This window comes from Mus pahari, chromosome 14 (genome assembly GCF_900095145.1).
Source record: "Mus pahari chromosome 14, PAHARI_EIJ_v1.1, whole genome shotgun sequence".
In the NCBI taxonomy this organism is placed as follows: Eukaryota; Metazoa; Chordata; class Mammalia; order Rodentia; family Muridae; genus Mus; species Mus pahari.
The window spans coordinates 51,368,092-51,434,146 of record NC_034603.1 but is presented as its reverse complement, the minus strand read 5'-3'; the positions used below and the strand labels follow the sequence as shown (position 1 = coordinate 51,434,146).

The window sequence follows — 66,055 nt, the reverse complement described above, 5'->3', positions numbered from 1 at the left end:
GAGAGAGAGAGAGAGAGAGAGAGAGAGAGAGAGAGAGAGAGAGAGAGAGAGAGACCCCCTCTCATTGGATGACCGACAAGGCTGTGGTCCCCTTCACAGTACTAACCTTTATGACAGTTTTATCTTGGGTTCTGAGTGATAGGAAAAGCCATGTTTGGGATTTCAAATGTGGTAAAAGCAAAAATAAAGCCCTAAGCTTGGAAAGAGTGTTCTTTATATGTAAATTTCCCCCACATCTGGGTTTCACACATGCACGGTAGCAGAGCCATGAAGGAGACAGTATGAGATAGAGAAACCTCCAAGACCTAAATTCCATTCCCGCTGTCCCCTCGGTGAGCCTGGTCACAGGGGCCACCATTTCCCCTCTGAGGCCTCGGTGCTCATCAACACAAAGGGGGGCGTGTGTGTTTCATACCTTTCCAATTAACTCAACAGACTCTTGCCAGGACCTGTTCAGGCGGGGAAAGGCCAACCAGACAGGAAGTGACTTATATCCAGCAGGGAGGGCCACAGAGAAACAGGCAGGTGACCATCCCAGAGTGGTAAAGCGTATTCTGAAAGATGGGGGTAGCAAGGAGAGTAAGTTTTCCCTCCACTGGGAGTTTTCAAGCCAAGACTGAGCACCCAGTGGTAGCTACCTCAGCAAACGGTGCCAAGCAGAAAAGGCTCCAGGGAGAAAAGGCTGTAACCTGGGAACCGGGGACATTCCGGATGGTTTGAATATCAGGGACAGTCAGTGACGTTCTCAGGAATTCCCTTCCATTCCTACCTCAGTTCATGTGCTGAAAGATCCAAAGGCCTACTGAAGAGTTACATGCTGGGTGTGGAGCCTGTGATCCCTATACCGTGGAGGCTAAGCCAGGAGGGTTGAGAACATAGCTCCAGTCCTGTGCATACGCTGACAGCTCATCTCAAAACAAAACCCACCCCTAAAAACAAACCAAAAACAAGAAACACAAATAATGGAGCTAAAGAGAAGGCTCAGCAGTTAAGAGCATTTGCCATTTTCTCAGAGAACCTGGGCTTGGTTTCCAGCACCCACATCAGATAGGTCCCAATGCTATCCCCAGTTTCAGGGGATCCGACACCCTCTTCCGGCCTTGGGTATCTGCACACATGTGCACATACAAGCAGGCAGGTATATACTGATTTCCCAGAACAAAGACTACATCAGGGCTTCATAAATTCTCCAGAAGATTCTGCAACACACTAACCAACCCTTGTGGCATGTTCTGAAGTCTTAGACTTCGCTGGAAGTAGAGACAATAATACAACTATTATAAAACTCCCAAAGGCCACACACCTCAGACCATTCAACTCAGAATCTGTGAACTGCCATAAGTCATTGAAGTTGTCCCAGGTGACTTCAACGTTAAGCCTGCTCCGCACCCTTGTTTCTAATGAGAACTGGATTCCCACCCCCACCCCACTCCACCCTACTCACGTCCAGTCTAAACGACTTTGTGTTCTCTGTCTCCACCTGCTGGCCATTATACCAAACTGCAGGAATTCAACTGTTTTTTTTGTAGATTCGAGACCTTGCTACTTTTAAAAAAGTTTGCTAAATAGATAAAAAGAACCAATGAGATGAAAATATTAAGTAGTTAGAGTGTGTAAAAATCATATCCTTTCCTATGACGAGGTTGTCCAAGAGTTTTAAATACATTAGGATAAAGCATGTGAGAGCCTGGGGAGTATTTGCAAAATAAAACACAGCCAGTGTTACTTACTGCCGATATAGCTAAGCATAAGTTATAACCCCTCTGTTTTGTACCAGTGATTCATTGTCAATGAATTGTTTTAATTTAGTCAACGTATATTTAGTCCCATTTTCCTGATGTTGACTATGGGTACTTAGTGGTGAGCGCTGCTGGGAAATACAGGCCTTGGAGGAAGAGATGGCTTAGTGGTTAAAAGCACTTGTTGCTATTGCAGAGGACCCAGGTTTAGTCCATACAAAACAGCTCGAAACCCCTTGTAACTTCTGCTCCAGGGGGAGAAATCTGATGCTCTCTTCGGGCCTCTGCAGGTACTGCAGTACGGGTCACAGGCATAGATAGGCAGAACACATAAAAAGAAAAATGGGGAAAAAAAGGAAAAATCTAATTTGGTGGTGGAGAGATAGCTCAGTGAGTAAGAACACTTCCTATGCAATCTTGAGGACCTGAGTGCAGATCTCCAGCACCCACATAAAACAGCTGGGTATGAGCACGTGCATGTAACCCCAGTACTATTCGGAGTGGAGAAGGGTAGGTCACTGGGGCTTGCTGGCAACCAGCCTAGCTCCAGCTTCAGCAACAGACTCAGTCTCAAAGGAATAATGCAGCAAGTGAGAGAACAGTGGATGCCCTTCTCTTCACACACCTGCACACAGACAGACACACAGGCACACACCCACGGAGGCACAGCTACCACACACCTGCACACAGACAGACACACTTGCACACACACATACACACAGGCACACACTCATGGATGCACAGCTACCACACACCTGCACACAGACAGACACACATACACACACATGCACAGCTACCACACACCTGCACACGGACAGACACACATACACACACATGCACAGCTACCACACACATGCACACAGACAGACACATGTGCACACACACACATACACACAGAAACACACTCATGGATGAACAGATACCACACACACGCACACACAGAGATAGCTACCACATACCCACACATGTAATACACACACATACACAGTTACCACCACCACACAAACATATGCACACACAAAATCTAATTTTGATTCTGACAAAAATATGTTTATAGACTTTTTACACCATTCTTCAGCCTAGGAGCATGAATTTATTTTCTCTTTTTGCCTTTTTTTTATTATTTTCTTTATTTACATTTCAAATGCTATCCCGAAAGTTCCCTATACCCCCCTCCCCCGGCCCCTGCTCCCCTACCCACCCACTCCCACTACTTGGCCCTGGCCTTCCCCTGTGCTGGGTCATATAAAGTTTACAAGACCAAGGGGCCTCTCTTCCCAATGATGGCNGATTAGGCCATCTTCTGCTACATATGCAGCTAGAGANANGAGCTCAGGGGGTACTGGTTAGTTCATATTGTTGTTCCACCTATAGGGTTGCATCCCCCTTCAGCTCCTTGGGTACTTTCTCTAGCTCCTCCATTGGGGGCCCTGTGTTCCATCCAATAGCTGACTGTGAGCATCCACTTCTGTGTTTGCCAGGCACTGGCATAGCCTCACAGAGGCCGCTATATCAGGGTTCCTTCAGCAGAATCTTGGTGGCATGTGCATTAGTATCTGGGTTTGGTGGCTGATGATGGGATGGATCCCCGGATGGAGTAGTCTCTGAATAGTCCATCCTTTCATCTTAGCTCTAAATTTTGTCTCTGTATCTATATCCTTTCATGGGTATTTTGTTCCTTATTCTAAGGAGGAATGAAGTATTCACACGATGGTCATCCTTCTTGGTTTTCTTGTGTTTTGCAAAATGTATCTTGGGTATTCTAAGTTTCTGGGCTAATATCCACTTATCAGTGAGTGCATATCTAGTGACTTCTTTTGTGATTGGGTTACCTCACTAAGGATGATATCCTCCAGATACATCCATTTGCCCAAGAATTTCATAAATCATTATTTTTAATAGCTGAGTAGTACTCCATTGTGTAAATGTACCACATTTTCTGTATCCATTCCTCTATTGAGGGACATTTGGGTTCGTTCTTTCCAGCTTCTGGCTATTATAAATAAGGCTGCTATGAACATAGTGGAGCATGTGTCCTTATTACCAGTTGGAAGATCTTCTGAGTATATGCCCAGAAGAGGTATTGCTGGGTCCTCCGGTAATACTATGCCCAATTTTCTGAGGAACCGCCAGACTGATTTCCAGAGTGGTTGTACAAGCTTGCAATCCCACCAGCAATGGAGAAGTGTTCCTCTTTCTCCACAACCTCACCAGCATCTGCTGTCACCTGAATTTTTAATCTCAGCCATTCTGACTGGAGTGAGATGGAATCTCAGGGTTGTTTTGATTTGCATTTCCCTGAAGACTAAGGATGTTGAACATTTTTTCAGGTGTTTCTCAGCCATTCGGTGTTCCTCAGTTGAGAATTCTTTGTTTAGCTCTGTACCCCATTTTTTAATGGGGTTATTTGAATTTCTGGAGTCCAGCTTCCTGAGCTCTTTGTATATATATATTGGATATTAGTCCTCTATCAGATTTAGGATTGGTAAAAATCCTTTCCCAATCTGTTGGTGGCCTTTTTGTCTTGTTGACAGTGTCTTTTGCCTTACGGAAGCTTTGCAATTTTATGAGGTGCCATTTGTCAATTCTTGATTTTACAGCACAAGCCATTGCTGTTCTGTTGAGGAATTTTTTCCCTGTGCCCGTATCTTTGAGGCTTTTCCCCACTTTCTCCTCTATCAATTTCAGTGTCTCTGGTTTTATGTGGAGGTCTTTGATCCACTTAGACTTGAGCTTTGTACAAGGAGATAAGAATGGATCAATTCTCATTCTTCTACATGATAGCCGCCAGTTGTGCCAGCACCATTTGTTGAAAATGCTGTCTTTTTTCCACTGGATGGTTTTAGCTCCCTTGTCAAAAATCAAGTGACCATAGGTGTGTGGATTCATTTCTGGATCTTCAATTCTACTCCATTGATCTACATGTCTGTTGCTGTACCAGTACCATGTAGTTTTTATCACAATTGCTCTGTATTATCTTTTTGCCTTTTTTTTAATGACCTTCAATAAAAATTTTTATTTCTATCATGAAATATGTGCAGAGACTTTCATTGTCTTTATTCCTGGGTATTCTATTATTTATGCTGCCACTGTGGATGTTAGTATAGAAACCAAATTGATCATGGTTGGTTATTATATGGAAAGTCTACTGATTTTGGCATTTTTTACTTTTCAGCCAGTTGCCTTATAGGCTCTTTATATAGTTATTATTTTTTGAGTTCATTTCCTGGTTTTCTGCACAGGGCCTCCAATGCCTTTATATCACAGTGGATCTACAGATGTAGTCTGTGTGGCTCTGTGCCCTGCTGGTTGCTCCTGTACCAGGCAGCCTGAGAAAAGCCAGGCCCAGAATGCCTCAGTGAGAATCTGTCCCCTCAAGTCAGAAGTGGGGACCAGGACATCTGTAGCATCTAGAGGTGCTTCTGTATTTCCCCCTTTAGGTGGACCCTGACATTTATACCAGAGACCCAGAAACCAATGGTTACAAAGAAATGTCCGGTTTTATTCAAGGTAAGCAAAGGACAGGAGCAGATCGGCAAACGAACCATCAGATCCTGATTCGCAAATATTCTCACCAAGATACAAACTGGCAGAAGCTCAAAGAGCCAGAGTCTGTCAGAGTTTCTGGCCTAGGGAAGTGTGTGAAAGAAGCCGTAGCTGAGGATGCACAGAGGAGGGGACGTCCCACGGGAGTGGGAGCCATGCAGGGTCAGGGCAGGTTCAGCTCGACCCTTGTGCCCTCCATTTCAGAATCACTGCTGAAGGAATGCAAGCTCACACAATATTCTGTGTGGGCCCCTCACTGCAGGCCGACCCCTTTGGACCGGCTAGCCCTCTACCATTGGAACATGAAGACTTTAGTCAGTGTGAGTGCATGTTCCCCCAGTCACTGTCTACACAGCAGTTTCTGAACCACCACGATAGAAAAGGAAAAAAAAAAAAAGGAAATTAGGGGCAAAGGGGAAAAACTGAAGATCTACGCATGCCCTTGACTGTGTACTATGTACTTTAAGTGACAACTTTGGTTTCTGTTGTATTTCTTGTGTGTGGTGTGTCTGAGGTGGTTGTCAGAATTCATTGTCTCCACCTTATATTCGCTGAGGCAGGGTCTCTCAACTGAACCCAGAGCATGCTGTATTTGTTCATATAGTGCCCACCTGGCTTTTTGGTGACTTCTGGGGATTCACACTACAGTTCTCAGGCTTGCACAAGTACCTTTCCCACTGCGTCATCTCCCTAGGCCCTGCTGGGTGTTTATTTCTTTGAGATAGACTCTCCTTATGTAGCTCAGGTTTGCCTGAACTACGCAGCGGAGGAGAGACTTACAGACTCCTGGCCCTCGTGCCTTGAGCCCTCAGAGCAGGGAATTCAGGTGTGGATTGCCGTACCTAGCATTACTTCAGTTTTCTGAGACTGGGTTTTGCTATATAACCCAGGCTGGCCTCAAGCTCACTCATCTACCTCGGCCTCCAGGGTGCTGGGATAACAGAAATGTCAACCAGGCCTAGCTTAAATCTCACAATTAAACAAATATCACTAGAGCCAATCTCTGCATCTTTTAACTTATCCCACATCAAATATAAGTGTGAAGTACTTTCTTTCTTATATAACCCTACATTTTGGATGGAAATAATTTTACTAAATCGATTGTGGTCAAAGGTACAAAATCTAAATGTAAACAACTAATTGGCCAGAAATTACTTTAACAAGTGTTTGACACTAATAACCATCTAAATTATACGAATAACCTAAAACACACAAATTAAAAGGTGGTTGGTCAAACAGCATATTTAATGTATGGGACCATATCATCCTGAAGGTCATTTGTGAATTTATACAACAGTTGGTGCTGCTGTGGCCCAGGCTCCTGGACTGTGGGGAGGGGAGGAGCCCTGGGGTGCACACAGGTATGGGTGAGCAGCTGCGCACTCGTCAAGGGGGGCTCTTACAGCGGTCTGCAGCTGTGCCAGCAGACACTGCATGAGACCTGCTCCGACTGGTGCTGGGCTTTTTAAAAGTCAGTTTATTATTAAAAAATACTCTTGAAAACACAATTCTAATAAGAGTCTAATTTCTAAATTTATTTTTTTCTTTCTGAGACTAAAAGACCTCCGGTTGTTTGGGCCGGGGCTACATGGATCCTGACTCCTTGTTTCCTGGTTGTCTGGGTTAGAATGGCCAGTAGTGGAACCACTCTCCAAAGTGGTGGAGCCCTTTGAGAAGACGTTAAATAACCACTAACTCGTTCTAAATAAGTGCTGACGGATGCTCCTGCCCCAGAATGAAACTCCACGTATCAAATGCACAGGCTTGGTGTCTGATTCCCACTCGTGACCTGTGAGGGGACGGTGGGAAAGTCAGTGATCTGAGGGCCCACGGAGCACCACCTGTCCTCCCGAGGAGTCACAGTGAACGGTCAGGATGTCCTCTAAGAATCCCATGATGGCCCCTCTGGCTGTGTCTCCAGCCAGTGCCTGCACACTGTATATGTGCCTCAGGGCCACTCGGACCATCTGGACTCTTTCCTGTGGGGTGTGGACTGCTCCGGGGTCATCTCCCTCTGCTCCTGATTTTAAGAACTGTAGGATGTAGGACCGGATCATATCCCCATTCAGCTTAAGAGTTTCTTGAATGCCGGGCAGGTCTGAGGCACTGGCTAGGCTCAGAAGGTGAAGCAGCGCCTGGCAGATGTGAGTCCGCAGGCTGGCACAGTACTTGAACTCCAAGAAGTCTGTGGTATCTTCACTCTTCTGCAGGGCAGTGACCAGCGCACTCCAGATCTGGATGAACTGTTCTAGGGACCCGTACTGTCCTCTCTTGCTCGGAACGGAGAGGGCTGCAGCAGATCTGATACGCACTTTGAAGTTCTTGCATGACATCACAACTGATGTCAGGGCTTTGTAGGCCTGGGAGGTCCACGGAGCTGTCCCTAGGAAGAATTCACAGTCACTGCAACTAGTGAAGGTTTAGAGACAAACAGGGTGGGCAGGAGAGGGTGGAGGGAGTTATGACAAGAACGGCTCCACAGGCTCATGTATTTAAATGCTTAGTCATCAGGGAATGGCACTATTTGAGAAGGATTAGAAGGTGTGGCCTTGTTGGAGGGAGTGTGTCACACAGAGTGAGCTCTGCAGTGCCCGTGTCAGGCCCAGCCTCTCTGCTCGTGGATCAGGATGTAGCACTCAGCTATTGATCCCAGCCCCACATGTGCCACCATGATCCCACCATGAGGGTAATGGACTTTATAAGCGTTGCCTTGCTCATATCTCTTCACATCTACAGAACAGTGACTAAGACTCCTCACTAGACCGTGGCAGCAAAAGCCAACCCAGGGAATCCCAGGGAAGGGACTGAGTACTGACCCGTGGCTTCCCTATTTCCCTAGGCAAACCTGAAGCATGACCTCTGCTATCTGTCCAACGGGGCAAGGCCTGGCGAGAGGAGCAAGGACAGAACTGCACCCACCTGCTCCTGGCTGCGCGTGGCTGTGGACTGCGGGCAGCAACCCACCGTAGCACATCGGGCGTGCTGTTGTTAGGAGGTTAAACACACTTCTAGCTTCAAGACTAAGATGCTTGCATCTGTCTTCTTCCCATTTCTGTGGCCACCCCCAGATCAGCATGTTGTCTGCCTCCTTAGCCACTCTGGCCTGGGCCACTCCCTCCTCCTCAAGATGGGTGTTCTCTCAGCCTGTCCCTTTCTTGGTTGCCCCCAGAAGAGCAGACTCTTTCGTCCTGTGAATGCTAGTGACATTTGCAAGGGCTCCGTCTCACTATCCAGTCTGTCCCTGCTTCAGTCTTACACACTTCCTCACAGCTCTACAGCCCAGCAACTCGTCCAGTCTCCCAGGGCTGCTTTGCTGACATCATGGGAGGTGAGGATGCTGTGCCAGCTGCCCCCCACATGGTTCCTGCTCTGCTGGTCTACATGGTTGTCCCCCCTCTCTCAGGGACATACCCTTAGCTCTCCCGTGTGACGGAGGCAGAGATGTAGAACCAGTGGTGGCTGGCATGCCCAGTGGCTGGGGTGGTACACAGAAGCTACTGGCCCAAGATGATTCATCGAGCAAGGCTCGGGGTGTTCAGAGCAGCATGATGGAGGCAGATACCCTGAGCATCCATTTCTGAACCCAGAACTTGTGAGATTTGAATCTGCTCCAGAGGAAACTCTGTGGACTTGGCCAATTTCCATTCTATCTTCTCTCCTAAGTTTTTAATGAGGTGATACAGTAGAAAGCTACACTCCTATTTCAGTTTGCTTACACAAGTATTTTCTCAGCTTTGTAAACAAACTTTAAATGGCAATAAAACACCCCCATCAGATACTGACATATCACTGTCCCGCCAAACCTGATTCCTGCTGTTTTTCTACTCCTGTGACCAATACCTTTAGCAACAGCACAGACTGGCCTATTTTGTCCCCAGAGGCTCCAACAGGCAAGGGGAGGGAAACCATCTTACCAAGTGGAAGAGCAGGGTTTTTAAAAACATTTCCCATCGCGTAACAGGCATTCCATCGCACTTTCATGGCAGCCTCATTTACAACAGTGGAGATCAGAGCCTGGATGGACTCCTCGATGATTTCAGCGAACCTGGGTCTTTCTACGTGAGAGGGCTGCAGAAAATGAAGCAAATTCCCCAGGGCCCGGACCGCGTTGCTTTTGACCTGGAACGGAAACATAAACGGCCTCAGAGTTATTTTACCAGAGATGTTTCAGAAAGTATAAATTCCACCTTTAAAAAGACTCGCCCACCCCCGCCCCAGGTCATGAACCCGAAGAGGGCACTGAGTCTGAGAGCTGTGCATGCCCACCCGACCTAATGCCAGAGTCCATGCTTTTAAATGTCTCGTGTGACAGGCACACACAGGCTCTTTATCTTCTTGGTCGATTCCACTTAAAGATGCATGCTTTCTTTTCTTTCTTACTTTTTAAATAGCAGATCACGCAGTAATATCAACAACAAAGGAATGCTGGTACTTCCCACGGGACACAAGGCAGCAGAATCAACTGTCTGAGTGTACAGTGGGCAGCACCCGCCCAGAGCTCCCGTGAACACAGGGCGGCTGACAGTCAGGCAGCCCTGCTGGAGCGGCTGGGCTTAAGTGTGCACCCTCGCCGTCTTGCGCATACCTTGTCTTTGTCTGTGGAGGCTTGTATTGCACACTGCAACATTTTCAAGAGCAGGAGTCCAGAGAACTCATCCTGGAAACTTGGGTCTGGTGTGTCCCTGTCCCACCCCAGGCACAAGGCGGGATAAAAAGAAAACACCACTTACATGTGTGCATACAGAGACAGGTCACACCAAGAACTCACGCATCTTTCTTGGTTTTGTTTGTTTATTTTTGAGCCAGGGCTTCATTACAGAGCTCAGACTGGCCTGGGACTTGGTATGGAGCCTATGTTGACTTCAACTTTGTGATCCTCCTGACTCAGCCTCCTGAGTGCTGGGATTACAGGCACATGCCACCACACCTAGGTGTCACTCCTGCAGTTCCACACTTAAGAATGCAACCACAGGGATATGTCAAAAATGGACATTTCATGCCTGGAAGTGTTCACTGCCTGCAGATACCCACAAGCCCAAGGCCTAAAACGAGCACTCGGGAAGGGGATGGAGAAGGATGGAGGATGGAGAAGGATGGAGAAGGATACGTCTCCTGGTGCGGTCAGTGTAGCAGGTGTCTATTAAACACCCAGTGCAGAGAATTAAGGGACAGAAAGTACGCTGGCAGCCAGCTCTAGTGATAGGAATGAAGGAGGCAGATTCTATACTGCATATCCCTTAGTACTGTTCAAAATCTTTTGACCTGTGAATAAATTCCATATATATATATATATATATATATATATATATATATATAAATATATTTATTTTCCTTCTTCCAGTGGAGTGTCCTGGGTATATCAACTACACTTCAGGGTAGGCTCTTGTTCTTTTGAGGGAGGGAGGGAGGGAGGAAGGGAGGGAGGAAGGGAGGGATAGGGGAAGGAAGAGGGGGAGAGAGAAGGAGAGGTCGAATATGAAGTTGGATGGGTAGGAGGATCTGAGAGGAGTTGGTTGGGGAAAAATGTGATTAAAATATATTATATGTAAAAATATTTAATAAAACCCCCTCCCCCAAAACCCTCTGCATCCCAAGAACAGGGCAACTGTTACAAAGGTTTTGGATTTCTACAGTGATATTTTCTACAATGTGGGTATACACTTAGGACAGCGCATGATATTTTTGAAGATATATATACTGTAATAGAGTGATATGTATTCTTTTTTTTTTTTATGTCTAGACAGGGTTTCTCTGTGTAGCCCTGGCTGTCCTGGAACTCATTCTGTAGACCAGGCTGGCCTCAAACTCAGAAATCCGCCTGCCTCTGCCTCTCAAGTGCTAGGATTAAAGGCATGCGCCACCACTGCCCAGCATATGTATTCTTAATACATTAAACTACTGGGTTTATTGCTTAGAGGAAGATTAAAACAAAGTAGCAACACTGCCTGCATAACATGAGGGAATTCTCGCCAATTCTTTCACAGTGGGGATGAAAGGCACCTTTTAGGGACTCTGACACAGATGCCGCTCAGGGAAAGCAGCTGGGTCACTTACATGTTGACAATCAGAGTATCAGTCAGGTTGCCCAGGGACCAGGCTGCTTTGGCGCGCACATTTAGTGACTTGTCTTGAAGTGACATCAATATAGCGTTTGCTGTGTCTGCAACAAATATGACGTCCTGTACAACAAACCAGGCTATATTACTAAGGGGTTCACACTGCTGCCTCTGAACTTTACAGCTTATTTTCCCAGAAAGCTTTAGGCCTTTATGGTAACTTTGCTATGGAGCCAGTGTGAGCCTGGGACTGTCACCTGTGAGTTCTGTGCTCAGGCTGACCTCCTCCTCCTCCCACAACATCCTGACAGTGAAAACAGTTCCCAAGTGCACTGTTTCCCAGTCATTACTTCCATGTGGTAACAGCCTCTTTTTCATCCTTAGTCAATCATTCACTAATTAAACATTTGCTGCACACTACAGTCCCAGGCAGTGTGTTAAATAGTTAGCAAACAAAGTGCAGGTGCTGTGCAGTGTAATAGCACCTGAGGAAATCCGACCACAATATCCTTCACTGTCAGTGCAGAAGCCCCATGCCCACAAATGCACTCGTGGTCTAGGTGCCGAGGAACTGGGGGAGGGCACGCCAGGCTTCCTCTCACCTGTCTGAGGCAAGGGAAAAGCACGTAGACTCCAAGGGCCCTGGAGGTGGCGGCTTTCACTAGATGGTTCTTGCTGTCATTCAGGCCGAGCAACACTGTAATGCACAGAATCTGCTTGTCATTCTGCAACGAGAAGGTTCCAAACAGGAAAAGTGAGAAGGAAGAACTGTGAGCCAGTCTCCCAGGAGCAGCTGTGGGGGGACCACCTGTGCCGGGTTCAATCCCCACTGCGACCTGCAGCCGACTCCGGTAAAGGGCAGGTGCCTGACACGGGGGGGGGGGGGGGGGAAGGTGTGTGAGCAGATTGTGGGTAAGGTGCACACAGACCATCCTGTCACACTGCACCTTTCAGTGATGTGAACAATTTCACTTAATCCTTCTGCTTCACTACTTAATTTACATAACTAAGAACAGGAGCAGCCAAAATCAGATAAAAGATCCTCACCCAGGGCGCTGGGTCAGGAGGTATGGGCTGGGTGAAGACCCCAGGTCGAGGCCTCATAACAAGGATTTTCACCAGTTACCTCTCACGTGACTCCTCTGATAAACGGATGCTACAAAGCTTTAAAGAAATTCAAGGTGCCAAAGAGCTGGAGGAATGGCTGTGATATGGACCCTTGAGACACCACATGATTCTGAAATCTGCCCTCAGAGCTGTGCTGCCCACACCCACACCCTCTAGGGCCCAGGAAGCAAGGCTTTCCTGGAGGAGCAACACTTCACTGCTCTCACCACAAACTCAACAGAAACAGCTTCTTGTTTAAAGAGAGGAGGCTGAAAAGATTTCAGAACAGAGAATCACATTGGCGTCCCGATGCCCAGGGCACGGTCCAGGAGTGAGGGCCTGTGGCAGGTTACCTACCGGCAGACTGCTGAAGGCCTCTGGCAAGATGGAGGATAGGGCATCGCAGGCGCTCGCCTGGAGAGTCGGGTGCTCTGAGGACTGCAGGGCTCGGGGCAAAGGACCACTCAGCATCGCAGTCCAGAACACCACCACCTGGAACAGAGGAACAGTCAGAACCAGAGGTGATTTTCTGTAAACCTGCTTCCCATCTTAATTTGTAAAATAAAGGAGAGCTGATGATTGGAACGATAAAAGGGAAGGTGGAATAGAAGGAAAGAGAGAGAGGAGAAAATGGAAGTGGGACAGGACACAGGAGGAGGAAGAAGCAAAAAGCGGAACAGAAGAACATGGCCTGGAGAAACCGCAAGTTCTAAGGGGTCTCCTAAATGTGGAAGATGGTAGTGTAGCGGTAGGTCTGCCCAGACTAGGCGTACAGCATGTATTCATGTTGAGTCATGTTCTCATTGCAGGGGCATATTTGGGTGGAGATTTACTGCAAAAAGCGGCTAATGCGGGACCTGGTGAAGCCATGCCCACTAGATGCAGCCTTGCAGATGAGAAGCGTGTGGCTGAGGTGGTAGCGTTTTATAGGTGCTTTCACTGTTCAACTTCCAAAGTAATGGAAACAACTTCTGAAATAACCGGCCACATCCAGTAGGACACTACAGTGCAACTGAGTTGACAGAAATAGTGACAATGATGGTGGTGGTGGTGTAGATAGCTACAGGGTTAATCAGCAGTGGCAGCTTATAGTCAACACGGGTAAGAAGTCCTGGGGCAGGTGAGATGGTTCAGTGTGTAAAGGCACTTGTGCAAGCTGGTGACCTGAGTTCAATCTCTGGAACCCAAATAAAAGTGGCCACAGAGAACCAACTCCAGAAACTATCTTCTACCCTCCGCATGTGGACATTAGCACACATGCCTTATCCCAGTAATAATAAATTCTGGTGTGCTTATTCCACAACCGGAACACCATAGATTTATTCTGAATTTTATCTGTTATTAGTGTGCACATGTATGAGACATATGTGGCCACATCTGTCATGGTGCGCATGGGGACGTCAGAGGAAAACTTGGTGGAACTGGTTCCTTATGTGGGCTCCAGAGATCACACTCAGACTATAGGTGTGCAGCCTTGGGTGGCAAGCATCCTTTGCTGCAGCACCATTTCACTGGCGCACCATAGTTTTCAACACTGGAAGAAATGACATCATCTACCCTGCTTCATTACTGAGCACAGTGGAACAGAGGAGAGGACACTGTGGCTGTGGCTGTGGCTGTGGCTGGGCTTACCAGGTGGACTGGCACTCTCTGTTCAGGTACTGTGCTGGAATCTGGCTTGTACTGCTGTATCAAGCCTGTACCCAGTTCTTCCAGGAGCTGCCAAGATACAAGAAATGACTGTCAGAGCAGAGACTCGGTTCTACGGAAACTGCAAATACCCTGCTTCAGTCTGTATCATCTCAAATCAACAGCAAAAGTAGTTTCTCTTCCTTCCTTTTCCTTTTTGTTTGTTTTTTTTCCAGACAGGGTCTCATTATGTAGCCCTGGCTGGCCTCGAACTTATGAGATCCAATGACTTCTGCCTCCCCCATGCTGGAGTTAAAGGTGTGTACACAACTTAGGAAAAGTAATTTCTAACTTTTTTCTCTTCTCAGCAACTATGACAGAGCTCTTCTTTCAAGGAGGAAAACTGACACTTTATGCTCAGCTAATCCTCTGCAGACAAATCAGGAGGGGTGTGCCCCTCCTCACCTGAAACCTGGGATACCACAGACACAAAGATGTCACTTATAATGAATTACCTTTACGCCGTGGAGCTGAATGGATGGGTTTGCTTCACACATGCACTTACAGATCACCTCGCCCAGCTCCATCAAGTACAACTGAGCCATTGAAAAATAGCCCCTTGCCAGGTGAGCCAAAACCTACACAGAGAACAGGCGACTGATTAGCTCATCTAAAGGTGGGCAAGGCTGCACAATCCAGGAGGGGCCCCACATTTCGGCAAGCACTCCCAGCAACACGGACTGTAAGTCTGACGCCGAGCAGCCGTTACCTAGCTACGGCTGGCATCAGCTCCGTGACACTTTATTGGTCTGCGATGTCTCACTCAAGACTCAGAAGCCTTTGATGTAGATGTTTTTGAGTTTATAGCTGGAAGAACCGAGCTGGAAGGGTAAAGGGTGTGTTTGGTGTCCTCAGACGATCAACAGCCTGCCAGAACTGAGCCGGGATGGCTACTCTTGGCATCGACTTGACTACATCTAGAATTAACTAAAACCCAAGCAGCTGGGTACACCTAGAACAGATTTTTCCTCTTAGTTAAATCCTTTGAATCGGGAAGACCCACTTTTAATCTGGATCTTTTGAGGTGGTAAGGTTTACCTTTAATCTGGGCCACCCCTTCTGCTGGCAGCCTATATAAAGGACATGGAAGAGGGAAGCTCAATCTCTTTGCCTGCTTGCTCTTTTTGTTTTTGTTTTTGTTGTTGTTTTTTCTTTCTTTCTTTCTTTTTTTTTTTTTTTTTTTTTTTACAGGGTTTCTCTGTGTAGTCCTGGCTGTCCTGGAACTCACTCTGTAGACCAGGCTGGCCTCGAACTCAGAAATCCGCCTGCCTCTGCCTCCCGAGTGCCGGGATTAAAGGCGTGAGCCACCACGCCCGGCTGTCTGCTTGCTCTTACTCTTGCTGGCAAGTTCATTCCTTTACAGGCATTAGAGCCTACTTCTTCAGGATTCTCCATATACTGAAGACCAGCTAAGATATCCAGCCTCATGCACTGAGCAACTATTAGATTCTTGGACCTTCCATTGGTAGAAAGTCATTGTTGGGCTAGCTGGACCACAACGTGTAAGCCATTCTATTATTTATATATATATATATATATATATATATATATATATATATATGATTCTGATCCCCTAGAGAACCCTGACTACACACAACCTATGTCTTAATCTACATCTGAGTACAGGCATGTTTTTTTTTTTTTCCCAAAAATCTTTCTTTCTGTCAGTCTGTCTCTCTCTCTTCCTTTCTTTGTTGAGATGAGTTTTTACTATGTAGCCCTGGGTGACCTGGAACACACTATGTAAAACAAGCTCGTCTTAGATTCACAAAGATCTGCCTGCCTCTGCCTCCAAGTGTTCCCTGAGAGGTGTATTTTCTTCCTTCGAAGGAACAACCATTTTGTTTCAATAAATAGATATAAGATGACAATGAAGACTCTATAGAGAATGAACTTTAAGTTGCAGAAGTCAATCTTAGTCATTATGTCTGTCATACAATACTTGACCTGACTACACCAGTCTGGAACAAAAGAGCAAAAGGGAATACACGCAACACTTTACAAGGACTGCCCCAAACACAACAGAGCCAAGGCCACACCAAATGGCAAGGCCATTCATGCACCTGCCCCTCAGTCACCCTCCTGAGAAGGAATGGTCCCTTCCTTTCAGACGGGGGACATGGCCTCCTACCTGCAGCGCCTCCAGCCGCATGGGAGATGGCTCAAAAGTGCTCCCCAGGGCGGAGCCAGCATCGCTCCCTGAGCAGGAGTCCTCCTTGGGCAGCACCACAGTGGAAATGCAGAGTCGGATGAGCCAGCAGGGCTCCGGTGACCCCTTGGGTGAGCTGAGCGATGCTTCTTCCAGAGAAGGTCCTGCAGGGAATGTCTTCCAGCCATCAGGAGTGTTGAGGTGAGGGGTTGCTGAGCTGCTGCTGCTGCTGAGCCCAGAGGAACAGGGCTGTTGAAGAAGCAGCTGGACTTCTGGCAAAGGCGCGTGAGTGGACACAATAGCTCCTAGGAGTGTGAGACTTGACACTCGGACATTAACATCTGTCCAAAGAAAGGCAGGGCCTATCACCATGGAACCACTGTCACAAGGGCTGCAGTTATCCCTGCCAGCAATTAAGAACTGCTAGATTCTTTTTTAATTACATATGATCAAGCTTCTGATTTCAGTTCATAGATAGGATGGCACAATATCATGAAGAAACAATCTGAAAAATCAAGGACACTAGACATTGTACAAGACAACTGAGTAGGAGCATCCAAATGTGAGGACTAGAAAAAGCCCTAACAGCTGGTGGGGCTCCTACATTTAAAAAAGCGTAGAACCAGGCATGGAGCTGGATTCGTGGAATCCTAGCACTTGCTCCTGCAGAGCACTAGAGTTTGGTTCCCGGGGACTGCGTGTCCTCTCCTGGCCTCATACACACCATATACCTACCCACAGTCCCAAAAGTAAAGCCAAACCACTGTTACAGCCCGAGAGGTAGGAGGACATTTGAAGCCAATCTGGGCTACTCAGGGAGACCTTATATCAAAACCAAAACACTAGAGTGCTTCACACAGTAGCAAAATGTTATTAATCCATCAACCTGAATGATCCTGGGAGTTAAAAGAAAAAGCTATAGACAAACCAACAGAACAAAGTTACAAAACCAAACTAGGGCCAGAGGGATATCTCAACGACTGAAGCAATTGCCCATAAACACAGGCCTGGAGTTTTAATGCCCAGAACCCATGACACTGCTGAGCGCATATGGCCGTCCACTCCTAATTCCAGTTTCAGAAGACAAGAGACGGGAGCCTGGGAGGAAAATGTCCAGCCAGAGCTCTGGATACAACTGAGAGACACCATCTCAATGAATAAAGTGGAGAGACTTCAGAACACGCCTGATGCCAAACTTGGGCCGTCACATGTACACGTTCACTCTCATGCAAAGGCCCACAGACACATATACTCACACCACACATAGACATACTCACACCACACAGACACACACTCACACTCATACCACACAGACAAATGCACCCACACCACACATACATAATAAACAAGAAAAAGGAAAAGCTGAAAGGCCCACGTTTGGGCTCGGTTTATTTTGCATGTGGCTGTCTAGCTGGCCTAGCACCATTTGGTGAAGAGCTGTCTTAGCTCCTTTGCTGTGACCAGCTGCTAAGGATGAATGTAGGTATACTTCTGGACTCTCTATGTTCTACTGATTTATGCTCTGTAGTTTGCTGGCCTCGAACTCTGAGATCCACCTGCCTCTGTCTCCAGAGTGCTGGATTAAAGCTGTGTGCTACCATTGTCCAGCTAAGAGTTGGGTTCTTCATTGTGCTTCTGCCATCACTGATGAGAGGCCTCAATACAGGACTTATCTTTTTGTTTCCTCACTTATAGACTAGTGTAAGGAGTAGGTTGAACTCAGTCTATCATTTGAGCTTTAAGAGAATCTTAGAGAACAGGTACGAGTCTTTCTGCTAGGAAAGCCATGGCTGTGAGAATGAAGAGTGGGGGCTGCTGTAGATCCTTAGACTGAGTCCAGAGCCAGTGTCCCTTCTACAGCATTCCAGAAAACACCCACACTGCCTTCTTACTCTGCAACTCTGACTGAAAACTACACTAAGAGTGAGTCTGATTTGAAATCTTGCAAACATACAAAAAGGAAAATTCTAAAGGCAGGTGCTCACAGCTCATAATACCTTATGTGTGGGGAAAACTCCAAGATTCACAGCAATAAGTCAACAGTTAGAGATGTGAAATAACTTCAGAGGGCTTTAAATGAACTTCACAGATCATGGTACAGAAATCAGGCTCTTGTACTACAGTTTTTCTTCCCAATACATGACACCATCCATCCACCCATCCATCCATCCACCCATCCATCCATCCACCCACCCACCCATCCATCCATCCACCCACCCACTCACCCACCCACCCATCCATCCATCCATTTACCTACCCTCCCTCCCTCCCTCCCTTCCTCCCTCCCTCCCTCCCTCCCTCCTTCCCTTCCTTCCTTCCATCCATCCATCTGAGGTTCGGTTTCTTTACTGTGGAGAGTCAGGCTCCCAACTCACAGTCCGTTCTCCTGCTCATTCCCTTCCTACATGGCCTTCTAGCAATGGCTAACAGCCTTGAAAGGCTGAGACTTTCAGAGACCTCAGAGCTGGAGAGAGGCACTGAATACGTACTTCTCTTTCTTTTAAACATTGCTACTCAGGCTGGGCAGTGGTGGCGAAAGCCTTTAATCCAGCACTTGGGAGGCAGAGACAGGCGAATCTCTGAGTTCAAGGCCAGCCTGGACTACAGAATGAGTTCCAGGACAGCCAGGGCTACACAGAGAAACCCTGTCTCAAAAAACTAAAACAAACAAACAAACATCCCCCCAAACCCATTGCTCCTCTACATTTGAAGGATAGAAAGCAGCATTCTGAATTACCAACCTTTGTGGCGGATGTAAGGCTTTATGTGGTTCCAGACTTTGGTTAGCAAGCTGAGTTTCAGACGGTTGTAGGGGGCATTTGATACTAGATTTGCAAGGCACTGCAGAAGAGCAGAAAGACATTTACAATATTTACTTTAAAAGGTCGTTAAAATAATTTTTTTTTTTTACATTTACTTTTTGAGCGTGCAAGTGTATGTGGAGGTAGGTCAGAGGGAAGTTGTGGGAATGTGTCTTCTCCTACCACATAGATTCTGGGGATCAAACCTGGCAAGCACCTTTACCCACTGAGCCATCCCACCAGCCCTCCCTCCCCTCATTTTTAAATGTCTTTATGCTAAGTGAAAACCAGTCTTTTTCATGTCTATAGTTACATAAAGAGGTATACACTTCCAAACAGGTGTCTTTAATATAACTATTTCTTATACTCTTAGGTCAAATTACTTTTAGATGAGGTGTAACACTATACACTACATAAACTGAATTCCGCAGTAACCAGGGACTTACCTTAATTATCTGAGTAAGGGTCTGGGATGAAGACTCTGCCACCAAAGCTAACAAAAGACATCTGTGCAACTCTCTAATGCTGGATGCAATCGTGACTGAGAAGGGTGTGAAAGCCCGTTTGTGGTCACTGGTGTCTTCAGCAACAGAAAGGAACTGCTTTGAGCCTTCCAAGATGGCAGACAGAACTTGAAGAGCACAGGCACGCGTCTGGAATTTCAAGATGATTCACACTGATCAGTCAGAAGTCGGGATTCAGGCTCCCTTCCTAATACACACTCATTGCTCCATGTGTTCTGAGCCAGCTTATTAGAAGAACGAAGGCAATGGAGGGTGTATTGGGTACTGAGGGTAGCTACACGGTACCACACTCAATGAAATCCTCTATCGAATGGCCATGGGACAAGTGTGAGGCAGAACTCCAAGGTCTACCACAGCACACAGATCTGCATCCTAAGCGTGGGAATGATGAGAGATTAGAGTCCTACATATCTAAGCATACAGCCGATAGAAAGATAGCCCAACAGTTCCTGGGATGGAAAGACAAATCTAGAGTTCAAGTCAAAGTTCTCAGGAGTATCTGCTTACATTCTACTCTGAAGCATCTGAGTGTGTGTGCGTGTGTGTGTGTGAGTGTGTGCGTGCATATGTGTGTGTGCGTGTGTGTGTGCATGTGTGCGTGTGTGTGTGCGTGTGTGTGTGTGTGCATATACTAACAATGGTAAGTCAATGTTTAGAAACACGTGGGTGTAGGAGCTAACACCTTAGACAGGTGGCATATGTGATAAAGAATGTAAGTGGTATGTGTATATGTTCATGTGTGTTTTCACATGCATGCACATGTATGTGGAGGCCAGAGAGTTATGCCAGGTGTTTGCCTTGGTTGCTCTTCACTTCATTTTTGGCGAGAAGGCATCTCATTGAACCTGGAGCTCATGGACTTGGCTAGGCTGGTTGGCCAGCGAGCCCTAGGGATTTATCTGTCCCCAAGTCCCCAGATTCTTTATGGCTGTGCTATGGATCTAAGGTCATTTCCTCATGCTTCCACAGTAAGCACTTAAACACCGAGTCATCTCACAGACCCTAAACATCATGTATGGATGGAACGAGAAAAACAAAACAAAAACCACATCCTTACCACAGACTGCTATTTATTAAGGAAAAGTCAGTTATAGAAGGTTGTGAACTGTCATGTGGATGCTGGGAATTAAACCTGGGTCCTTTGGAAGAGCAGCCAGTGCTCTACCAGGAAGCCATCACTCCAATGACATAGATTATAATTAGCTATTCAATTGACTTTGGAGAATCCCAATCTACTGTGGATTACACTATCCTTTTAGAAAGAAACCTTAAAAATAGGTAAAATATTCAATAGGGTTTATTAAAATGCTCACTTTCAGTGGGTAGCTGGGCTTCCTAAGGAAAGCCAGGAGCTACTCAGTGTGAGTTTTAATAGTCACAGCTGTAAGGCCGAGAACAGACCCCTCCTCTTCCTTGGTTGAGAGCTAGATTACAGAGGAGTGGACATATCTGAACAGAGGCAGACACTCCATCTGCCGTGGGGCAGCTGCTAATGCTATCAAGGCTGCCAAACCATTGTTTTTCTTTCTTGAAATTGCCTTTTCTCATTAAAATATGTCAATCATTCATGATTCTTTAAAATATGGGAAAATTTGTTAGCGTCTTATTTTATATACAGCAGTACCTCTTGCCTTCACAGAACATTAGACACCTGTCTAGCTTTAGCCAGCCTTTACAAATATTACGCCCTACAGTCCACTGAGCTAAGTCACTTCCTCATTGTGCCTATTATAAACACCACAGCATCAGTGGGGCTCATAGGAGACACGGAAGTTACAGCTCGGTGGGCTCTGATTTCAAGCAGCCCTGGGCCTAAGATGTAATCCTACCATGTGGTCTGCAGAAGCCTGACCCCTGGTCATTTCCTGCCTATTAAGGTTCTCAAGTCAAGACCTAGGATGCTATCAGTGAGAGCAGGGTTCAGAGAAGATTAGATAGCGCAAAGGAGAAAAAGGACACAACATGTGACTTCTCATAAAGCTTTGGTTCAGCATCCTTACCTTTGGAGATGGGTCCTTTAATGTGAGCGTCATTAAGGATACCGACTGTGGGCTTCCGAGCTCTGGCGTGTCAGGAACAAAGGCAGACCAGTAGCCATATAGAACTTTTTTTTCTATTGATTTGATAGTAGAAAGAAAACAAGCTAGTGCCCCTTGGCGAACCTTGGCCTGGTATGACCTTTCAGAGTGAGAAAAAAAGTTTTAGAACTAAGTTTTAGAAATGTGAATAGAAAATCTGTTTACTCTAACCACTTCAAATGCTTTGAGAAGTTAAGCATCCTGAATATCCTTAAGGATGTTATCATCCCTTTCAGAGTATGATCCCTTTCAGAGTATGCTAGGTATTTTTGCTCCAAGCTATTAAGGGTGATAAAAATGCAAGCAGGTAGAGAGTAAGAGAGTAACATCTTGACTAGGAAACCAGAGTTAGACCAGGACAGCGCCGGGTATCCTTGCATCTGCTCAGTGGAGATCCCGAGTGACCTTATATGGGTCACAGTGCTCGAGGTAGCTATGCACAAAGCCCCTGCCCTTGACGCACTTTTTAGTGGAAGTGATGGATCGTTCAAGAAAGAACTGTCAGGCTGGAAAGATGGCTCAGAGGTTAAGAGCACTGACTGCTCTTCCAGAGGTCCTGAGTTCAATTCCCACGACCACATGGTGGCTCACAATCATCTGTAATGAGATCTGGTGCCCTCTTATGTCATGCAGGCATACATGCATGCAGAACACTGTATGCATAATAAACAAATAAAATCTTTACAAAAAAGAAAAGAAAGAACGAAGTGTCACACACTTTCCATGGCACTAGGGTAAAGATTAATGACAGGGTCACATAACTGAGAGCCTAGGCCAGAACGGAGGTGTCAGAAAAGTTTTCCAGAAAAAAAGGCTTGTGCGTGCACTCTGGAGAGGCCTAGAGACTAACAAGATGAACAGGCCAGGAAAGCAGCGTTCGCAAGGCAGGTCCAGCAAGTGGCCAGGAACCCAAGTGGTACAAAGCCACACACAAAAGAGACGTCAAGGCCAGTGCCACATGGCAGTCGGGCATGTTCTAAATGTCACATGCAGTTACAAATATCAGGTAGAACATCACAACAAAATACTACTACCTCATTTTACCCTGCATGCCTCCTTCTGCATCCGAATAGTCTGACTCACTGCTGCTGACTCTTTTCCAGCTGGAGGAGGCGAAGGGCAAGGAGGCCCGCTCTCTTCCAGCAGCTCTGCCTCCATCCACAGGCAACCCCTGGGAGCCCCAAGGGGAAGAACACCAGGCGCTCTCGCCACACACATTCGCCTGGTCCATGCTGAATCCTGGGGCTGCTTCCACTTCACCACAGGGCTCCTCCTCTTCCTCCTCTGCTTTCTCTCCTTGTTGGGTCTTCTTTGTTTTTACTTTGTGTTTTTTCTTTTTATTCTGATTTTAGGAGCAAACAAAGACATAATACATATACATACACACACACACACACACACACACACACACACACACACACGCGCGCGCGCGCGCATGTATGTATAAATGGATATTTGCACATATACATTATGATAGTCATCCCCAAACTACTCTTCACTGAAATCAGTGGTGCTTTTCCACTTGAAACTGACTGGGGATATTCACACATGCTGTACGAGGAAAAGTGAAGAGGACAAAAATCAGAGAGCGGTGTGATATGCCTGGCGTGATGCATGACGCACACTACTAGACATATACCTGTATGCTTCAGAGTGTCCAAGGGAACTGAGAGAGGAGACAGCCGTCTAGAGAGGCAGGGAAATATGACGGTAGCATGGTGGGGACAGTGACCTGACAGGCTGGTGGACTTCAATGGCTCTAGAGAAGAACTGTCACATTATGACCCAAAGGTTAAACGCAGCTGCTTCCATTTCTAAGGTTTACTGGAACACAGCCACACCCAGCTGCTTCTGAGGTGAGTCCCTGCCTGGTTTTGCACGGGTGCCTGTGACAGCTGGCCCTTTACACACAGGAGTGTATTGATTCTTCTTGGTTTGGAGAGGCCCAGGAATGAGCCCAGTGCTGGATGTAAAGAAAATGCTTGTAGCAGTCATACTGCTCCGACCACTGAAGCACAGTACTCTCGGAAATCTGACTGATTTGAAATATTAACCACGCTAACTTGCAAATAAGCTCTTAGTGGCCTCTTAAGGCAGTTGGGAAGCAAATCACAGAAAACACACACAGCTACAGGCAAGTACTCGAATGCGCCACAGTTGAAATCTCACTGGACAGACACATACCGCAGATGGTCGAGCGGCAGTGGATTCCGGCTGCTGGGGTTTAACAGGCGATCGCCCATCGTACTGAGGCAGTGGAGTGGGGTAGAGCACTGCAGGCATCTCTATGTTTAATCCGGGGAGGCCGTGAAACATGGCTTTCTAACAGTGAAAAGTGAGGGAAAACAAAAACCACATAAATCTCATGTTCTCATCAGAACACAAGCAGACCAATGTTTCAAAACTATTACAGAATAAAAATGAGACAGCAGACACTGGAAGGTGGGTGCTCTAAGGAGTGTTTAACCTCATACTCCCCTACCCCCATGTTCATGACTTCATCCAATTTCAGAAGCTAAGCAGGGTTGGGTGTGGCAAGAGCTTAGTTTTATCTAGATGCAGCTGGGTCTGCACTGGCCACACCAGATTAGACTAGAGCATCTATAATTCTTGTTTATCAAATCACTTTTATCCAGTTATTTTTATTAATCATAAATTGTTTAAGCCAATGATTGCTTTTCTAAACCCCAATCCTTTATTACGTTTTAGGTTTATGTGCATGAGTGTTCTTCCTGCATGTATGTAGACCATGTGGGTACCCAGAGACTGTGGCGGTCAGAGAGGTTGGATACCCTGGAACTGGAGTTGTGAACGGAGTGAGTCACCAGGTATGTGTTGGGTCCTTTGTGAAAGAAACAAGTACGTTTAACCACTGAGCCATTTCTCCAGCCACTAATATATCACTTTTATGTACTTTTATCTATTTTGTATGTATTTTTATGTATTTCCATATCTGTCTTAGTTGGGGTTGTATTGCTGTGAAGAGACACCATGACCAAGACAACTCTTACAAAAGCAAACATTTAATTGGGGCTGGCTTTCAGAAGTTCAACTCATTATCGTCATGGCATCGGGCAGGCAGAGGTGGTACTGGAGGAGCCATGAGTTCTACTTCTTCATCTGAAGGTATCCAGGAGACTGTCTCCCAGGCAGCTAGGAGGGGGAGGTCTTAAAGCTCACCCCACAGTGACACACTTCCTACAAGGTCAAACCTCCTAATAGTGCCACTCCCTGTTCAAACACACAAGTCTATGGGAGCCATACCCAGCTATATAGTATAATGCAAAATACATTTGGTCCAACTTCAAAACTCCCCACAGTCTATCACAATCTCAAAAATGTTAAAAGTCCAAAGTTCAAAGGCTCCTTTGAGATTTATGCAATCTCTTAACTGTAATCTCCTATAAAACCAGAATCAAGAGGCAGATCACATACTTCAACATCACAGGATATACACTACCATTCCAAAATGTCATAGTGAGAAAATACTGGACCAGAGCAAGACAGGATACTAGCTGGGCACATTCCAAACTTTGCATCTCTCTATCTGATATTAATGAGCTCTTCAGATCTACAGCTCCCTTCATCTTTGTTGATTGCAACAGCTTCTTTCTTCCAGGCTGGTTCCACTCCCTGTTAGCAGCTTTCCTTGGCAGGTATCCCATGGCTCTGGCATCTTTAATATCTTGGTGCCTCTAAGGTAACTTGAACTTCACAGTTTCTTGTTTCAATGTCTAGGATCCACACATGATCTTCTGGGTTCCTCCAAAGGGATTGGGTCACTTTTCCAGCTGTGCCCTCTGCAGCACTCCAGGGTCTAGTTGACTCCACTCCATTGCTGGTGCTGTTCTTGGTAGTCATCCCATGGTACTGGCCTCTCTAATATGCTGGGGTCGTCCCTGAAACTAGGCTTCACCAATAGCCTCTCATAGGCTCTCTTCATGCTGCCAAGCCTCAGCTTCTTTGCATGACCCCTTTAGTCCTGAGCTGTCCACTGCAACTGAGGCTGCACCTTCACCAATGGCCTTTCCTGGACTCTCACAGTGCCGAGCCTCAGCTTCTCTCCATGATCCCCCCCATGACTTCAAAACAGTACCATCTGGGTGACTCTTACATGTTACCAAGTCCAGCCGCAGCATGAGGTGCAACATTGGTTATCTCTAGAACATAGCTTCTTTGTGTTCTCAGAAAGCACTTCCCAGAAGATTTCATCTCAGTGATACTGGCCTCTCCTTAATTATCACTAATTTCTTAGCTCTAGCTAACCAGCATCAATCGTCCCAGTAGTCCCTTCTATTCTTAACTCTAAAGCCTGAGCCACATGGTGAGAGCTGCTGAGTTCTGCTGCTTTCTGGGGCTGGAACATGGCCCTCTTGTTCTATTACATCATCACCAGCTTTGTGTATTCCTAAGCTTGGCTGTCTTAGAACTTGCTCTGTAGATAGAACTTGAACACAAAGATCTGCATGCCTCCCTCTGTCTCCTAAGTGCCGAGATTAAAGGCATGGTCTACCATGCTTGGAACTCAACTGTTCATGGTCATTATGCCTCAAGATTCGGATCAAAAGTCTCAAGATCTGAGTCACAGGTGTACCTTCCATTTCTGGATTGAAGTCATTTCAGATTAAAAATCCAAATGAAAACAATAATCAGGTAATAATAGTACCTAACATAAGTATCCCCTATTTAACTGTAAACACATAAACAATAATCTTAGCTGGAAGGGATCTTGTCCTGAGGTCACCACTCCTAAATTCCACTTAATATCCTTGAACACAGGACTTAGCACTTCCTGGTGCCCATTTAATTCTTGAACCATAAATTTTGTATTTTTCCTTTCTAAACTTGCTACCCTTGATCAAAATGCTCCTTATAAAAGTGAACTACAGGACAGAGTCTAAACTTGATTGATTTGAGATGTCCTTTGTCAATGCAATCAATCTGAATCTTTTCACCTTAGCCTTAGGCACACTTTTCAGACAAAGGCAAAAAAAGCAACCACGTTCTTTACCAAAATATCACAAGAGTCTCTAGGCCACATACTAAAATCCTCCTCCGAAACATCTAGAGCCAGGCCCCTCAATTCAAACCATCCTCAGCATCGTCTTCCATATTCCTGCTGAAACAGCCCACTCCCCACTTTAAGCAGTCCACTGCTTTCCAAATCCAAAGTCCCCAAATCCACATTCCTCCGAACAAAAACATGGTCAAGCCTATCACAGTAATACCCCAGTCCTTGGTACCAACTTCTACCTTAATTATGGTTTCTATTGCTGTGAAGAGGCACCATGACCAAGGCAACTCTTATAAAGGACAACATTTAGCTGGGGCTGGCTTACAGTTTCAGAGGTTCAGTCCATTATCATCCTGGTGGGGAATCACGGCATCCTGTGGGAAGACTTGATGATGGAGGAACCATGAGTTCTACATCTTGATCCAAAGGCAGCCAGAAGAAGACTATGTCCCAGGCAGCTAGGAGGTGGGTCTCAAAGCCCACCCCCACAGTGATACACTTCGTACAAGGCTACAGCTATTCCAACAAGGCCATATCTCATGATTGTGCCATTCCCTGGGCTAAGCATATTCAAACCATCGCAATATCTGTCTGTCTTTATTCAGGGATTAATTAAGAGAAAATAACTAAGATATTGGTCACAAAGCTAGACTCTAACACATGTCTTTGACCTGAGGTGAACACTGAGGCTCTGATTTCCTGGCTGAATTGAAGGATGCTGGGCCTTCGAGTACACTGATGTACTCAGCCACCCAACAACGAATGCTTTTGAGTTTAGTGTGCTTGCCTAAGACGCATAAAGTGCACTGGAAATTTTTCAGCTGCAGCCTGAGCATTGCTGTGGTGCGTTCGTGTAGCAGTTTAAAGGCATACATCTGAAGGACGCTGCTTCAGATGCTAATGATCCTGTAAACTGGATGCCTTCAACCTGAGTTTGAATCCCTGGATATTGACTGTTCCTAATAAGAACTTAACTAGCTGTCAAGCCACAGAGCACACAAGGACTCCCCTTGTAAGCATCTGACGCTGTAATCGTTTTAACAAGGAGATCTGTCTCAGAAATGTCATAGCTCGTAAAAGCAAAAGTTATACGTTAGGGTTATTTCATGTTTTCCTGATTTTTATATATACATTCTTGCCATTTAACCTCTTTTTAACAGTCTAAGCAGAGTATAACAATGAAGCTGGGGCTCTAAACTTAAAATATGTATATATGTAAATATGTGCATGTATAAACTTCTATCATTTGCCAAACTTGGGCACCAAAACTTTGAGATAAAGAATAAAAAATAGCAACTCAAAAAAAAAAAAAAAAAAAAAAAAAGAAGGGTGCTGGGCCTCTCAGGGTGGCTTGACTTCCCTACTGAGTGTAGGCTCAGAAGCTAATCATGACAGCTGCTTCAGAACACACCGATGAAGGTGGGTTCAGGATCATCTGTAATAAAATTATCTACAGATCGTATCTCACCATAGATTTCTAAGATTCAAAAGTAATTCTTAAAACTTTGCTATATTTGCTTGATAGCGGTTGTCTTCTGCTCTTAATTTTATCTGAAAATGCTCAGACATGAACATTTTATTCTGCCCCTAAAATCCATATGAGAAAATCTTTTTCTTTTTCTTTTTTTTGTTTTTCGAGACAGGGTTTCTCTGTGTAGCCCTGGCCGTCCTGGAACTCACTCTGTAGACCAGGCTGGCCACAAACTCAGAAATCCCCCTGCTTCTGCCTCCCAAGTGCTGGAATTAAAGGCGTGCACCACAACTGCCTGACCCACAGTTAGCTGAAGAGAGGAGAGAGGATATAGGGCAGCCCCCACACTTGAGGTATGAAACAGGAAGTGAGGACCCTCGGACCCCCCACTTCACCTTCAGCACAGCGAGAAGCGCTCCCAGGTGCTCGGTTTGCGTCAGCCTCATCTTCCCGCCATTGAGAAGCGACTGTATGCCTTTCAGTGCATTCTGTAACAGCTGAGGGTGGGGAGGCAGAGATGCAAGTTAGAAGGAAGAATAAAATCTGGCTCCTCTGGGACCACTTAGAATGGAAGAGGAAAAAGTCCCCTGGATGGTGGAAACTTTTTTGAGCAGAGACGAGGACCCTGAGAACAGACCCATGATCACTCTGGGCCACTTTCCAGAAGAGTTCGCTACTGAGTAGTCTTACTGTATGCACACATAAACCAGGTCTAAATGATGAGCCAGAAAGGGAGCAGCTGAGACCATGGGAAAGGCACAGAGGGCCTGTGGGACAGTCACCTGCTTCCAAGCCTGGAGACCTAATTTCAGTTCCCAGGACCCACATGATCGAAAGACAGAATCAAACAACTTTTCCTACATCCTCTGACCTCAAAACAAGTGGTATGGCATGCCTACATGATCACATACACATATTAAAGTGCCATTTAAAAACTTTTAAAGGACCAGAGAGGTGAAGGGAAGATCTCTGTAAGAAAGCACCCTGAGTGGCTCGGGAAGGCGAGGCATGGGAGGGTGGAAGGGCAGCTCCCATCACCATAGATTTCTCAGCTCTGTAACCTTATCTCCAGGGCTCTGTCCTTCAGAAATAATCTGTACAGAGCAGGGTGTGAACTGGAGACTTGTTAAAATAGTGGGGAAAGTTAATTTTCATGATTATGGCTACAATGATGATACAAGAAGCTAATGCTTGCTAACTGTGAAAGTTAACAACAAGGACATGACTCAGTCACACACTGTAAATGCTGTATCCTGTGCACCGCATAAGAGCCCCACAATATGGTTTTATCAGTTCAATTTTAGGGTAGAATATGGAGGTTCCAGGGCATAATCTGACCAAATTATTCCATTTGTTGCCATTAGAAACCATGATGTGTATATAAATATGCACTGGAAAGTTGTCCAAGAGCCATTAAATCTTTAAAAAAACAGATGGATATAAAACAGCTCATCAAATGATAGACATGCTGCTCATTCAGCCCAAAGAATGAATCGCTTCCTGGGCTTGGATATGGGCTGGGCACCAAAAATAACTTTTATTATCTTGGATCTACAGTGTTTGAAATGTATGCTTTTTAATTTAAAATATGCCCACACATCATCGTATTTGTCATTAAAAAGGATATTGTTGAGCAGATTTCCTCCTCTTTACTCTAAAATCAGTCCTAGTCATTGTATTGTTTTTAGACATGGGAGGAGAAAGAATATGGGCTTTTAAGTTGTCAAAACAAAACTGAGAGCAAACCAAAACAAGCAAAATTGATCCTTAGCATTTGAGTCCAAAGGTGTGACTTCAGTGCTGCTGACAATAGACACCATTCACACATACACAGATCTGGCTTCAGTGCCACTGAATATAGACACCATTTACACACACACACACACACACACACACACACACACACACACACACACACACACGCCCGCATGCCCTGAAGCCTCTGTCCTATGCCTGCAACACTCTGATGTCAAGTGGCAGCCCCACCTACCATGCAAAATGTTATATCATCCATATCAGACGATTTTGGAGACTGTAAAATGGTCAAGAAAGCTTGGAAGCAGACATGCTGGTAGGGCTCCTCCAAGTATGGCTGTCCTGGCACACTGAAACACAGGTAGAGGAGACAATTCAGTCGCCTTTGAAATGGTGCTTCCAGAAGAGCAAGCATTAGCAACGGCAATGCAGACCGCTAAGTCTGGAACATGCCCTGAATTCTGCTGCGTTCCAGAAACTGCACTCTGGCTGACTAGTTACTGCTGTACTGCACAGGCTTCAACATGCATGAAGGAGAAAGAGAAATTTCTATAGGAAAGCATCACAGAAGTGTAGTTCAGGAAATATGGGGAAGAAATGATCTGTTTTGGTTTTGCCCTTCAGTCATAGGAGGGAAGTAATGCTGACAGACCTTTTGGGGAGCAGGACTGAGTCTGCCGTCCTAGGCACTGCACGGTGCAGTGCTCCCCAGAGACGAGGTCAAGTTTGTGCTGCCTGTTCACCACTCCATACTACAGACCTGCTCCATCTTCTTAAAGAAAAAACTGAACTTAACAGAAACTCTCACAAGAGCCTAAATTCACATGAATACTCTTTCTAAAAGAATATGGTTAAAATTTACACGGGCAGAAAATAAAACTGACATATTACATGCTTATCACTTCTAGAATGCATTTCTCCCTTCACTTCTTGATAGTCTTTAATTAAAAACAAACAATAAGATAACCTTGTTGAGTGGCATGGGGAATGTAAACTAGGCCCAAGCTGGTCTGGAACTTGCTATACGGAACAGCATTCTCTTGTCCCGGCTCTTGAGTGCTAGGTTTACAGGAATGTGCCTCCAGGCATAGCTTAGGCTATGTCACTTTTCTAAGTTGGCTTCTGGCAGACAGAACAACCTACAGAGGGCCCAGGAAAGGTCCTACCTTCTACTACTGGGAAACCTGGATCCACATACCTGAGACATAAGTTTGCCATACAGTGCACTGCAGCTCTCCTGACTTCAGGGTCAGAGTGAGACAAGTCACTCAACTTCATCAAGAGGCCACTCTTGCCTAGCAAGTCTGGGAGATGCTGAAAAAAAAAAAAAATCAACAGTGTGGGTCTGAGAACAGCTTCTAGGAAGAATGTACTTGTTTAGACAATAGTTTCATAACTAAAAGGCAGTAAACTATCAAAAAATGAACTACTAGGTAAATCTTTCAATGGCTACCCAAACATATGCCAAAAATCAGTGGTAAGAATCATTGCTAGGTCATCACACTGGGGGTCTTTAGTCTTGGCTACATGGACAAAGGGTGATGATAATAATGGATGACAGTTAATAGAGTGCTATCTCACTTCATCCTTGGAGCATCTATTTTATACATGAATAAACAAGGCTCCAGGGCATTCAGTAAGAAATTCCCTAGGCTACACATGCAATTAGTGACAAGATGGAAACTGGAAAGTAGGCATCTTGGCTCTCAAGTCTGTGCTGCTAGCCTTTCAAAGGAAAGACATAATCGTTTGAACTACCTGTCATAGTTAGCTTCAATAGTTAACCTGACACAAAGCTATAGTCACCTGGGAAGAAGAAACCTCAACTGAGGAATTTTCTCCATCAGACTGGCCTGCGGGAATGTCTGTGGGGCATGTTCTTAATGGCTAACTAATGTAGAAGATACCAGCCCATTGTGGGTGGTAGCACCTCTAGGCCTAGGCAGTTGGGCCTGCGTTGTATAGAAGCGCAGCTGAGCAAGCTAAAGAGAGCAAGCTAGTAAGCAGCATTTCTCCATGCTTTCTGCTTTAGTTCCTGCCCTGGCTTCTCTTAATGATGGACTCTAAGCTGTAAAATGAAATAAACCCTCCCCCCCCCCAGTTGCTTTTATTTGTTATGTATATCGCAGAACAGAACCTAAGGCACTACCTTTTGACATTTTGAGCCATTGCAGTAAACCAGAGCTGCCAGGGCTTGAAGAATTTCCATGTGTGTCCAAGAGCTACACTGTTGAATAGCTGAGATTGTATAGGTCAACAGGAAATCTAAGTTCTGCTCATCCACAACCACCTGCCAAGAAAGGAGAAAACAGAGATGCTCTAACTTAAGAGAATGCATGTGCAAGTTTGATCAGGATAGGGGAGACCTCCTTGCCCCACTGTCTCCTTCATTTCTGCCCCTGTGATCTCTCCAAAGTAGAATCTAGTAGTCCTTGTAACTTTTCCTGGAAGCAATCAGAAACTGACAGGCATAAGTACAGATGTAAGATTCAATACACTGAAATGTCTTAAATTAAATTGGCTTAATACACAGTAGTTACTCAACTAATACACAGCAAATAAACATGTCTGCTAAATAACTACTCTTTATCTGTCATGATGTGAGGAATATACCAAGAAGATATGACACATTCCTACCCTCCCCCCAGAGTTTATAATCCTCTTGAGAAAGAGAGTGGGCTAGCCAAAAACCAAATTATGGACAATTAAGTTCATATATAGTATCACTGAATGCTAGAAGTTGGCTATGGGCTGCAGGTGCCACAGGTGATGGGAAGTTTTCTAACTGCCAGTGTCACAAAGATGAAGGACACTGGACAACAGTAAGAACTCAGAAGCCACCCCACAGCTGCCTGTGACATTCTGGAAACTCCTCAGCTCCTGTGACACACACAGCTGGTTACACCTCAGCATACATCTTACTCCCTGACCACAGGGTTCTGGTTTTATTGGATGCCCTTCTCTCTTGCAGCCCAAAGGCTGACACAATGCTGATATCCATATATTCATCTACTCGGGGATTCACTCAGAAGTTTTAGATGGAGAACTGCAGAAGAGACCTTCACAGAAATAACTATGGACTTTTTATCCTGCGGCTCTCTCTTCCCAAGATACTTTGGGGGTTTTTATGTAGTTTGCAAAAATAATAATTTCAGGAAAAAAATATTGGTAGGAAAGAAATGAGGAATCATGTAATTTTGTTCTGGGATATAGCTTGGTCAATTCTATTTTTCATGAAAAAACAAAACAAACAAACAAAACCCGAAAAAACTAAGATGGCATGAGTGATGTTGGCTTACTGAACCAAACATAAAAGACTATTTTTCATAAGCAAACGTCTACAGTTTCTCAGATCAGAATATATATGTTTGGCCAGTTGCATTTGGATTTAATGATGCACTCTTACTAAGCACTGCTTTTGTTTTGTTTTGGTTTTGGTGGTACTGATGCTGGGATTGAACCCATGGCCTCATATGTGCCAGGGGGCTAAGGCTCTAAGTGATTGTAGTTCACTGACTTACATTCCCAGTCCAAGACATTTTGCTTTTCCAGGCTTTTCAAAAGATTAGCCAACTGACTTGGGTGTAGCAACAAACATCTGTAATCCCAACACTTTAAAAGATGAACACAAAGATCAGAAGGTTCTCTGGCCAACCAGAGCTAAGATCCCATCTCAGAACAAAACCAAAAGGCGAGCCTATCAGATCTACAATGGTGTGGTATTTCATGATCTGAGCCTTCAGGTTACATACATGATTACCTGTAATCTGTTAAGCAAACGATGGATCAGTTGAGACACTTTGCTCACAAGGTGATTCTGGTTAAGAGGCACCAGTTGACAAGCTCGAACAAGAAGAGCACTGACGTCCTATTTAAAAAAAAAAAGGAAAACAAAGATAAATGCACCTGTTAGCCAAACTCCCCCAAACCCCACAGTCAAACGGCAAAGCTCACTGACTGAAAAAATATCTCAGTCAAAGATGAGGCAGAAAGTGGGGGCTGGAGGAATGAAGTAACAAAAGCTAGTCAGTACCAAAAGGAAGGAAAAGCACTTTTACCATACAGTGCTATTAAATAAATTCCAACATGCTACAGCTAAAAATACCAAGTGAGCCAGACATGCAATGCTATTGGGCAAATCAGAAACAACACTTACATAAAATGACAGAGAGAGAGAGAGAGAGAGAGAGAGAGAGAGAGACAGAGACAGAGACAGAGACAGAGACACTATCCACAAATTACACCATCTACAGATGCTTAATGAATAGAAAGGCTCTGGGCATCTAGTATGTGTCAGGCAGTAGGATAGGCTTTTTGGTTTTTTTTGGGATTTTTGGTGGTGTTTTTTTACTCCAAAGATGAAACAAACACTTCCCTGAACCACAGAGAATTCGTCTCCTCGAGAGGGAGACAGAAAGATAACCAAGAAGATGTGAAGAATGAATAGAACTTTGCCAGACAGACAAGTAATCAAAGAACAAGGGGACGGGGTGGAGTGGGGGAAGCCTCAGAGATGCGCAAAGTCCTCAGGTGCCTAAACCCGAGGCAGCAAGTGCCAAGTGACCGAACCCAAGAGGAGAACAAGGAGAGAAGACTGGAAAGGCACACATTTTGTTGTTGTTGTGCAAAATATCAAAGTATATAAATAATAAGCTCCCTTAATTTCATGTACTCTGCTCCCTTGTCCGTAGTGAGCTGCTCAGGATTCTTTCCCCCTTTATATCCTTGAGCCCCATATTTGCCTCTTACTGTATGGATTGTCTTATTAAGCAGCTTGTTTTTGTCTCTTAGTGTATGGATTGTCTTATACATAGAAAATCTCAGATTATGTTTACACGCTGTTTTGTTGTTGTTGTTGTTTAACCAATAGTAGATTCTGGCAAAGAATAGTCTGGAATAGGGCTAGAATAGAGGAAGATCAGTGAGAGACTAGGGAGAGAAGAATGTGAACTGAGAAACATGTTAGAGACAGACTCTGAAGAATTTTAATACAACAGGTAAAGAAAAGAAGCAGTGTGCACGCCTTGCGCGTATTTGGGGTGGGGTAGGGTAGAATGAATTGGGGATTAGGAGTATGGGAGACAATGTATTCATCTACACGAGCTATCAAGTTTGAGATGTTCGCGGGTAGGGGGTCTGGGAATCAGTGATATACAAGATCTGATGTGTATGAATGAGATGTCCCTGACAGGAGAAATGGAGGCAAATGAGAACTAGCGCCGAAACAAAACAGAAAATACAGGCCTTACGACAAATTTAGGTTCCAATCTAGCTCTGCCATTTGTCAAAACCGTGACGCTGGATCTCTGTGAGCTTCAATGCGAACGTACATCAGCGAAATCAACTAAGACTATCCTCGTTCCGACATTCCTGGAGTCGCTCACCAGGGATGGCAGCCGAGGGCGTCAGAGCAGAAGCCTTTGAAAAGATGCTGGCTTGCAAGCTTTCAGATGGAGGGCAGAGAAATACGGCACGGAGCGAGGGAGAGAGGCAGCCTGGAACTAAGTCATCCGGGACGCGGGTGAGAGCCGGAGGGGCCGGAGGGAGGAACCAGCCGTGGTCCGGGCAGGATGAGGCGCGCCGCCTACCTCGGGGGCCACGCCGCCACCCTCGCTGTAGTTCTCGGAGAGGAGCTGGTCGAAGAGCAGGTGAATCTCCATGCGGGACACGGTGCTGTCATCCGGCTGCAGCGCGCGGAGCCTGGCAGACAAACGGCGGAACCCATCGTCCTGCTCCGGCGACAGTTCCCGCGGGGCCTCTCGCGGCTGCTCACAAGGAAGAGAGGCGGCGACCTGCACCGCCGCCATGTTTTTCCTCCGTGAGAAAGCCTGGGAAATACTTCCGGGACACGTCTTGGGGCAGGGCTTGGGTGTGTGCTCCAGTTCCGGAAGACCATCCTTTGCACTGTAGGATGCAAGCCATGATGTGGTTAGGATAGGTAAAAGGTTGCAGAAATAAGGCTTGGAAACTTGCCACCCTCCATCCCTTACCCTCTCAGATCGTGTGCTCCCGGGCAGGGCTGACGTTTGCTAGAGTTTCAGATCCTGGTGGGAGTTGGAGAGCATTCTTGTTGATGGCAGTGACGGAAAAGTTAGCTATACGGCTTCATTCTACTCTTGATGTTCTGATAGGACATCTTATCTGAGTCCTTGATTTCCCCCTACCCCCAAGCACAACATACCTCCACCTAGAGAGATAATCGGGTTGCTATAGCAATGGTTCTCATTGCTTAAAACCCAGAGTATTAGAAGCAATACTTAAGGTATGTTCACTGAGCTAGAAGGATATAGTGTCTGTTTTTTTTTCTTTTTTTAAAGATTTATTTATTTATTTTATGTATATAAGTACATTGTATTGTATTCAGACACACCAGAAGAGGGCATCTGATCACTTTAGTTGTGAGCCACCATGTGGTTGCTGGGAATTGAACTCAGGACCTCTGGAAGACCAGTCAGTGTTCCTAACCACTGAGCCATCTCTCCAGCCCATAGGCTCTTTCCACCGTAAAGGTATAAAGAGACTGTGTGAACTGTCTGGGTTTGATGACATATATGACCCACATAAAGTATTATTCAAGACTGACTGACCTTGGTATTATAGAGTATACTGATGCTAAGCTGTGAGTTTCCAGCCTCAGGGTGGTAGGTGGGTGTGTAGGGGCACCTGCCATGTAACTCAAGTCCATTCAAGAAGTCTTCTTCAGTTGGTGATGACCACAGAATAGGTATGTTCATTTTCTTGGTGGACCCATATTGCCACCCACAAGAATATGTGCTATCAGAACTTAACATATTGGCATCATTAGCTTTTTCATGATTGGGATTAGATAACTGAGAGGAACAGTTTAAAGGAAGGAGGATTTATTATTAATTTTTTTAGTGCACTATTTTAGGGGGTTTAAGGCTATGTTTGACTGGATCTCCCGCTTTGCTCTATAGTAAAGCAGAATGATCGTGACAGCAGGGGTATTTGGTGGAGGCTTCTAACCTAAAGCAACCAGGAAACAGCAGGGGACATGTCAGGCCCAGGACAAAATACCCTGTTGACCTACCTCCTCCAACGAGGCCCCTTCTTCCTAAACAGTACAGTCAACTATGGACCAGGGAGACGCGTCATATTCAAACCAGACCAACCAAGTAACTCAAGTAGTGTGGAGACTTTTACATTAATGATTTATTAAAAGAAACAACTCCTTGTCCCTCCCCATATGCTGCTTGTAATCTCCATACATGGCCTCCATTTTCAACTGTTTTCTTGGTCACAGAGCTCCAAACAGGCACATTTTTTTTTTCCAGGTAAAAGCTATAGGAAGAAATGAACAGTAATTAGAGAAGATGGCCTTTGAGAAAAATCTTTGTTGGAGAAATAGATATAAAAATTATACATGAGACCTGCTGTTTTGGGTATCTGACTACTGCCCAGAATGCAATGAGAAACATTAGATCTCAATGCTGGAAATCCATAGCACCATCAAAAAGCCAGAAAGCACTACAGGTGGGCTGGATAGAAAAACATATTAATAGCAGAAATATTTCCTAAAATGATTTTCTCCTGGGCCATGCAAATCCTATGGGAGCAAATCTGTCATGGGTTATTATAATCTGAGGCAGACCATTCCAGGAAGATCACCTGCTAGCTATTAGCTTGTCCTGTGATGGCTCCTGACACTTTGGGTTTTGTTTTTAATTTAAAATGTGGTTTCAGGTGTGTATGTTTCCATATGTGTGTGTATGTGCAGTCATGTGTCTGCCGTGGCACACATGTAGAGGACAGAGGACAACTTTTGAGAGCCAGTTCTCTCTACCACGTAGGTCCTAGGGATCAAACTCAGATCACCAGTCTTGGCAGCAGTAACTTTTACCCACTGATCAATCTCGTTGGCTCAGACAGCTTGGTGTTTAGAGTACAAGCTAAATCTGCTAATACAATTTTAATCATATTAATACAACTTGATCATTTTATTCTTTTATTCTTTTTAAAAAATTAGTGGGTACTGAAAATTAAATAGGGAAACATGTAATAATATGAATCCCATCAAATATTTTTACAGAAAAAGTATCTGCTTAGGTTAATATGGCAATGTACATCAAAGGGCCAACATGAGAGTATTCTTTGGTCATCGATTATACATGCCGGGTTATATCCTAAAGGAATTAGTAAGGGTGTGCACATTTCAGTATTCGAAATACAGTCATGTTAATTATAAAATTAATATTTTAAGCTTACACTTATAGTGATTGCTGGTAGAAGAGCATACATTGTATATGCTACAGAGAAAGCAAAGATGGTAGTGGAGTTAAAATAAGTACTGGGATCAAAATTGTCCACTAACTGTTTTCAAATGAAATAGCTAAGAAATCAGATAGGCACAAGATTTTCATTTTAATATGTATTAAATATTTGTGCATAGTTAAATATATAGCACAGTCATAGACATCATTTGGGATGATTTTTATCTTCTTGCTCAAATATAGTTTGATTTTTCTTCTGGGTAGACTGGTTTGAAAAATTATTCTGAAGGTTTGGAAAGCACCGTCCTCTGGTAGGTGCTTCTTCATGAAGAAAGAAAGAAGATGTAGGTAGACAGCATAGGTTTCACTTTACCAACTTCTAGAAAGCCCCATGGAAGTCAAATGTACAACCTGCCTGGTCTGGGGAAGATTTTGAGGAACAGTAAGGGCCAGATGTTTTTGTTGTTGTTGTTGTTGTTGTTGTTGTTTTGGTTTTGTTTGTTTTACCTGTTTTTAGTTTGTAGAGCAGATGTGACTGCATCCAATACTGACACATTGTTCCCCTGGCCCACAGTCCCAGTCACCACTGCAGAGCTCAGCACAGGTGCCTATGTCAGAAAAGATCCGTTGAAAGCAGGCATGGTGGAATAAACCTTTAATCCCGGACTCCTAGGCTAAGGCAGGCAGATCATCAGCTAAAGGCCAAGCTGGGTTACTCGATGAGTAAAGACCTCTGTGCTTTAGATTCAAGTGCTGGGGATGACAGTCCTCGATTAAGGAGTACATTTCAGCAGTTCCTTTTAACTGACGTCATAATATCACTTGTAAAGTGTTACTATCTATTTCTGTTAAAACAAGGCACACACATAGTCTCATTAAAGCTAGCCTACTTTAGAGACATGGATAGAGGGACTGCATCTGTGGATAAAAAGGAGGAAGGTTGCTTACATGAAATCACTTCCCCCACATGACAGCACATGGAGCAGAGAAGGGCATATCCAGACTCGCTGGTTACCTTATAACCTTACAGTACTCTGTGAGGTTAGTCTCCCTAGCTCTGTTTCATAGCCCTAAGTGTTTCTGCTGCTGTTGTTGCTTTGAGGTGAGAAAGCTGAAGACCCCTTGTCTCTATTTACAGTAGCTTGAGCAATCATTAAATATTTAAGATCTTTTGATATATATGTATATATAATTTAGGAAGGATATGGATGTAAAAAGGGCTTCTTAGAGCCTTCCAATGCAAGTAAGACTTATATCTAAGGTGCTGGAGACAGAGCAGTGTTTCACAAGTGTTCTGAAAGGTGGCTCCAGAGGACTCAAAGGGCTAAGAGGAGAGAAAACATTATTTCTTGTTCATCAGAAAAAGTAAGCCTTGTAGTACAGGGATATTCTCAGGGAAAAGTAGTGGAGGGGGAAGCAGGCAGAGTGCTGTGTGGAAAGATGCAAAAAGTCACAAGGGGAAATGTAGTAGGGTGGAACTTCAGGGAGGTTTGTGTGTGACCTGGGACACAGGACCTACAGAGGCACTCCCAGGACCGGAGACTGACTCTTCAAGTCCTGCCCCTTAGACACACTATCTGCCACTCTCATTTCCCTGGAATAGGAGGAGTCAGGAGGATTGGCAAGCAGAGGTCTGGGCGAGCTTGGGAACAGAAGTAAATGTTGCAGAAGGCAAGCAGGCCATCAGGTCCTGTGGATTTGGGACTTCACTTAATAAACTGAGAGAAGGTCATTTGGGAGGATTATCTTCTGCAAAGGCATAGACAGAACCAGGATTCAACTAGTAAGCACATCGAAGAAGGAAAAGGGGGACTGAGAGGGCTTCTGGGAAGCTTTTGCAATGGCAGGGCTGTGGAGTAATCAGGGATGGACACAGTGAGGCAACAGAGGGCAAAGGACGGAAGAGACGCAAACTGTTTCAAAAACAGGTAGTTGATGGAGTGAAAACAAGAGGCTAAACTCTGTCTAAAGACATTTCGGAGCAAGCATTGAGTCCAAGATAATCCAGGGCTGGCTGGCTGTCGGATAGGGGTTGTGGGGTAGGGGTGGACAGACAGCATCAGTCTGCAAAGGTGAGACTTTACTACAGAGACGAGTCGTGAGTCTTATCCAGAGGACCTGAGGATAGTGTGTCAGGAGTTTAATGAGGCTGTGGTCACAAAAGGGTTAAGGGAAGAATGGCAAAGAGTAGTCCTTTGAGGCCACATAAGGTGAGGTGGGTTGTGCTTGTAATCCCAGCGTAGCAAGATGAAGCAGGAAGATTGCCTCGAGGTTGAGGTCAGCCTAGGCTACACAGTAAGTTCCTGGCTAGCTTGGGATTCAGTATGAGACTGCCTCAGACACACACACAAATAACAATAAAAACCCATGGCAACAAAACCCTTTCTGAGAATGATGTTGGTAAAGAAGATTGAGATTGGCCTGTGTTTTGCAATGGCAGGGCTGTGGAGTAATTACAATAATATTTTCTGTAGACAGGTCAAGGTAGACGCCAGTATTGAAGGAGGTGCCTGGGAGCTGGAGCATGGCTGAGGAGCAAGCAGGAGGGGAGAGTCCAGTTAGGTGAGCCAGGGAATGGAGAAAGGGGAAGCAGAAGAGGGATTCTGTTCTGGGGAACTCAGGCGACCAACAAGGAGGATCCCAAAGAGAACTCCTTCTTTCCTCCAGTTTCTCCCTCCTTCCTGCACACACTGGTTCTGGATGTCTTACTTCCCACCCCTCACTTGAGGAAGAATAGTGCAACCGTGTTTGCCTGGACATACCTAAAAGCTGCAGAGGTCTCACTGCAGCCTGCAGCTCCTGTACCTCTAGACTGAGGGTGACGAGGGACACCAACAGAAGGAAGGCTCCCAGCTTCATGCTGCTGCTGAAGGATGTTAGCCAACATGCAGCAGGGCCAAGAGCTGCGAGAATTTAAACCTTTCCACCCACTGAGCTAGGCAGCAAGGCTAGGGGCGGGCCTGCACACCACAGAAGCCAAAGCCCCGCCCAGAAACCAGCATTGCCAGGGACACACACTATGTATGTCCTAGGTAGTGCCATCTTACTCAAGCCAAGGTCCATGCCACAGAACACCCTCCTCTGTCCCTCAGATAGTCCTAAAGCTGGGAAGCTGGGGTGGGTAAGGGGCTCTTGTTCACTTTCAATCAAGTATTAGAGATCTACTCTGGGCCAGGAATGAGCTGTGATGAGGAATGATCCTCAGGGAGTTACAATCCAGGAGCTGGGGTCAGCTAGGACACCATCTGCTTTTGTACTTCTCCCTCCCAGCTCTAGGACAGTTGTTCCTGTAACTGAGGACAGGGAGAGACTGTGGGCGAGCCAGTGGGGTGCAGCCACCTGTTGAGATAGTAAGCCAGCGTTGTCCCCTCTGCCTTGATGCCATTATCTCTGCTGTTTGGTGCCTTCATTTTGGGGAACCCCAGCTGTCAATATCTATATCAAACCCTCCCAGGATGCCGCTCAGGCTGCACCACTGCTGTGCGACATGGGGAGTGGGGTGAGAGTGACAACCAGCCCAGCTTTCACTTCCTCCGTCTTGTAGACATGCCTGCTAATCCAGATGAGTGATTTGTAACTCAGACCACCCTTGGTTTGGGGGCCACGGGAGATACCCTCTTCTCTCCCTGGTGGTGGGGGAGGAGCATTTGATACAAGCTAGAGTCGCCAGAGAGAAAGGAGCCTCAGTGAAGAAGAGGCCTCCATGAGATCCAGCTCTAAGGCATTTTCTCAATTAGCGATCAATGGGAGAGGGCCCAGCCCATTGTGGGTGGTGCCATCCCTGGGCTGGTGGTCCTGGCATCTCTAAGAAAGCAGACTGAGCAAGCCAGTAATCAGTTTCCTTCCATGGCTCCTGCCTCCAGGTTCCAGCCCTGCTTGAGTTCCTGTCCCGACTTCCTCCAATGATCTGGCAGTGTAAGCCAAGTAACCCCTTTCCTCCCCAACTGGCTTTTTGGTCATGGTGTTTCATTGCAGTAATAGAAACCCTAAGACAAATACTGCATCTCATAAAATACCTTAACATGAAATGAGCTGGGAGCAGGGGGTAAGTGGGAGAGTGAGAAGTCGCAGGGTCAGTTTGTTGTCCCTTTGTGGGTGTCTGGGAAAATGGTTTATATCAATAGTAGAGGGCATGAGGCCCTAAGTTTAATTCCTAGAAACACACACACACACAAACACACACGCACACACGCGCACACACACACACACGCACACACGCGTGCGCGCGCGCGCGCACACACACACACACACACACACACACACGGTGAGGGGAGAGAGGGAGGAAGAGAGGACTATCATTTCACAAGGACTGTGACTCCTAGTTCTGGAGCTACAGGAAGAGTCTCTTCCTTTCATCTGTCACAGATCTTACATGCCACAAGTTGGAGGTCCTCTGACAAACAACTGATGCCATACACTGCTAGCTCTCTCGGGGTTAAAAGACTGTTATGGGCTGTGCAGAAAATATTTTTGCAAGCTTCTTTATCTCCACTCTGCCTAGCCCAAAGGGAGAACCACTGGTGTACAATTTCTGCAATAGTCAAAAATCTGGTATATAACTGACTTCTCGTCACTGTGATAAAATACCTGGCTAATGCAACTGGAGGGAGGAAAGATTTAGTCTGGCTCCGCCCGGTTCACTGTGTGAGGGTGTTGTTACCGTGGTGGGGAAGACATAGCAATCTGTGCAGCTAGGATGTCTCACAGCTTTACAGACAAGAAGAGGGAAGGAGAGACAGAGATGGTGAGACGTGGAGAGACACGAAGAAAACCAGAGACCAGAGAGACAGACAGATGGAGAGAGACACACAGAGAGAAACAGACAGAGAGGCACACGCAGAGAACAACAGGTCCAAAGTCTTCCATCCCATCCCTGGTACCCCACTTCCCCCAAGCAAGCTCTAGCTCCTCAAGTTTCTGAAGCCTCCCCAAACGGCACCCACTACCAGGAACCAATTATTCAAGCATCCAAGCCCATAATGGGGACATTCCATGCTTGAACCATAATACCTAGTAAAGACTTTTAGAGATCTTAAACACTGAAGGGGTTAGTTACACAGTGTGTTTTCATGTAATTCCATATTTTCACAATACCGAGACTTGAAAGGTGAAAACATTTCTGAAGTTACACAATGGCCAACGGTGTATGGAGATCATTCTCATTTCTCTTCAGATAGCCTTCATTCTGAGTTTACTTTTGGTGCCCTAGGCATGCGCTTATTGGGTCCTGAGAGATATTTAGAGCTGAGTGGGGACTTGTGAGTTTGAGGGAAACATTTCACCCTGCCCCCTCATATCTTCTCTTGGGCCCCACTTGTCTCCACCACCCAGGCACCTCTGTCCGCTCTGCTTCATTCAAGGGGTTGGGTACAGTAACCTTTAAGCCGCCTGGCTCAGGCTCTGCCTGGAACACAGAATTTCCTTTCCGTTCTTCTGTGAATGTGGGCATTCCTGTCTGTTAGAAGTCAAGTTCTCTATCAGTCATCCTAGCTTAAACTTCATCTCTGGAACTTTCCCAGGCCCAAACCCTGAGAGAGTAATTTGGTCCTCAGACTCTCATAGTCCATAATGAGCTCTGTTAGAATGTAATACTTAATTACTGCTGTCTTACATTTCTTTCCTGGGAGGATTTGATAGCGAGGAGGGGTTTGTTTGCAATGCCCCGTGATGGGTGTTTATTGTCCTCAGTGACTCTAGGGAGTGATGGGATAGATTTTTCTAGCCACATGATGATGGGGGAGAGAGAAGATTGAAAACCAGGGAGGACAAGAGACAGGGGTGGACCTACCTAGATCTCGTACTGAGTTCTTGAAGCTGCTAGACTGGGTATTCAATAAAGGTACACACCCTAAGATGACAGTATTGGAGCTCAATAAACCTGCACTGGAGTCCCACCGTGTTACCACTGAACGTGTGACTGTAGGTAGAGAAGAACTCATTTTAGCCAATCAAGAACCATGCTCATTTTGAACCCAGTTTATGTATCTGTGGTGTGTGCCAGAGCTGGTGTTCAGTAAAGGGGTTATGGAGGCAACAGGTATGGGGCTTATTCTTAAAGAGCTTCCACTTTAAAGGAGGAAGCTAGAGACAAACAAAGCCCACAGAAATCCTGCTGGCTGAGAACAAAGTCTTAACTTGCCACAGGCTTGAGTCATTTTGGAAGAGGGGACTTGAGTTGAGAAACAGTAGTTGAGAAAATGTCCCTACCAGATTGGCCTGTGGACAAGTCAGTAGGACATTTTAAACATTAGTGACTGATGTGGGAAGGCCCAACCTATGGTGGGTGATCCCACACCTGGGCTGGCGGTCCTCCATGCTGTAGGAAAGCAGACTGAGCAAGCCATGAGGTACAAGCCAGTAAGCAGCCCCTCTCCATGGCTTCTCCATGAGCTTCTGCCTCCAGGCCCCTGCACAATATCCTTCAGCAATCGAGTATGACCTGAGAGTTGTAAGCTGAAATAACCCTTTTCCCCCAAGTTATTTATGGTCATGGTGTTTCATCACAGCAACAGAAACCCCGACTAAGACAGGTAGTGCTTTGTTTACAGAAATCAAAAGTAGAAACCAAAAGTCACCTTGCTTGCCCAGGACTCCCAAGGGTGACTCCATTTGCATTTTGCACAGGTGACCGTGTTCTCCACCAGCTCTTAGCTCTCGGCGCACACACACCCTGGCCAGATTTAACTTGTGTTAGATTATTTTATGCTGCCAATTAAATAGAGTGTGTAGTGCTTCAAGAAATTTCCTTTCCTTTTGTGTAGACCGAGAGGCCAGTAGGACTGGTGCTTGAGTAAAAGCACACTGCAGGCGTGAGCCAAGGGAGCAAGTGTTCACCTTCCTTCCCTGAGCGCTGGCCTTACTGCAGGCTGAGCTTTCTGGCAACTTGTTGCAGACATTTCTGTGTTTAATGCTCCAGCAGGCAGGCAGGTGGTTTACAGTTACAATGTTGATTGCCCCAAAGGAGTATTTGTGTGAGGATGTGGCAGAGCCATCTCTGCTTCACTGCCACTTCAGCCCTGCCTTTCACTCTCCACTGACCCCCATCCTCTGTCTTAAACCATGTGAGGGAGAGAGTGATCACCAGGATACCAAAGGGGAGAATTTGACCCATGTGGTGTCAGCCAGACGTAATAGTACAGGCGAAGCCTGTGAGCTACACAGAGAAACACTATGTTCAAAAACGAGGGGGGGAGGACTTTGCACTCATGTCTGTGTCCTGTACTGTCCTCTCTCTGTCCATCTCCCTGTCTAAATATGCTCTCTTCTGACTCACCCCGAAGTTCTTTTCTGTGGTTTAGTCAAAGAGCTGGCTTTACCCGAGTAAACACCCCTAGATGGAAGAATTCCTCAGGTTGCCGGTGGCAGTTCTGGGCTGCTAGCCCTGCTGTGCTGACAGGGTTCTTCCTGTATTGGGTATATGAGATGAAAAAAAACAATATAGTATATATGTATTCATACTCTTGGTACAGCACCCTTTAAACTGTCAGTGTTCAGTACTGTGAATGTTTTCAGAAGGCATTACTATTAGCTCAGTGATCATCCATGGGTTCATGGTTCCCATACAGAGGTCAAAAGCATAGCACCTGAGCAGTTTCTGATAAAAAGTCATTAGTTTGGGCATGATCAAAGAAAAACGTTACAGGCAATACAGAGCACAACACTGTCGGGGTGTGTGGGGGAACTGTAACCATTCAAAGGGCTCCCGTTCTTGATAATGTTTGCAAGGCAGAGGGATTGTTGACAACATTGATTAGTGAGAACCAAAGTGTTACAAATATCAGCTGTCCTGCCCCTTAGTCTCTGAAACTAGGACGTGAGACCTGGCAGGGTGGGGGCTGTTGGGTTAAGGTCCACCCCCAGGCGGACGAGAGGCATGTGTCCACCCACCTGTAGCTTTCCTTCATGTGAACCAGATCTAGATAGTGCAACTGCTAAGATTCTGCTGAACACTGAAGCTGGATCGTCTGCCCTTGACCCCAGCCTAGCAGACACCTGTGCAACTGAGGACATGTTCTTAAAGCTACAGCATCATGTTGCTGAGGAAGTCTTCCTAGTTATAGCATGGATGGATCAAGACAGAGAAAAGATGATGAATGCCCTCAGACTGAATCAGGCTGGCATGTGCAACCTGGGTCAAGACAGGCAAATAGAGCCTATCCCTGATAGGTATCTGAGGTTTCCGAATGAGAGATCTTTTCTTAGCACTGAGTAATGACATACTTTCATACCAGCATACCAAGTGAAGGAAAGTCGCCCTTCTCCCTCATAATTGAGACTACTAAAGAATGTAGGCCACTTTGAGTGACAGATAGAAATGGGGTGGGGAGAAAGGAAATTGGTATACATTGGATGTGCTGAATTACACACACATGGACAGCACATTTGTACACACACATGCACACACACACATGCATGCACACACACACACCATACATGTGTATCTCCCAACTCTATTCCTGTTATTACACAAATTCTCAAGATCTAGCTCCATCTCAAACATGGCCATACCTAGCCCAACTATACACAGCTGCTGCCTCCTGCTTTTCTGCCTCCTCCTCCTCCTCCTCCTCCTCTTCCTCCTTCTCCTCCTTATTTTCATGTTTGTGAGCTATGTGTGTGTTGGTGTATACCTATGTGTATATGCCAGTGCACACACCTATGTATTCATGTAAACATGTCAAAAGAAGACATCGGGTGTCCCACTCTATGACTCTCTTGAGACAGAGTCTCTCTCTGAAGTGGAGCTATGCTGGCAGCCAGCCAACCCCCATGATATATGTCTCCACCCCATATATAGTGCTCTAAATGTATAGGCAGAAGGATGGCCTGCATTTTAGTGTGGATGAGAGACTTGAACTCATACCCTTATATCTGTACAGCAAGAGCTTTTACCCACTGAGTCATTTCCTTAGCCAAGATTCAGCACCTGTCTCCAAACTCCTCCACACCTTCCCTCTGTGAACGTCTCTGTCCACACCTCACCTGTGTATCTGCATAGCTCCTGCTTGTACTCACCTGGTATCAAAATCTCAGAGCACAGTCTAGGAATAGGGACTGGCTTCCTCCATGCTTCACTGTTCAATCTACTTAGCATTCCTTCCTTGGTTAAACTACTTGAGGTGCTTACAGTGCCCCATACTGCACTCTTTCGGGGAACAGGTGGCTTGGAGATTTTATTCCTGGGTAACAATGGTAGGGCAGCCACTGAGGAATGCCAACCACATTCTTATTACATTTAAGTAGCACCAACCCATTCTGTAATTCTGTCAAAATTTTGCGCCACCTGTTAGAGAATTTCCTATGAAGTTATCACATCTCTAAGGTAAACAACTTACAAAGAGGCAAGGTTGGTTCTGGCTCGGGATTTCACAAGTTTCTGTCCATAGTTAGTCAGCTCCATTCCTTCTCAGGCCTGAAGCAGAACTGTGCATCATGATTGGACTGTGGGGCAGAGAAAAGTTTGCCTACTTCAGGGCAGGCAGCAAGAGGGAGGAGCATTGAGTGGTCCCCGTATCTGCTTCAAGCTCATGCCTCCAAAAATCTCCAACTACACTGCACTCTAAGATATTCCACCATCTCTGAATGGTGCCAGAGAAGAGACTGAAGATCATGCCTTTATCACATGGGTCTTTGTGTGGACATTTGTTAAAAACCCTCACACTTAGCCTAGTGAGGTAGCAGGTTTTGGGGTGGTGTGTAAGATGGGGGGTGATTTGGAGTTTTATATCTATATATTTATATATCTTGTCACACAAGAGAGAGAATATTTCAGCACAAGAATGTGACAGTGATGTTCTGCGAGAAGGGTAAGGCTGACAAATGCTTTGCACTTAGCCTGAAATAAGTGCAGACTTACAGGCCACCAGCGTCTGTCCATTGCACAGATCCCTTGGAAGAAATGAAGACTCTTGGATTCCACACCAGACTTACTGAAGCAGTAATCTAGAGTTTAATGAGCCCCCCCCCCAACACACACACACCAGTAGCATGCTCTTGCTGCACAGCAACCCATTTAAAACCATCTTACTCTCTCAAGTTAGCAGCACGGAAGATGTGTACTGGATTCTACACTCACATGTTGAATAGATCTAGTTGGCACTGTGGGATACCTCCATCATCAGGGTTCTCCAGTGTTCTCTCCCCATTGCCTGCGTATCTAAGTTTGGTCCATAAGCCTGAGAGAATGAATATGTGTTTTCAAGCTGTTCTTGAATTACATTCAGTCTCAGCTCCTCTGGTCTCAGGTCATTTTGACACTTCCTAGATTTATAGCAGAAACAATCAATTCTAGGCTTTTAGTAAAGAAGCAGAGTACAGAGGTGCAGTGACAGTCATATCCACCAGGTGGCAGCATGAACACCGCGCTATGTTTCACATAGGGTTTGGGGAGCAAGGTTTGGGCTAACTTCCTTACAACACTGTAAATTCTAGCTCTTGTTGAGAATAAGTTGATATTTGAGAATAAGTTGGTATCCTAATGTTATCTAAACTTGTTTTTACTAAGAGTATTTCCAGCCTTTTCAACTTTGTAGTGCCTTATAAGCAAGGTATTATCCATCTGTGTCTCCATGGTCTTCTGACCATGGAGGAATGATGTATTTCCTGATTCTCAGACACCAAGGCTGCCTTCTTTCTCTTTGCATCCAGTGTCAGGATAGGAATTACTGCTGTGGAGTTGGTTTTGACATCAATCAGGTTGGGCTATGTCTAGCCATGGATACACAAAATAGGGTGTGGTGTGGTGTGTGTGTATGTCTGTGTATGTATGTGTGTATGTATGTATGTATGTATGTGTATGAATGTTTATGTAAGTATGTGTATTTCCATGTGTGTGTATATATGTTTATGTGTGTCTGTGTATGTATGCATGTGTATGTCTGTGTGTGTATGTCTGTGTGTGTATGTATGTGTATGTCTATGTGTGTGTATGTGTATGTATGTTTATGAAGTATGTGTATGTCTATGTGTGTGTCTGTGTATGTATGCATGTGTATGTCTGTGTATGTATGTCTGTATATGTCTGTTTATGTCTGTCTGTATGTCTGTGTATGTATGTGTGTGTGTATATATGTATGTATGTATATGTCTATGTGTGTAGAAGCTTTCACTTAGAATGTCAATGTGGCTTTCTATGTGAGAAGACAGGTTAATACCCTCTCTGAATTTTCCCACTTTACATACATCTGACTTGTATAATAAGGTAAGAGCAGAGTGTTCTGTGCTCAAGAAAGGCTGGGAAAGTGTCTGTGATCTACTCTTCACAGACTTGAGAGCACAGAGCCTGAGCACTAACATGGAAGTAAGGAAAGCCAGGGCAGAGCTAGGCATGTGCTCACTGGGCTGTGTGGGGTGGGGACCTGGGCAGGACTTGGTGCTTCCACCTGGTTCCCAGGCTGGGGAGCAGACATGACCATGTCCTTCTTGACATATGATTCCACAGACCCAGGTCCCTTGGCTGCAGAAATGACACCATGAACACAGACAGATTTCCGAGATATGCCCCTGGAAGGATGATTGGCAATGAGGAAATGGATCTGCTCCCAGACAGTATTATTATAGATTGTAATGGGATATGAAATATACTGTAATATAAAAGAACACGGGGTCTTTTGCCTCAGCAATCAAGCTCTCCCAATAAACGTGTGCAGAAGAAAAAAAAAGAACACAATTACTGACATACCATAGAAGAAATGGAAATGATGCCTACCAAACTACTAATGGTGATTATCTCAAAAACATAAACTCACAGACAGAGCTGATCTTTTGACCTATAGGTCTGTATAAAATTTAAAATTATAGATTAGCATGTATCATGTGTACATACTTGTGTGTACTGTGTGATAGTTCTGTTCATATATACATGTAGTGATCAGATCAGGATAATCACCTTATATGTCAAACACTGATCACTCTGTTTTGGGAGCCTTCAATCTTTACTAGTCTTATAATTATGTTGGGCCCCCAAGGGCCCAAATGTTGAGAGCACAACCCCCAGAAACACAGCTTGACAGATCACTGCAATGACAGAGGTTTTTATTCCAACGCGTGTGGGGTTGCTCAACCTCGCAGGGAGAGTCAACCCCGATTGTCAAAAGTACAGCTTTTTTATACTCTTTTGAAGAAGGGGGGCTTCACAGTGATATCATTATTGGCTAGCAAAGCAATAGTATATTTTTAATTTTAGTGATCACTGTTGATGTGCCAGAAAACTTCATCAGCAAGGTTAGGGCAGTATGTGGTTTATCTCGGAATTCAAACTGGGTTTCAAAGGACTGTTATCTGTGTTACAGCTAATTTTTGAGAACAGCTAATCCTGCATTGGTCAACTGTGGTCATCATGACCTCTTAGTCGTTCCTCAGATGGGGAAGGGGCGGGTGGTATTGAACTATTGAACTTGCTTATATTGGTAGGGAAAGGGAAAATTCTTCAAGCAGCAGGGGGAAGGGAAAAGCTTTTGCAAACAGCTTTGGTGCACATTAGCCAAGCTAAAAAGTATATTTCTCCAGTTACAGATAAGAAATTGGTGTGGACCTCAGAGTGAGGTAGTGTGCTGTGGGACCAAGGACTCAGTCTTCTACTGTGTTTTGGTGCTAATTGTCCAAACCCTTTCTCCCCTATAGTATTCCTAGATAGCTCCTGACAACCTCTGGTATGCTCTCTACTTCCATGTTATCAACATTTTGTTCCTATAATGAATGAGAACACACAGCATTTGTCTGCATAAGCCTGGCTTACTTTGCTTAACACAGTGTCTAATGGCTTCAGCCATGTTGTTGCAAATAATAGTACATCAATCTTTTCATGACTACACACAGCCCTACCACCAATATGTACTTATCTATTCATCCACCAGTGGACAACTTGGTTGATTCCATATCCCGGCCATTGTGAATAATGCTGTAACAGGGACTGCAGATATGTTTTTGATATGATGATTTCATCTCATTTCAATGCCCAGCGGTGGGATTGCTGAATCAGATAGCAGTCTTGTTTCATGGTTTTGAGGAACTCTTGTGCTGTTTTCTGTAATAGCTGTACTAATTTACATTCCTACCGAGAGTGCCCCAATGGGAGTTCCCCTTTCTCCACAGCCTCACTAGTTTTGCTATTTTGGGGCTTTCTATAAAAGTTGCTCTGACTGGGGTGAGGTGGTGTCTCCTGTGGTTTTGATTTGCATTTCCATGATTTCATCACCTTTTTCTTGTACCTATGGATTCATTACCAAGGGCTGACTAAAGGCAAAAACTGCTTTGTGTCACTACAGCTCTAAACCCCAGTCAAGGGCAGACATCTAAGATGCTGGGTCAAGGCCTCTGTCCCTGTGTTGTTGCAATAGTAGAAATGCCCGAGTCTCTTCTTGGCAGTGGGTGCTAGGGGATTCACTTGAGAAACAGAGACAAGGGGCAGGAGGCAAGGAGTGATCCTTGTGACACACATGAGCCCTCTTGAAGAAATGGCTTCCCTCGCTTTAATATTTGTCTGCTTCTGTTACTTATACTTAGAGAATCAGCTATCAAGTTTGAGCCTTTCATTATCCAATCAGATAGTTAGTGGAGGCCCTACCAAAAAACAAAAACAAAAACAAAAACAAAAAAAAACAGAAAAGAAAAAGATAAAGACTTTGCATCAATTTGATGGCATGAATGATATGAAGAAACTACGTGGGGCAGGAGAGAAAACCTGAAACATTTCCTGTGGACAACAGAGAGTGACAATCGGGGACTGTAGCTTATAGAACAGCTATGGTTGTGGTGCAGCTGTTCAGAGAAGGGAGGGGCAAAGGCACTGAAGTAATTTTATAGGGGTGTGGTTTCTGAAACACTCTTTCCCCAGTTAGCTCCCAAGTAAACAACACAAAGACATCAGAAGTTTTTTAACAACCTAAACTGGGCAGGTTCTGAGACTATCATAACCCTAATAGGCTATTAATAACCAGATAAATGCTGGATTACTTGCCAACTGAGCCTTGATCTGTTCCATGTTTGTCCTCAGTGTGAGTTTCTTTTGGCCAGTTGCTAATGGTCCATCCTCACGGTCCATCCTGCCTCACGGCAACCTCCTCCTTGACCTACCTTTTTCCTTCTCTCGTGGTCCCTACCTGTGACCCCCTACTCAATCTCAAGTCCCGCTTTTCTCTCTCTCCTGCCCAGTCACAGGCTTTTATTATCAAATCAGTGATTATTCAGGAGCATTCTTTACAGCACATTGGTGAATAGAATGACCATATCCAGAGTGAACCCCATCGTGGAGCACAGACAGTGCACAAGACCAACCTCAACAAAAAAGTTGCTAGGGAGAATGGGAGCAGGAGGGAGAGCCAAATTAAAGAGGAGCTGCCAACCAGTCTTTTGGGGGTGCAGAGTAGGACAGTGTTTTTATGTTCCAGCATCAGAGAGCAAGCACAGGAAGTATTACAGTGATAGCCTGCAGGAGAAGCCAGCACTGTCTCTATCAGTAGAGACACTGGCATCCTCATGGGTTGGGAAACCAGAGGGCACACGCGTGGGCTCGCCACATCCACCTGCCGCCATGGCCTAGCTGTGAGGCTCCTGTGTCTAGGGGGATGAGGCCCAGGCTTTCTGAGTTAATGCTTATGGCTAAATGATGGCTTCACCCTACACATTTTTTTTTTTAGACTGACAAGATGCTTGAGGAGTGGACTTGTCATCTACAGTTCCACTTTCCTGACCATGCAGAAGGAGAACGTGTGAGGCAGAAGAGAGGATCTCTTTGTCATGGCTCCACAGTGCTTGAGTGCTGCCTTCCTAAGGTATCTGTGATGTTCCAGTTTCCTTGTTTGAATTATGTAGTCCTTTACACAGTTAAAGAGACGACGGAGTAGAAGCCAGAACATACCAAACACGCAATGCACCGAGCTAAAAGTCTGATCTGCTTTTCATTTTCTGATTCATTGCTTCCATCCAGGTGACAGCACTATGACTAAAGAGAAGAGAGAGAAGCCACAGTTTTCCTTGCATCCTAGCTCCCATGGGGACAGTTGCTATTTTAGAGGGGCAGAGGACACTCAATGTGGGGTCATGATGGATAGAGTTGAATGATAAAGGCTCCTATTAGGTTCCAAGCACTTAGTGTCTTTCCCAACACCTCAACGATTTCTAAACTCTTTCTGTGGGGAGGGGAGATCTATTCTCCTGTCTCAATCCTTGGCCATCTCCTCATTTCTCTTTTGTAAATCCCTTTATTTCAATGGTTTGTGTGGTTAGGGCAAAGTGAGCCCAGTTTGGTAACACATTCACTGCACACATGACACAGTGGGGAGAATATTCTAGGGTTTAAGTCCAGTGGGTTTTTTGTTCTTATCTTTCCAGACTTATAGCTGTTCTGTGGCTTCCCTATTCAGTGGCAGCTGCTTAGGGTGGTGGTGTGCCATAGCCTGGAAATAAAGGGGCCAGGGCTCAGCAGGGCATTTCAGATTAGACTTGGTTAAATTGGACATCAGCAGGACTTATGAAGAAAGAAAGGTTTTTTTGTTTTGTTTTTATTTTTGTTTTTGCTTTTTAAATCTGGGAAGCATAAGATTTAGCTGAGTAAAGGCACAGGAAGAATGCAGGATGTCAGGAAAGATGCAGAATGTCATCAGGAAGGATGCAGGGTATCAGGAAGGATGCAGGATGTCAGGAAGGATGCAGGATGTCAGGAAGGATGCAGGATGTCAGGAAGGATGCAGAATATCATCAGGAAGGATGCAGGATGTCAGGAAGGATGCAGGATGTCAGGAAGGATGCAGAATGTCATCAGGAAGGATGCAGGATGTCAGGAAGGATGCAGGATGTCAGGAAGGATGCAGGATGTCAGGAAGGATGCAGGATGTCAGGAAGGATGCAGGATGTCAGGAAAGATGCGGGATGTCAGGAAGGATGCAGGATGTCAGGAAGGATGCAGGATGTCAGGAAGGATGCAGGGTGTCAGGAAAGATGCAGGATGTCAGGAACGATGCGGGATGTCAGGAAGGATGCAGGATGTCAGGAAGGATGCAGGATGTCAGGAAGGATGCAGGGTGTCAGGAAAGATGCGGGATGTCAGGAAAGATGCAGGATGTGAGCCAACTTTCATCTCAGAAAAAGGGGAAAAACTTCCAGGTAATGAGGAAGCAGGGGAGTTACTGGAACAACACCATCAGAGTGCTTCATTTATAAATCCTCTGACTTCTCCCTGAAATGGCATGGCTGAGTGGTTGCCAAAGAAACCTATGGTTTACACAACTTAACATCTTAACTGTCTGACATTTCATGAAAACATGCACTGATTCCAGATACCAATAATAAGGAAATATTTGAAAAACTTAAACATTTTATGGTGGAAAGTAAATCTCTCTCTCTCTCTCTCTCTCTCTCTCTCTCTCTCTCTCTCTCTCTCTCTCTCTCTCACACACACACACACACACACACACACTCTCTCTTTTATTCTGTGTGTTTGTGTGTGTGTGTGTGTGTGTGTGTGTGTGTGTGTGTTCATGCCTACATTTACAAATACATTGTTTGGAATGAGTATGGATAAATATGTATTCACTAAGAGATTCTAATGTTAACCACATCCAAAGGTTCTCATACTTGAACATGATGGTGCTGAGACAGATCTTTCCTTTGAGAAGGGCAGGGGAAGTCACAAGGATGCAGCTAGACTTCTGCTGCATTTTTAGTAACCACACGATTGGGGAACCATTAGTCTTGGGCAATCACCAGGTGCTAGTTCTGTAATGTTGGTTGTATTTGCAGACTTAGAATTAAGTATTTTGAGTTAAAAGTTCTGTAAAATGTTCATGTCCGTCTCATATGAGCTCAGCATTTAACAAGCTGATTGAGAAATAGATGAGTGGATTAGAATATGTCAGATATTGGATCTCATGTTTATGATGCTACTCTGATAGGCGAAGTAATTTCTAAAAGTTTTAAGAAAAATCAAAATGTCAGCTGTTTTAACTGTGGCAGGCAAGGTCATTTGAAAAGGGAGTGTAGACAAGGTATTCCTAGAAACAATGTTTTTTGGGTTTTTTTTTTGTTTGTTTTTGCTTTTGTTTTTTTCTAGAGATAATACAAAAAGAACCCTTCTGGAGTATGCAGAAGGTGTAGCAAAGGCTGGCATTGGACTAATGAATGCAGATCAACAAGGGACAGACAAGGAAACCTTTTGCCATCAGGAGACACCCTAAGAGGCCTCCCAAAGACCCTGATATCAAACTCTGTTTAATTGTTTCCTGTCAGCAATTAAAAGATTTAATGCCTGTTGTTTAAAAAAACAAAACAAAACAAAAAACACTGCTCTGGATGAAATAAGAACAGAACAGCTTCAGGAGATAAAACAGCTTCAGGGGAGACCAGAAAATAAGTATTTTAGCAAACATATATAAATTATCAGAGACCAAAGCTAAAAATATAAATAAATGTCATTGAAATGGAAGGTTTAGTGGACACAGGAGCAGTTGTAATGATAATTTCACTCAAATCTTGGCATGCAGATTGGCCTGTTCTGGAGATAAATATTCAGCTTTTAGGGATTGGAACTTTATCTCAGGTAAAACAGAGTGCAAGATGATTTGAGTGTTTAGGACCAGATATAAAAGTCACTTTATTTGCCAGGTGTAATTGTCATCTTAGAGGCTTACTGCTGAATAAGCTCAGCCTTTCTAGATTTTTTTCTCAACTCTGGCTGGCTTGTTCAACTCAGCTGTTCTGGCTCAAACTCCTCTCCAAGATGACTGATTTGATCTGGCTTCTCTCAGCTTCTCATTGAATTGCTTTGCCTGGCCTCAAATTAACTCTGGCAATTTGTTCTAATCTTTTGACTCCTTCTCCTTCTCTAGCTTATTCTGTCTTCAGCTGCAGCCTGTCAACTGGTCTCTGTAAACTGTCCCAGTAAAAGTGTCTCCTCCCCTCAGCCCCACTGCTCCTTAAGTAGCCCCTATTTCCTGTGCTGTTCTCATGATTCATTCTGTCATACCTTTCTCTGATTTGTCATTTGCTTGCTTTTCAATTAGATGTCACTTTCAAACATGGGTGCTTCCTTGTAAAAACTAACTTTACCTTCATTGTTTGGGATTAAAGGGGTGTATAGGCATATCTTTTTCACGACGTACTTTAATAAGGGTTCAACTTCTCTCCTCACCCACTATCTATCAGATATAGGTAGATAGGTAGGAACAGAGTGGTTATTAGGATATGGTGGAAGTGGACCTGTTTAGAAATAGTTATTTAGGGCAATTGCAATCTTTGTTGTTCTCAGTCCAGCCCAGTCACAAACACCAAACATGAATCGGCACCTACAGTCCAGTCCACTTGGCAGACATCACACTTGAACCAGCAAGGTCAGTTCAACCCAGGAGAAACTGTGAGGCTCGCCAATTGGCCCAAGTTGGAAGAAGCAACAAGAAATTGCAGGAATCTCACAAGAAGTTCTTTGTCAAGTTTCTCTCTATGAAATCACCACAAGCTAAGCTCAATGATACAGTCTAAGGTGAACCAGGGTTGTCAGTGAAGTCTAGTGAGGCAGAGCAAAGCAAACCAAACCAATGCTCTAGCTCCCCCTGTCTGTGGATTCATATTTATATTCATTCTAAACATCATGTGTCCTATCATGTGTTTGCTATAGCAAAACATCATTTTCTCCTGTATCATCTTTAGCAAAACATTCTTTCACGTGTCTGCCACATCAAAACATCATTAGAACCTAATTGAATTGCCAAAGAAAACACAAATTTCCACTTTAGGTGTGTAATAAGGGCATGTCTGTATTCCAGCCAGTAGGATTAAAGGTGTACCATCATAGCTGGATTACACACACCTAGAAGGCCTTTGGATGTGATCCCTTGCCAGAACAGCCATTTTATTAGATTAAAATTTCTCTATAGAAATGAACCCTACATTACAATGTCTTTCATCTAGATAAAACTTAGATGTAATGTTATAACTATACATTATATTATATAGCTGCTGTATTATGATTGAATTATTCTTGTGGAAAAAAAGAAAGGGTATAAGAAGGAGTCAGGTGTCTGTGGGGTAATCAGAATCCTCCTTAAGCCCCAAATTTAGATACATTGTTTTAATTAGATGATATAGGCCAGCATCATATGAATGGATGGTGAGGTGGAAGAAGATCAAGAGTTCAAAGTCATCCTCAGCTACATAGTAAAGTAATAAATACATTTGAGACCAGCCTGGGATGCATGAAGCTCTGCCTCACTCTCCCCATACCCCGAAAGAAAAAGATGACGCCCTTAATAAATTATTTTGTGGGTATCATGAAAAAAGTGTATGGTTCTGAAACCACAACCTTTAGCTAATGGTCTAGTTCTCTGTTGAAAGGCTTAATATAACATCTTCCTGTCCCAGAGAAATGTCTACCTATGAGGGTTACAGTAATTCTGGAACATGCCTCAAAGGAGCACCACTGCTCCTCACAGGCATCTGCCCCGTCTCTCAGGAGACATATATTCTCATACCCAAAGGACTGTGGGAAAGCTCTACTCTATGTATCAGAGTACTATCAACATCAATAGAAACACGTTTTTTCCCGAGATCAAAGACCTTAAAGACTAAAGAAGTAAATCTCCCAAAGCATTTAGTATAGAGCCTGGAACATAAGTGTTTCCTTGGTAAAAGTACACTCAATAAAGTTCTTACTTTTAAATACAATGACTGGAAACCATCTGTGATGCGACGTTTGCTTCTTGGTTTGATAATATTTATAATTATTTATAATTACAATTTCATTTCTAAGAATTCACAGGATTCATCTCCCCAGAATGTATTAGTGTTATATTGTTGGGGTTCAGGTATCACCACATAAACCAGGAGGACATTGATCGCAGTTAAGCAAGAATTGTTTATTGAACACTCTCCCCAAGACTGATTGATCAGGGCCATGAAAAGGACTTGGAGCCCAAATGTGGCACCAGTCTGTGTGGTGGATTTGGCTTAACGTTTGTATTATGTTAATTGGGTTCCCAAAATTGCATGAGATTCTGCATGTAAGACACTGAGGGTCCTTGTCCCCAGTTGGCTTTGATTGATACTGGCCAATGGCTGGGCAGGGAGACAGAGGCAGGACTTTAGGATTTGCAGGCAAGGGGACTGAGAGAAAAAAAGAGAATGGCCATACCGGGAAAGGAATAAGATCCAGGCTTGAGAGTTGCAGAAGAGAGAGCATACCAATCATATAAGAGCCAGGGAAGAATGATCCAGGGGGTCTCCTGATTGGGTCTAGGGTAGCAAAGATGGAATATATGTTTTAGTAAGTAATAAATCAGGAGTATGGGGGAGGGGAGACGTTAGCAATGTGGAAGTTTGGGAGTGGCCCAGCCATTGAGCTGATTAAGGCATATTAAATATAAGGCTGCATGTGTGTCTTTCATTCAGGAATCCAGAACATTGAGGTGGGGCAGGTATCAAGGAACTCATGCTGTCAACACTGGGGAGATTAGAGCGAATTAATCAACTAATGCAACAGGTCTATCCCCAGGGCAGGCTTTTAATAGGGAAAACCAAGGTCAAAAGTTCAAAGGCAAGCAGTGAAGTCATACAACATTTTTGGCTAACTAGACAATCAGCTAACTCTTGAGCTGATTGGTCCTAGATAAGGCAAGAGAGGAGGTGCAATGAACCTGGAGTCCCAGTACATTGAGATAACGGAATATAAATGATTCAACAATAACTTTTTGGTTTATTAATAGCATTCTTCAGCATCAGCTATAGATAATTATGTCTGGAAAGTGGAGCCTGAGAACCCAAACTTAATTTCACCTTAGGAACAAAATGGAGACTGAATACAAAATGGCTACAGTTGTGTTAAAAGGAGCAGGCCTCAACAACATGATGTTCACTTCAGCAGTCAGCACAATAACATGGTCAAGTGAATTACAGTAAATCCATTCACTGAACTCATAAAATCTCCCCCCAAAATAAGGCTTATGCATAGTCTTGGCACTCAGGAGGCAGAGGCAGGTGGATCTTTGTGAGTTCGAGGCCAGTCTGGTCTACAGGGTGAGTTCCAGGCCAGATAGAGCTACACAGGAAGACCCTGTCTCAAAAACCAAAAACCATTAAAAACAGGCATTTATTTAGTGTTGACACAAAATATGCTTATCAGCAATGTTAAAGAGCAGCAATATAAAATGTTACACCTAATAGAATATATCAGATTATAGAGTATACTAACTTATGGGTGGAGACAACAATGGAAGGCTGGTGTTAACGTTTTATACTTCCTGGACTTTGTCTTCCCTACTCATTCTCACCTCACCTCAGTCCCTTCACCTGTAAAATAATGACACTGGCAACGTCGCAGGGAAGGGCTGAGGTTTAAAAGCAATAATCAGAAGATGACTAGCGGAAGTACAGTCTTAGAACTTGATGATGAGCCGAAGCGTGGTGGCTCATGCCGGTGATGGCAGCTTGTGGGAGGTGGGGGAAGGAGGATTGTTGTGACTCTGAGACAAGCCTGGGCTGCTTAGTGAGTTCTGGGACAGCCTGAGCTACAAAATGTCTCCACAAATAACAGTCTTACTAAGTCTTCTTACAATGGCCATGAGTCTTTTAGGGAAAGTAGTATATTGCACGAGGTTGTGTTTCCATTAAAACCACCACGGAGTACAGAACAACTTCACACTACTGTTCCTCAAACCTGTTATAGCCAGTAAAAAATATTTCCCCTTTTACAGTATCACTGGATCATTGGCATAGTGTATTGTGTGGGTTTTCTGACAGTTTCTTACCTTGTAAAAGGTCCTAGGAGACAGGTTTATTAGGTATTAAAATTTGTAAATGTGTCAGAGTCACCGTGCCATGGCTTTGCATGGAAGATTGTCAGTGAGCCTTGTATTAGTATGTTTTCTGTTGCTATAGCAACATACCTGAAGCTGGGCAATTCTCTTTTTAAAAAGTTTGATTTGGCTTATGATTTTAGAAGCAGAAGGTTAAGGATGACTTGTCAGCTACTGGGGAGGGCTTTCTTGTTACATCAAAACAGAGCAGATAGCATCCTGGTTCGGAGCACATGTAGAGAGGGGAGATCACATGGTGTTTCAGGAAGAGAGAAGTCAGGAAAACTTGGGCACATACATTTATAACAACCCATTTTAGACAGGTGATTTTTAACTGGCCCCTGAAAGACTCAGTCCACTGATGAGACAGACATTATGAGGGTGGGACTCCAATGACCTAGCTAATATCCATTATTTCCCTTTCCCATGCCAATGACATCACACTGGGGACCAAGATGGAAGCACCTGAACCTTTGGGAGACAGATGCCATCCAGACCTGTAGCAAGAAGCCCAAGGTAGAAGAGGAGAGGGCTGCAGGCTGGATGGGATTTCATTTGAGATTCACAGCACTTGAAACACAGTGGGTTCTCTTCATGTATGAGTAATACACCCTCTTGATGAAGGATGTTTGCAGGGACAGGTCACTCTCACTTTTGTCTTCCTGTGAGTTTTCCCTACCATTATCCAAGACATTATTGTATTGTGTCATTTCTAGATAAATGGTTCACATTAAGACTCATCTATTTGTCATGAGATCACTATGAAATGACTATCCTTGAAATTTTTTATTTTTTTTTCAAAAGTTAAAATTGAGCATGTGTCAATGTGTAGGTATGTGCATGTGAGTGTGGGTACTCACAGTGGCCAGCAGGAAGCATCAGATCCCCTGGAGCTGGAATTACAGGTGGTTGCTGGGAACTGAACTCAGGTTCTCTTAAAGTTCAATTCCTGTCCTGAAGAGAGGGCTCCTCTCTCCTGCACCAAAATAGGTATTCTTGACTCAAATGTATGGAAACTTAAGCTCTGGGAGGATTAGCAACTTACAGGAAAGCAAAGAGCTATGAAAGGATGGGCAGAGCTTGTGAGTGAAGACTTCTAAGATTTAAAAAGAAACCTCCTCACATCTACCAAGCCCGTGGAGCTAGTGGCCATGCTTGCCCACAAGCCAGAGGAACGATGACAGCCTGGGAATACCTCCCCCGACTCCGGGCTTCAGAAGTAGCTTTCGGTGACTGATTGGGGAAAGAAGGGGGTTGCAGAGAAACCCCAAGCATCCAGAGGGATGATAGATACACCAGGAAGAGTTTCTCTCCCTGGCTCCAGCCTTTGCACAGCAGAAGAAATGATACAGAGCACATTGCTGCTGTGAGTCACTGGGGAAACCACTGCCACTCACATCTGTGGTCGCTGCTCAGGAATACTGGGGGCTTTTCCTCTTCCAGCTTTCTGTGCAGCTTAGTGGAAAGTGCAGAAAGAGATGAACATTGACTTCTTGTGAGGTGGCATGGTTTGCAGGAAAGAGTTTTGGCTTTGGAAGCAAAGATGCCAGCTAGGCTATTCATAAACTTTTTGATTAAGGACACATGTGCCATATTTCTGAGACCCGACTTCTATGCATTTAAACTAAGGGTAGTGTTTGTTTAGAAATGCTGTGTTGTGAAGATTATGGGAAGAAAGGTGAACTTTGCAGGTATTCTCTCATTCTGCACTACATAGTGTCAGCCAGCAGATGGCGAAACGGGCTCCAATGTGCATAAGTAGTTTCATACAATGCAAATTTTTCTCAATAATCTTGTTGACATTTTGACACTCGGTCATCAAACCGATCCACGAGATCACAAGCTACGACAGTAATGGGAATTGAGTAGGAAGGAGATGAGGGCTGGAGGAAGACCAGGATATGTTTAGACTCTGCAGAAGCTGGACAGAGACACTGAGACTCTGAGGTCTTCCAAGCACAGTGTCAGTTCAAAGCTGAAGTCTTTGGAATACATTTTCTGGACCATCTTGGGCTTAGCAAGGCGTCGAGTTACAGAGTTCATCTAGTTGTTCTGTGTTAGTCAGTTAGGAAACCTAGAACTTCAGCTGTCAACATAGTGATGCTGTAGTCTGACCTACATAGAACCCAGACAGAGTGATCCATGCTGAGGCAGTGGAAAGAGCCTCTGAGGAGGCAGGGATGGACGGCTCCCAGCAGGGGTAAGTAGAGACAAAAGACTATTACTTCAAACTTCAGCTCTTCTGGAACAGAGATGGAAAACGGGGAAGGAGGAGACTGGCCTTAGCTCGTGTTAATAGTATTACTCCTATTAAAATCTGAAGTGTGAGTACAGGCCCATGGCCGGGCACTTTCTAGCATGGGTAAGGCCTTGTGTTCAATCCCCACACTGTAGACAGAGGAGATGGCTCAGTGGCTAAGAGCACAGAGTGCTCTTCCAAAGGACCGGGGTTCCATTCCCAGTACCCACATGGCTGTAACTCCAATTCCAGAGGATCCAACACCGTCACACAGACATCCATGCAGGCAAAACACCAACACACATGAAATCAAAATAAATAAAAATGAAACAGAAAAAAATAACAGAGAACAAAATTACACAAGTGCCTAGGCACAGTAGCATACACCTACATCCCAGCACTCAAGAGGCTGAGGCAAGAGAATCACAAGTTCAAGGACAGCCTGGGCTACATACAGAATAAACACAGAAGGACAGCCTGGGCTACATACAGAATAAACACAGAAGGACAGCCTGGGCTACATACAGAATAAACACAGAAGTGTGGGAAAATGTGCACTGGGAAATGAGCGGTGAAGTCTCTCTGGGTGACGAGGCTGGTGAGATAGCAGGAGCTAGTCCTTCACTCAGTGTTCGACATCTTTGGTCATGGACTTGCTTTTCAACCATAAGTATGCATTTCGGGAAGATGAAAACAGCAAAGTCAAGAATGATCAAATGCAGTAGAGTTAGGGATGAGGGAAGAGAAAAGATCTTAATGATAAGACCTTATGCTATTCAAGTTTTATGATTTGAAGTGCTGTTTATAACAGAGCAAGGGGAGGTGGTGTGAGCCTGGACTCTCAGTACTTGAGAGCCCTAGGCTAGAGGATCTCCACAAGTTCAAGGCCAGCCTGAACCTCTGTGAGTTCCGCAGAGTGAGACACTGACCAAAAAAAAAAAAAGTTCACCACTGAGCTGGGTGTGGTGGCTTAGCACCTTTAGGAGACAGAAGCAGGAGGATTGAGAGTTTAGCGCTAGCCTGATCTACATAGCAAGAAAATTAAAAGGAAAAAAAAAGTACCTTTTCGGAAATCCAAAAGAGACCCTAGGTACCCCCACCCCTGTAAGCACACCCTCCCCACAATCACACCCTGCCCACAAGCACACCCTCCCCACAAGCACACCCTCCCCACAAGCACACCCTCCTCACAAGCACACCCTCCTCACAGGCACCCTGTTGAGCAGAACACTCCCAGGAAGCTGAGCCTGCAGCTTTGAGAGAGCTATTGTTTTATGATATAAAACAGAGTTTTAAGTCAACAGAACTGAAAAGTTGGAAACATCTGCCTGTTGACCTGCATTCCATACACAGTATTATGTAACTGGGTTTTGGCTTCATGAGCTCAACCCTGCCTTGAAAATTCTGACAGAAGCCTGCTCTGGATGCCTGGCCAATCAAGGCCCTTTACTGAATGTCCCGTGTCTCTCACAGTACATCAATCATAATTGAGTACAAACTTGGAGTGATTGAGCAAGACCAAGTACAGGTTTTTATGGGGAGGAGAAAGCCTTCCAAAGGCTTCAGTTTAAACTCTCAACTTCAGCAGATACAGTTTATGCACATGATCTGGCATAAGGACGCGGTCTACCTTTCCATCAGTCACGTTATTGTTTAAAAATGATCTGCATATGTAACAAGGATGCCATGATCAATCAAAGTGGGGGGATGTATTTTCAATAAATGGTTCTGGAAAATCCCCAGGACTTCCACACATGAAAGAGTAAACGTGAATCCCTACGCTCATCTTGTGAAAACTGCACTCAGTGCATCAGTGGGGTGGCCCATGAGTAAGGTGTTGGCTATGCAACTCTGACAAACTGAGCTCAACCCAGAACCCAAGGTTCCTCTGACCTCCATGTGCGTGTGGCCTGTGTGCACATGCACAGGCAAACTACATAACCAATAAAAAATAAATAAAAGTAACAAAACAAAACAAATATCTCTCTCAAAATAAAGACTCTCAGAAGGACACAGAGATATGGATCTTTGACCTTGGATTAAATACTCATTTTTAAAACTTGATATAAGAAGCAGATAGAATAAAAAAATAAACTGGATTCCATCAAAATTAAGACTTTCATGCATCAAAGGACCAAGAAAATGAGAGGTGGTTCATAGAATGGGAAAAAATCTTTACAAATCATAAATTTAAAAATGGACTGGGCTGGGTGTGGTGGTGCACACCTTTAATTCCAGCACTGGAGAGGCAGAAGCAGGTGGGTCTTTGTGAGTTTTGGGATAGCCTCATCTATAGTGAATTTCAGGACAGCCAAGGCTATGTAGACAGACCGAGTCTCTAAAAAACAAGAAAGACTGGAAATCAGAATAGGTAAAGATTCCCCGTGACTCAACAAGAAAAAGAAGATGCAAGTTTAAAATGGCAAAGGAGTGTGAAAGATGCTTCTCCAAAGAAGGTATTTATTTAAATGGTTAATAATCACATAATCACATGGGATTTTTGACTTTGCCAGGTATGTGTTGCATGCCTATGATCCTAGGCACTCTGGGAGCTTGAGACAGAAGGAGGCCAAGTTCCAAGGAAGGAAAACATTTATGTCTTCCTAAATACTTATGGAGGGTTTTTGTTGTTGTTGTTGTTGTTGTTGTTGTTGTTGAATTGTTTTTTATCAGACAATGCTGGCAGCTGCTGCAAATTGTAAATTCACACTAACATTTGTAACTGTGTGAATTTATCTCGTTGAGCATATCACAGAGCTGGAGACTTCCAGAGAGTCCGGTTTAATGAATGTGACTCAAGAGAATGGGCACTGGGGTTCTTTAAGAACTTCCAGGTGAGTCTAAGGAATAGGCAGACATCCCTGCTTGCTGGGAATGGAGTCTGACGGGGTGAGCGTCCCTGGCTGGCGGTACTCCATGGGCATCACCACACCCTGCCAGTGGGAAAACCAAAATCCGCCCTCGTGACTCTGAAGGGCAAGGGCAACTGGGCTCTCGGTGTCTTGAGCCTTCTGGCCCTTTGCCTAGCCACTTCTCTTTGCCAATTTTTATGGATCGCTGGTTGCAGCTAAAAGTAAAAGCCATAAAAGCATGGATACAATGGCTTTTCTGAGTTCTGAAAGTTCTTCTAGGAAATGTGAGCATGATTGTAGGAGATCTCCCAGGTTTCCCAAACAGGATGATTGGAGAACAGAGAACTCCTAAGACACTCATCGGCATGTGACGTAACAGTCTGCCCAGAGGATGTTCTCATCCACAGTCTGTGAGATGACATAACACAAATGTCCGGAACTTAGGAACACAAACTCTGAAGACTCACTTTCGAATGGATAGTAGATATACAACAAATCATTCTTTACCACAAAGAAGGGTCTCTCTCTCTCTCTCTCTCTCTCTCTCTCTCTCTCTGTGGGGGGGGTTGTTTTATCTTGAATTTGGAGATGCTGCATTTGACTGAGTCAACCAAATTATTTTAAAAGATTGATTTTTGTTTCTGTGTATATGTATGTGTATGTGCACTTGTGTGTTGGTGCTTTTTAAGACCAGAACAGGGTGGTAGGCACACTAGAGCTGTAGTTATAGGTGGTTGTGTGCTGTGTGTTTATGGATGTGGGTATCTCACAGTGTGTATGTGGAGGTCAAGGACAGCTTGCAAAGTTAGTTTCCACGTTCCATTGTGTGTATTTCAGGGATTGAACTCAGCTTATCACCACTGGCAGCAAGCATTGTTACCTGTTGACACATCTCACTGGACAATTACTGTACAAGCACATACACTTTTCAGTTACCAAACATAATGTCTGCATTTAACCACAGAAAAATACCCTTTTCAGTATTAGATATTGTTATTTTGGTTGTTTTAATTAAATAATTTTAT

At 44.8% G+C, this 66,055-nt stretch overlaps 2 protein-coding genes across 2 annotated transcripts; both read right to left on the bottom strand.

Annotated features, from left to right (window-relative positions):
• Positions 1-6,830: 6,830 nt before the first annotated feature.
• On the bottom strand, positions 6,831-35,762 carry Heatr6 (HEAT repeat containing 6). The gene is made up of 20 exons (XM_021212029.2): positions 35,518-35,762; positions 33,690-33,797; positions 32,079-32,219; positions 31,128-31,243; positions 30,165-30,279; positions 28,570-28,671; positions 23,874-24,011; positions 22,724-23,031; positions 21,612-21,789; positions 19,534-19,740; positions 19,028-19,127; positions 16,269-16,627; positions 14,593-14,715; positions 14,081-14,167; positions 12,806-12,940; positions 11,944-12,066; positions 11,340-11,464; positions 9,871-9,967; positions 9,200-9,404; positions 6,831-7,668 (listed from the first exon to the last, which is right to left on the bottom strand). Exons 1-20 carry the CDS (start codon positions 35,734-35,736, stop codon positions 7,097-7,099), a joined length of 3,558 nt encoding a protein of 1,185 aa, XP_021067688.1. The 5' UTR covers positions 35,737-35,762; the 3' UTR covers positions 6,831-7,096.
• Positions 35,763-37,078: 1,316 nt separating this feature from the next.
• Positions 37,079-41,106, bottom strand: LOC110332738 (protein Wfdc21). Its single transcript, XM_021214077.1, has 3 exons — positions 40,923-41,106; positions 38,668-38,768; positions 37,079-37,231 (listed from the first exon to the last, which is right to left on the bottom strand). The coding sequence occupies exons 1-2, from the start codon at positions 41,017-41,019 to the stop codon at positions 38,674-38,676; spliced, it is 192 nt and encodes a 63-aa protein (XP_021069736.1). The 5' UTR covers positions 41,020-41,106; the 3' UTR covers positions 37,079-37,231; positions 38,668-38,673.
• Positions 41,107-66,055: the final 24,949 nt, after the last annotated feature.

Coding starts and splice junctions, on each gene's coding strand:
- Heatr6 (XM_021212029.2), bottom strand. CDS start 35,736: ATGGCGGCGGTGCAGGTCGCCGCCTCTCTTCCTTGTGAGCAGCCGCGA. Junction 31,244..32,078: donor ATGGCTCAAAATGTCAAAAG/GTAGTGCCTTAG, acceptor TTTTTTTTTCAG/CATCTCCCAGACTTGCTAGG. Junction 14,716..16,268: donor TGCGGCTGGAGGCGCTGCAG/GTAGGAGGCCAT, acceptor TTCTCTGTGTAG/GTTTTGGCTCACCTGGCAAG.
- LOC110332738 (XM_021214077.1), bottom strand. CDS start 41,019: ATGAAGCTGGGAGCCTTCCTTCTGTTGGTGTCCCTCGTCACCCTCAGT. Junction 38,769..40,922: donor GAGACCTCTGCAGCTTTTAG/GTATGTCCAGGC, acceptor TTTCTGACATAG/GCACCTGTGCTGAGCTCTGC.